The sequence below is a fragment of the Nicotiana sylvestris genome, chromosome 6 (assembly GCF_000393655.2).
Source record: "Nicotiana sylvestris chromosome 6, ASM39365v2, whole genome shotgun sequence".
NCBI classification, from domain to species: domain Eukaryota; kingdom Viridiplantae; phylum Streptophyta; class Magnoliopsida; order Solanales; family Solanaceae; genus Nicotiana; species Nicotiana sylvestris.
Window position 1 is genome coordinate 133,518,825 of NC_091062.1, and position 56,409 is coordinate 133,575,233.

The following is a 56,409-nucleotide window of genomic DNA, read 5'->3' on the forward strand; positions in this document are numbered from 1 at the left end:
AGTAGTGGCGTACGTAAAATGTTATGTAAGCTGTATTATATTTAAAGAGTTCATCTCTATAACTACCTTAGTGCTACAAGTTTAATCGAACCAAGTACTTTATATATATATATATATATATATGACCTCTCAAACTATTACGAAGTAGAGTTATTATACTTTTATTAGCTAACATGACAAAGAAAGTATATACACTTAACTAAAGAAAGTATATAAAATTAAGTGTATATACTTTCTTTGTCATGTTAGCTAATAAAAGTATAATAACTCTACTTCGTAAAAGTATAAGATCACTTTGAACCTATAATTTTAAAAATATAGTGTCTTAGTATTAATAATTTTAAATGAGAAGAGTAAAACTATCAAACTTACATCCAAAAGTTGCAAATTCCAAAAAAAAAAAGCAGAATAAAGCGATAAAAAAGAAGAAAAAAATAGAAATAATAAGAAAAATAAAATTCGATAGTTTAATAATGACTCTTAACCAATCATGAACATCATCTTTAGCCAAAGCCAGCTCTCATCCCATACGTATTTGTCAGGTTGAATCACTTTCATACATCTCCACACGCGCCGATCCTGCGCGTCTCATTAAATCATTCTTTTTCACCAAATCAACGAGGGAACTCCTCTCGTTGAAAACGGAACCGGTTGTCACCGTTAAACTGTACCCTCATTACTGTACCATTAAATCTCGCCTCAGGACTTGTACCCCGAGAGGTAAAAATAAAGAACCCGTTTATTGGCTTGTTTTAAGTGCTTTTAAGCTAAAATCATTTTTAAATAAAGTAAAAAAATATTTTTAACTATTTATTTTTAAATTAAAATGACAAAAACAAACCAAAAGTAAAAATTTAGAATTCCTACTTCAAAGTTATTTTGACTTGAAAGTAACTTGAAACAACCTCATTATAGTCATATTTCTTCCCACTCATTAGACCAATGTGAGAGACAGAGATACTTTATGTGCAGAAAAATACGTATGAATCTATAGATACAGATAGAGATATCTAAATGTGCGCCTATACATACATTTGAATATTTGTAGAGAGAGAGGAATGAGTGATCGAGGGTTGGACAGAGAAGAGAGAGTTTAAGAGAGAGAAACTGTTCGGATTGGTATTCCTCGACCGCCTTGAAGCTTCTTCAGAAGAAGAAGAGAGAGAAGAAAAACCTATAATTTTCTCTCTTTTGGTCTGTCATTTTCTCGTAAAATTTGGATGTGTTTGAGTCAGAGGATTTGAAATTGTGATTTTCGACATTTAGGGTTTGAATTGGATTGGATATGTTGATCCGAAATGCGCACGGTTGAGAATTTGAGCTCCGATAAGCATAAGAATCTAGGGTTTGGAGGTGGGGGATATGGATGTGGATTCAACGATGTCGTCGGAATCTGATCACGATCAGAATAATGGCGCGTCGTCGGAGCAGCTAAACGGCCAGTCATCGCCGGAGGATCTCCGCCGGAGACTCCTCAGGATCAGCAGCATCCGGCAACTTCTCAGCAGCAGCAGCAGCAGGGCAGTACTCCGGTGGCGGGGCCAAGGTGTGCTCCGACTTACTCGGTGGCGCACGCTGTTCTAGAGAAGAAGGAGGATGGTCCAGGGCCGAGGTGTGGGCATACCTTAACGGCTGTACCGGCGGTTGGAGAGGAGGGTAGCCCCAATTACATTGGTCCCAGGCTTATTCTCTTTGGTGGTGCAACTGCGCTTGAAGGGAATTCTGCTGCTCCAGGGACTCCTTCTTCTGCTGGAAGTGCTGGAATTCGTACGTTTCCTTGAAGTCTCCAAATTATCCAACTTGTACCCTTTTTTTGAGCAATTTTTGGACTTGACTAGGATGTGGTCTTTCCAGTTATGTAGACTAAATGCAACGAGTGAAGTGACTTTTACTGGTCTCTGAAAACCTCTGAATACAATGTTTATGCGTAAAACAAAAAACAGAATTTGATTTTTGTAGAATAATCAATTGATAGAAGAGATCTTAATTGCAGGTTTAGCAGGTGCTACAGCTGATGTGCACTGCTATGATGTTTTGACAAATAAATGGTCTAGGTAAGTGCCTATTGGTGTCACTGATAAGCTACTTTCAATTTTGTGGTTTACTGAGAATGGATAAAGTATGTCTCTGTTTCTTAATAATCACAGGATGACTCCTATAGGAGAGCCACCCACGCCAAGGGCTGCTCATGTTGCTACAGCCGTTGGAACCATGGTTGTTATTCAGGTTGGTATAAACTTATAGTACTTTGTCTGACTCGTGCATGATCATCTACTTCAGCTAGTTAAGATGCTCTATCTTATCCATCCCAGGGTGGAATTGGTCCAGCTGGTTTGTCAGCCGAGGATCTTCATGTTCTGGACCTTACACAACAACGCCCACGATGGCACAGGTTAGCATTTAGCAGTTCAAGTAATGACTTAGTTTCAATGAACATGGTGTATGCTGGTGAGGTGTGAAATATGGAAGTGGTGATCAACTACTGAAATAATTCTGATTTTTTCAGGGTTGTGGTCCAAGGACCTGGTCCAGGGCCACGTTATGGCCACGTCATGGCCTTGGTAGGGCAAAGATATCTCATGGCTATTGGTGGAAATGATGGTCAGTCTCGTTAAAAGGCCCTCCCCATCTTTTAAGCATAGAAAGTTCAGGAAATAAAAAAGTTGATCCCTTATTTTCAGGAAAACGACCTCTAGCGGATGTTTGGGCTTTGGATACAGCTGCCAAGCCATATGAATGGCACAAATTGGAACCTGAGGGTGAAGGTCCACCTCCTTGCATGTAAATTTCATGATCTCTTTCTTGAAGATGTGTATTTTAGTTCCTCATTGTACATGACTTTCATATTTTCTTGTTACTTTTGACTGTATTCTATTTGCTTTTCTGAACTTTATGTTCTTTATTACATGGTGAAGAACCTGAGTTTTGTTTGTACATATCAATCAAAGAAGTAGCATGTGGTAAACAGTGGCAGTCTTCAGGGACTGTTTTTATGATTTATTGTTTGGAAGAATGAACCTGATCCCTTGACAAGGGAGGGATGGCCAACAGGTAAGTAACTCTCTCCTCCAACCACAAGGTTGGAGTTTCAAGTCACCAAGGAATCAAAGTGGGAAAGAGTTATTGTTGGGCTCCTAAGGGGTTTGGTTGTGGGGTTATCCATATAAGAAAATGCACCTGATCTTTTGTACTCTATTCATAAAAGAAAATGCCTCAAGGTCATTTCTTGAGATTTACTTACATGGTGATGATTTTGTTATCTATACCCGAGTTCCAAGTCCAATAATCCAGTTTTTTTTTTTCTTAAGGGAGGGGGTGTCTTCATTTCTTTGGCTTATAAAAGTATGTGTTGACTTATTAGAATTATGATGGATTATTGACATCTAAAAAGCTGGCTAGTTTGCGAGTGGGGTGTGCATTTGACGGCAAATAATTTAAGGAAATGAAATTGCATCATAGTTCATTGGTTTTGCTTGCGTATAAAGTAGGCAGGAAGTGAACCATCTTCTGGTGCACTTTTGCGATAGAGTTATTAGCTTTGTTCCTTTTCATTTTTCAACAATATGTGAACGCTACTTGAAACAGTTGCAAAGTCCTCGACTGGTTGGAAGATGAAGAAGCTGGATACCAGAAATAAAGAGCTGTAGAAGGTCACTCCTCATTTTCTTTTCTTGTTAATTTGAAAGGAAAGAAATACGATACTTAAGTGTGTAGAAAATCCTTTTGAGGAGAGCTATGAGCTCCCTTTTGTTTAATATATGCTTTTGGTGTTATAAAGATATTCCATATTGTATTCGATATAAACCATACTTATCAAATATTGGAGGAAAAGAAACAATAGATGTTTTGAATATACTAGCAGGTCCATTCAAGTAGTTAAAATGAATTGTATTTTAGATCTTCAATTTTGGTGGTGTAAAGAGTCTTCCGTAGTAGATGCTGAATCTATTTTTGAATTTTTGGAAGCCTTGTAAAATACACAAGGGCTGTAGCTTGTAAATTCTGTTGCCAGTACAGACGAATACAATGTTATCATTCTCAAAAGAAAAAAAAATTGTGCGTGACATGATATCGGGAAATTTCTTAGATCTTTTTACTTTTAAAAAGAAGTATTGAGCTTGTTATAGCTGCAAGTGCAATATTAGGGAACAACATTTGAGATGGTTTGATTATGTGCTATGTAGACCTCTAGATGCACATTGAAAAAAGTTGTTTCAAAGACATAGAATCTCTTGAAATTTAAGACTTGGAGAAAAATAGGTTATAATGAAAGAAAATGATCCATATATGTGATACCAATTTGTTGGGATTGAGGCTTAGTCATATTGGTAAACTCACTTTAGGTTCAATATTTTTTTGGAATCTTTTAATAATGTTGGAAATTTGTTAAGAAATTTAGAGCTTTCAAGTGTTAGAGAACATATTTTTTTTATAATTTGAATAGAACTGAGTCGAAATGAAGCGATTTGGATAGTAATAATTCATATAGCCGGCTCAACTAGCTTCATTGTGAAATTGAGTTGTTATATTGGTTAATCATTCCAACTGATAATTTACTCGAAAGTATTTTCCATGAGATTTAAATTTAGCTTTTAACGTAGCATGTGATGTGTGGATTCGGTGAATTCCACGGGTTCAAGCCCTGGCGCAGACAAAAGCCTGGATTGGAGAATGTTAGGGGGCATTATCCACCGAGTCTCAAATTGTGTGCCACTAGCCATCGGGGATTTCTCGGCTATAAAACAAGAGTTATCAATTTCTCTTTACTGGTGCGCAACACAAACTTCTTTTCCGTACTAGTGTTGACATGAGATAACTATGTTGTGGAATTTGTTCACTACACTCAAGAGAATCAAGAGGCGTTACTACGTATTGTAAATAAAGCATGTGGACTACTTAATAAAGACTTGCGAGGAAAATGACATTCTTTTTCTGTATTGTCTTTAGAGTAGAGAAATAATCATAAGTTTAAGAAGTAGATCCTTTAAATCAAGATTTTAAAGTTGCAAAGTTGTTATACATTTTAAGTCACATGCTTTTTACCATATCCTTGATCCTCCGTCAACATTTTGCTCACTTCCTTGTATTCGACGCTTTCGAACATTTGACACATCAAAATATAAATTTACTTCCAACACTTGAAACATTTGGTGTATCAAAACCATTAGAGATATGATGGTAGGATGGAAGTTCAAATGGACGAGTCGGATAAGGAGATCACTCGTGTGGACAATTTGGTAAGAAGAGACCCACAGAGCATTCGAAGGAGTTGAAAATACTGTCATACAACTTAGTGGAATCTTCTTATTTTTTTGAGTAAGGTAACAATATATTCATCAGCACCAAGTTGGTACTGGTATCCAAAAAAAGAATGTACAAATTACAGAGGGCCTTGTATCTTACAAAGTATCTAAGAAATCCACAAGTGATTTTGCATCCTCTATATAGTTTTCTTTACACCAGAATTGAAAAGACAAAAAACAATTCAGCTTAATTCTTTCTATGGAACTAATTTTATCCTCAAAACAATACGATTCCTTTCGGTCCACACCGTCCACCATATACATGCTGGCACCATTCTCCACCATAGCTTCTGACTCTTCCTTGTTTCAATATAATTCCAGCACCACAAAAGGTCCTTGGTATTCTTTGGCATTACCCATCGTATTCCTGCCAGGGAAAGGAATAACTGCCACAGAGTATCAGTTACCTTTTTTTATAAAGTGTTTCATTAAAGGCATCAAGAAGATGCTATAAAGTTACAAAGTGTAAGTCCTTGGTTAACTCTATAAGACAAAAAACCTATATAGCTATGAGTTAACCAAGACCAAAAACCAAATAGAATGACTATTAAGCCATATTAAGAGAGCCAATAAAATCTAAGATGGGAATAACATCATTTACAGGGGAGAGGTTACTCCAACTAAACAGGTTCATTAGACACTTAGATTTCAGAAGGCCGGTGGAAGTTGAGATGCCTTCAAAACACGTGCTGTTCTTTCCTGGCCATATACACCAACAAATACATGCTGGGATCATTTGCCAGGTTTTTTTAATGGTTTTACCAACTTTCCAGGATCATTCGCCTTCGATGGCTTCCTTGATATCCTGAGGAATGGCCAACTGAGGCAAAAAACTACTAAGAACATATTCCATATATCTGTTGCCACTGGACAGTGCAAGAAAAGGTGGTTCACTGATTCTGCATTGCTGTAGCACATGTAGCATCTGTTGACTAGTTGGAAGTTTCTTCTGCATAGGTTGTCCTGGGTCAAGGCAGCATTTCTGAGAGCAATCCAAGAAAAGCACATAACTTTTGTAGGTAGTTTTGACCTCCATATATGCTTCCATGGCCAATTATCTATCATTCCATTGGATTTACATAGTTTGTTGTACCCAGCCTTCACTGTATAATTACCCTTGCTAGAATTGCCCCACTTTAATCTGTCTTGAGTTTGGAGGTCTATGGAGAAACCTTTAATAATTCTGTAGAGGTCAAAGAGTTCATCTAGTTCCCAATCCTGCATGTTCCTTCTGAAAAGAGGTTCCCATATGTTCCCTGCTCTGTTCTGGGCTATTGTTGAGTCAGGATCAATAGCTATCTGATATATGCCAGGGTGGGAATCTTTTAGAGGTTGGTTTTGAAGCCACCTATCCTTCCAGAATTTGACAGAGTTACCATTTCCTGCTTTGAAAGATACCTCTTGAAAGAATTCCTCTTTCATATTGTTGATATGTTTCCAAGGCCCTACTCCATATGGAGCCCTGCTTTTCTTTGTGCTCCAATTGTCTAGCTTCCCATACTTTGTTGTTACCACTTTTTTCCATATGCTGGTGCTTTCTTGTGCATACCTCCACCACCATTTCAATAGTAGGCTCTTGTTGTGCTTTTGCAGGTCTCTGATACCTAGACCGCCTTGGTTCTTTGGCATGATGACTTTGGACCACTTAACCAGGTGGAATTTATGGCCTTCACTATTGCCCTCCCATAGAAAAGTTCTTCTGATTTTGTCCAGTTGCTTTTGGACATTGCTTGGCATAGGAAAGAGAGACATGATGTAGGTTGGAATGCTATCCAGAACACTATTGATCAGTGTCAATCTCCCCCCATCGACAAATATTGCATTTTCCATGTTGCCAATCTATTCTCAACCTTTTCAATGACCCCATTCCAGACTTCAGTTGCTTTGTATTTTGCTCCTAAAGGAAGGCCTAGGTATGTTGTAGGGAAATGGCCAATGCCACAACCCATAATTCCAGCTAGTTCCTCCAGATTAGGAACCTCATTCACAGAGTAGATCACACTTTTTGCCATATTGATGTGTAGCCCTGAGATGGCTTCAAAAAGGAGAAGTGTCAAGTTTAGGTATTGAACTTGAAGCTTCTCTGCCCCACAAAAAATTAGGGTGTCATATGCATATAGCAAATGAGAAACTGAAACTGGGATGTCAGAATTGTTGCCCACCTTAAACCCTTCTAACCACTGCATTTGTTTTGCCTTGTCAAGCATTTGCTCAAACCCTCCATGGCTAAGATGAATAAGAAGGGAGACATGGGGTCTCCTTGCCTTATCCCTTTTTGTGGGGAGAAGAAACCTACTGGGGTTCTGTTGATTAGGATGGAGTATTTAACAGTGGTCAGGCTAAACTTGATCCATCTAATCCATCTGTCCCCAAACCCCATATCTTTCAGCATGGAAAGCAAGTCCAATTGACTTTATCAAATGCTTTATCTACATCTAGCTTGCATAGAATGCCTGGGACCCCACTCTTTAACCTCCCATCCAGCAACTCATTTGCTACAAGAGAAGCATTTGTGATTTGCCTGCTTTTCAGGAATGCATTTTGCTCTTCTGATACCAATTTCCAAATGACTGTCTTCAACCTTTCTGCTAAGAGTTTGGCTATGATTTTGTATACACTTCCAATGAGACTTATAGGCCTGAAGTCTCTGAGCTCTATTGCACCTTTCTTTTTGGGGACTAGTGTGATAAAAGAGGCATTGCATGATCTTACCTTGTAACAATGCTGATGGAAGTGGTTAATAGCACCCATTATGTCTGCTTTGATTATGTCCCATGCTTTTTGATAGAAAGCCATTGTAAATCCATCAGGGCCTAGGCTTTTATCAGGAGCACAAGAGTTGATTGCTGCCTTCACTTCCTCTTCTTCAAAAGCTCTTTCTAGCCATATCTTCTCATCTACTGTTAGGGAAGCTAGATTTTCAAACTTAGCACTAGGCCTCCAAGGTTCATTTTCAGTGTACAAGTCTTGATAGAAAGTCGGGATTTCAGCCTTAATCTCCTCACTGCCCTCACTAATTTCCTCCCCAATCATCAGTTTGTGTATGCAATTATTCCTTCTGTGGTAGTTGGCCATTTTCTGAAAAAATTTGGTGTTTCTATCTCTTTGAGCCATAGACACCTAGACTTTTGCCTCCACGAGACCTCTTCTGCCTTTGCCAACTGTTGCAGCTCCAGCTTAATGTGCATTGAATCTTCTTTTTCAGCTTGTGTCATTAGTCTGTTTTCGGTTTCTACTTCCATTAGAGCTAGAGCTTCCAAAAGTTTGGTCTTCCTTGCTTCCAGTTGGCCAAAAGACTCCTTGTTTCAACTGGTGATGTCTTTTTTCAGACACCTTAGTTTCTGCAGCAGTATGAAGTCAGGGCTTCCATCAATTGCATAGCTGAGCCACCATTCCTTAACCTTGTTCATGAAGCCTTCAGCCTGAAGCCACATATTTTCAAACTTGAAATATGAAGGGTTGGCTGCCCAGTCACCACATTGTAGTAGCAAGGGTCTGTGGTCAGAGACAACTCTAGGGAGGGCTATTTGCTTGATTGCTTTGAAGTTGTCATTCCATTCTAGGGAGATGAGGAACCTGTCAATTCTGGATGCCTGCAGTGAGTCTTCACCCCTAAACCAAGTGTAGTGAGCCCCCTGGAAAGGCAAGTCTATGATGCCCAGATCTTGTATGATTTCATTTAAGGATTTCATGGCCCTGGACCTCCTTATGCAGTTATATCTTTCACTCTCGTATCTACAAACATTGAAATCACCACCTATGACCCATTGATCTTCCCATATTCCTCTGATGGCTGCAAGTTCATGCCTAAAAATCTCTCTTTCTGAGTTATTGTGAGGCCCATAAATCCCTGTGAAGCACCATCTGAAGTTCTCTATTGCACTTTCAAACATGCATGAAATTGTGTAATGGCCTTGGTGCACTCCTCTGTTGAGCCATTTTCTTTTGTCCCAAAGAACAATGATACCACCACTTCTTCCGATTGAATTTAGTACTGCCCAGTCAACCCATCTATTGCCCCAGACTTGCCTAATCCACTATGGAGGCCATTTTTCTATTTTTGTTTCTTGGAGGCAGACTATGTCTGCTTTCCATTTGTTAATCAGTGACTTTATTGTGCTTCTTTTTTCCGCCTCATTTAGTCCCCTCACATTCCAGCTTTAAATTTTGATCTTCATCCAGAAAAGGCTTTGTAGTGCCTGTCCCTTTCCCCTGCCTTCTTACCATCATAATTCATTCCCCATCTCAGCCTTTCCAATTCTAATGACTGTTTCTTCTACCCTTTTGTGATTGCCTTGATTGTTGTTTTCTGCTTCTGAATTTGTTCTTACCTTTTTTGTTCCATTATAAGGACCATGGCAAAAATTTCGTGTTGGAACCTCACAACATTAACCCCAAAAACCTTGCACGCTTTGAGCATAACTGACTTGGTTCATCTTGAGGTTTCAATAACTGCTGGTGGATCCATGTCTTGTGAATTTGGATGACCCATACCATACCAAGGAAGAGAGAGTGTATCACAAGAGGAAATACCGGCTTCAGAGCTGCTTACAATTCCCAAAAAATTCGACATTCTTGGTACGATCTGGTTCATTGGTTCTGCCTCGTCATCTGCGTCTGAGGGGGATTCGCATGCAAAAGATAGAGTCTGCTGCTCTGAGACTTGGTCTTCTTCTGCTGCTTCAATTTCGACGAAGAGGGGGTCAAACTATTTGACTGTGGGAGTGGGCTATTGCGTTTGGAGCATGGATCAATAAGAGGCCCAATAGCCTTCTATTTTTGTTTATAGGTGTTGCGTTTATTTTGGTGTTTACCCTTTGGGCCTTTGGTGCCTTTTGAATAGTGGGCATGGGCCAAACTGTGGCCCAAATTTTTAACCGCATCTTTACCCTTTTTATTGGTAGGGTTTGGTGGAATCTTACGTGGCTGCTCATTTAATGCGTTTGAATTAAAGGGGCTCTAATGTCTGAGCATAGTACTATTACCCATCGGTTCTTCCCCTGTCATCTTCGAGAAGCTCGAGGAAGCCTCCATCAGCGTCTCCTTTTGTTTTCTTGCCGCTGTCTTCCGCCCCATCTCCACTATCGGTTCCTTCATCCTTTCCTTCACCCCGATATTCCTATCTTCTTCTTGTATTATCTTGGTTAATTGGTCCTCTACAATTGAGATTCTGAATTTCAGATTGTCAACCACCAGTGTCATCTCCTTTGGGAGGTCGATTCCCTTGCTATGAACACAGATACGGGCCCAAAATAAATTAAATCCGTGTTTTGTATCTTCATCTATTCCGACAAAACCACCGCATAGGTTACCGATATAGCGAAAGGTGTTCATTGTCCACCCATGCAAAGGGACACCAAACGCCTTTATCCATTTTTGCCCAGCTTCATTCTTCGCCAGAGTGGACCCTGCCTCTGGAGACCACCACTCTAAGGATAGATGTCTACCGTTCCAATACCAATCTCCTGCTTTCACTCTTGCAGCCTCTTGCCTTGATGGAAGTTTGAAAAGGAATTGGTTGTGAGCTAAAGGAGTGATTCTTAGACCCGCCGTCACCTGCCATCTTTTGAGGAACCACTGTTGTATTATCTCAGGATTAGGGCTTGAGTGGAAAGGATCGTTGAAACATCCAACCAAGCACTTTGCTAGAAATTTGGAGCACTTTGGGGAGTAATCACCATCTTCTTGCTGTGAAGGCCATTTTGTGATTTCTGCAGCGGACAAGAAGGATTTTTCCCCTAAGTCTTTAATTTCCTTGTATTTGTAATTTGAAGCTTCCCCCATAAATTGTAATAACTTCCCTGCAATGTCACCCCATCCCTTGTTGTAAGCAGCTTCTGGAATGATGATACCTTTTTTCCTTTCCCCTACCCATGTTTCAATTCTGAGATATCTGCCATGAATGTTGTAGCTTTGATAGACTCTATATGTGTACGTTTGAATCTTTCTCCCCTATCTTCTGTAAAGATTTTCATGACCACGAGAGGCTTGCTGCATTTGTTCACATACCCATCTTAAATTGTTTTCATCGATCTTAATCTGACTGGTGAATCTATGGCCACGTTTGATCTAGACATACCATCTGTCAAGCCCCTCACAATCTTCAATAAGTTCGAAAGATTTATTGCCAGCTATGAAAAAAGATTTCCTTCCCATTGATTAAAAGAAACTGAAATCACCGGCGTAAAGAGCCATCAGAAGAGTTAGGAGCGAGACTAGTAAAAGAAAAAGAGAGGCAAATGGTTAATCATTCCAAATTCTACAGTTCCATTGTCTTTGACAGTAGCTATTCTCTTCAACAATTTGAGCTGCAGTATTTTCCGTCTTGCAATGTAGAAAGAGATGGCTATTGGTTTCTTCCTCCTTCTGACACAAGAAACATCTGGAAGTCATAGAAATTCCCCTTCTCCGCAAAACCTCATCAGTGAGACAAGCTTTCCTGGCCACCAGCCAAGAAAAACATGTGACCTTAAGAGGGGCTTTAATCTTCCATATGTATTTCCATGGCCAACTAGATAATTGAGCACCTTCTTACAAAAAAGAATATGCAGAACTGACTGTAAACCTTCTCGTGTTTCCTCCATTCCATATCACTGTATCCTTGTTACGTCCCGCAATATTATGTCGATATTACGTCCCGCAGAATTAAATCACGACGATGTTGCACCCTGTAGTATTGTACGTTGAAATTATCGTAAAGTAATTGACATTAGTCTAAGGAAAAAGATTATTTGGAGATTATAAGGATTATGTTATTTAAACAAATGATAGAATAAATTCGTGAAGGTGAGAGGGGAAGCAAGTCAAAGAAGATGAATTTTTCGTCCAAGTTTAGCATATTGGGATAAAATACGGGCCGAGCGTTGATACTCCATATTTATGGACTAGTGCCATATAAGGTACTACATGACCATGATAGTAAGATGTACAAGGTATGTTAAAAACGAGTAATATTTTAAATAAGTTGAGATAATTCTTAATTATGCGGGTAATTGGTAACGGGACATTGCCTAATTAATTGGGGATAGATTGGATAAGAATTGCATCCACCAACGTGGCTGCACATCAAAGCCAGCAAAGTCACAAAAATGTGACTCTTAAAGTCCACATATAGGTGGCACATTTAGAATAATAGTTGGCCAACTCATCCACAAAGTGGGGGGCCCACAAATCTCCAACAAGATAAAGAGATTATTAGACAATTCAAAGAAAAAAAAGCTTATGGAGGGGCTGCCTTGCAAAAAATATGGAGAAAGGAAATTCCTTGCTGGTCTCTGACTTAAGCGGACAACTTAATGAGTTTAGTGTCCTGGGACGAGACAAGGATGCAAAAGTCAATCCACAAGACAAAATATATTCATATCGAGAGTATGATTGCTTTCATGTGATGGAAACAATGAGAATAAAGTACGAAGTTAGATATGTCATGATCATTTATGAGGATCTTTCACTATTTTATAAGGTTCAAACGTACATCTCATACATGCAACAATTAATAAGGTGATTGTTATCTTACTAGTGGTCACGATAAAGAGGTGCAATCTTTCTCAAGAATATCATATGGGTTTTTCCCTACTTCGATCCGCCGTTATGTGTTGTCGCAAGTGACGTATGTTAGAGGGATTGTCAAGAGAATCAGCTCAGGTATGTTAAGGCTATCCCTTCTTTCTTCTGGCATGATCCATACGATGCAAACGAAAAGAGCCAATGCATAATTTCCATAAATGGCTCTATTCATAGAAATACTAGAGATGCTTATGTTCTTGATTCCTCATGTGTCATATTATTCTATCATCTGTTCATGGGTCTCAGAAAAATACGTAAGTTGAAAAAAATTTACTTCATGATATTACTCAAAGGCATAATGGTCTTATGACATTCCAAGAGATTTTATTGACGTACTTATTCATGTACATTGACTCATGACCAGATGGCGTTATATACGCGTATATATGTATATGGGATATGGGAAAGGGTTATGGCATTATATACGCACCACCACCTGATCAGCTGGTATACGTTGATGATTTGCCCACAGTGGCCGAGATGATATGATGGGATGCCCTCAGAGGTGATGATGTTATGAACGCATATACCCATGCATGGTATTACATTTATATGCATATGCACGACATTATAATATTAAATGATTCACAGAGTTGTTAAGATATACATGTTGAGTCTTTTATTCCATATTTCTCTCATGTCTACTAGTTACTGATTTTCATTCCTTATATACTCGGTACATTGTTTGTACTGACGTCCCTTTTGCTTGGGGACGCTGCGTTTCATGCCCGCAGGTCCTGATAGACAGGTCAAGAGTCCTCCAAGTAGGCTATCAGCTCAGCGAAAGGTGTTGGTGCGCTCCATTTGCTTTGAAGTTGCTTCTTTGGTCAGTATGATTAGTACATGTATTGATTGGTATGGCGGGACCCTGTCTGGACCTTTATGATATTATGTATTCTTAGAAGCTTGTAGACAGATGTCATGTATACAGATACTTGTATGGCCTTGTCGGCCTATGTTTCGAGTATATACCGAGTTATGCCGGCCTTATAGGCCCGTACTTCATATGTATATATTTGCATTTCCTCATGCTTTACTCCGATTCTTTTACCTATGATAGAATGATATGAAAGATATGTTATGTTGGTACTTGATTGAGTAAGGCACCGGGTGCCCGTCGCGGCCCATCGGTTGGGTCGTGACAAAAGTGGTATCAGAGCAGTTCTATCTTAGGGAGTCTACAAGCCCTGTCTAGTAGAGTCTTGTTTATGAGTGTGTTGTGCACCACACTTATAAGCAGGAGGCTACAGGGCATTTAGGGCTGTCACTCTTTCTTCTTAGTCTAGATCGTGTGGTAGAGCTCAGTTGTAAGAATTCAAATTCCTAACTTCTATTTTATTCGTAATAAGACGATACCTACATCCAGAAAGACGGTTAGTAAAAGACATGGCTATGGAAGAGTTGAGTCAGAGGAACTCGACTTTGCATCATGCTTATGATAAGTAAATGTGGGGTCTTCAGCAGATCATGTGCGTACTGAAAGGTGTAAGCTTCTTGATAAGGAGTCTTGAGGCAAGAATACCTATCCACCTTAATGGTGAAATACAATGAGAGATTTAGAAGATAAATACAAGTTTTAACAAGCAAAAGAAGTAAGATGAAGAAGAGTACGAGGCGCCCAGTTGATGAAGGTTAACGGTGTTTATAATTTAGGCAGAGGAATATAAGTTTTTTGAGTTATATTCAACAGTAACAGAGGTATTTACAATTGGCCGTACCCATCTCAGTTATTCCCTATGGGGGCTAACAGGTGTAGTTTAAGAAAAGGACGAAACATCACGATCCGGCTAAGGTTAGAGTAGCCCAAAATGGTGAATGGATTGTTTGTGTTAGTTGACATTTTCGAAGGGTATTACAAATGTGCTAATAGATCTTCTTGCGAGATAACCAGATGGTGCACTCTATAATATTACAATTAGATATGAATACTAGCATGATAAAAAAAAAAATCAGAAGATAGGCACTGAAAGCCTGAAAGGGATAAATATTACCTTAGTGTCACTTTTGTCCCTAGTAGAGCAAGGGCGTTGAGCAGCCCGAAGAGCCAATGGATGAAGCAAGGGAAGCAAAAACCAAAAGAATGCTTTGCTGAAGTTTTCATAAGAAAGGAATAGACAGAAATATTAGCAGAGTAATGAGAAGAGAGATAAGGAAGAATTATAAGTAAAATGCGATACATGATGACAAGGGTAGATCAAAAAGATGACGGTATTACCGGGTCCATAGTTAGGTGAAGGAAGAGACGAGAGGTGATAGGCCTCAAGAAAACAAAAGAGTATAAGCCATAAAGTCATATCCTCATTTTGAGAAATAAGTTAGTGACTCCAACGCGACTATCAGAAGGGAGAGTTAAACCCCAGAGTAATAGAAATCGGTATGGGCTGGAGAACAAGATAAACTAAACATGAATTAGGGACTGAATGATTTGATAATGGCCGACATCATGGGAATTTTAGATTTCGTTCCGGCGATAATTGAAGAAAATTCATGAGAAATTCAGAGGATGGTCATTCAGGAAGACGCTTCCCTAAAGCAAGCCATGTAAGCAAATTTAAGCTTAAGGGACTGTATGTGCCAGTTAAACTAAGTATCACCCTCGCGAGTAAGGAATTTTGTTATCCTTAGTACAAAAGAATTACCGCGAGGCGAGTAAACGTCATCGACGATGTGAAAAGATGCCAAAGATGAAGAAGTAAAACATCTATACGTAGATCATCGTAGCACTAAATCTTAGTGCTCCCCTGGGGGGGGGGATATGGAGTGATGTGGCATTAAGTCAGAATTAAGTGGTTCTAGTAATTATGGAATGGTAAAGGAAGACTGCAAAAAAAAAAAAAATGAGAAAGGGATGAAATTGCACTTATTCAAATCCTGCACATATGCTATGATTCCAGAACATTATGCAGACACTACGCCAAAGAAAGGAAGTAAGGGTTCCTACCCGAGATGTTATTGATAAATAAAGAGCCAAAGCAAGATGTAAGTTAAGACAAAGGAAATAACCCAAGAAACATTATGCGGAGTATTGATATGAGAATGGGACAACGAGTAGTTATGACATTGTAATACTTGAGAAATATTCAGATAGGAATCGGGGTAATTAAAGGTACCATATGAGTGTTGCGGAAATAAAAGAGAGTGCCAATGGGAAGATGGTCAAAATATCAAGCAGAAGCAACCCTACAAGAACAAGGGCGTGGAGGTAACTAACCATGGATAAGTATAGGCGAGAAAGGACATAAAAAATTTCGTTGAGTATACGATGTAATAAGCTCATCGCTTTACAAGAGTCAGAGGGTCCTCCTTAAATACTACAATGAAAGACTAGCTGAGGAAGTGAGGAAGAAAGCTTCGATCTAAGCTCGGTAACCTAAGGAGCAAATGGACTTATAATAACAGTCTCACAACAACATTGTATGTACTCCCTAAGAAAGTGGCACCTACCGTGGCTAATAAATGGAAAGTAAGAATCAGAAGTAATATTCAAGATCATATGAGTGGTATGGAATTCCAACGTGCGTGGGAACTAAGATAAGCTAAGTATGCACGCAACAAGGGGGCAGAAAGACCCGAAAAAGTAATGGCTTGCGTTTAAAAAAAAAGATCTGAGAAGGAACGAAAAGAATTATTCGATTAATGAGCTAGAGTACGTTATGAACGCACATAAGATTCCGGAATATTATCCATGCAGCATATATGTTGACAATCATACAGCCATAGAAGACTCCGGTATAAGTTAAAAGATGGAATTGAGTCCAGGTCATAGACAAAGGATTGAATCATTAGAAGATTGTATCATGGATATTCCATAGCGTCCATAAAAGGCTAAGGCAATAACTAATGCCATGAGCCGCAGATCGGAAGATAGCTTAAGCCTACATAAAGGTTGATCAGAGGGAAATGAAACTAAATAGTTACATCAACTAAGTAAATCAAGAGAGTGATTATTGGACCAGAAAATTATAAAAATCGTGGTTGAGAACCTAGCAGAATGAGGGTGTAATTATGATAAATAAAGGATGACGTTTGGGCCTTCCCTTGAGTAATGATTTGAAAAAAAAAGGGAGGGGGGGGGAGAGGATTTCAGGAATTGTAAGGGACTAAATACCCCTAAAGGATGAATCACAGTTGGATACTATGAAATACGGTTATGGAAGTATAGTATCACCCCCAGGTAGATCAGTCTAATCACTTCAAATATCCCCCGACAAGACATAAGCCTTAGTGACAATGTATTACGTAAGAGGTTTCAAGTTATCTGCAGTGGATTGCAGATCAACATTGAGGTGAATCAATAATAGATGGATAAAAGTTATAGAGTATGAGATAAGATTAGGCAAACATTCTTAAGATGAACGGTAAGGAAAAAGCAATATTCGTAAATTCGACAAAGTACCGAGCAAAGAACTTCAATACACCTATATATGCTAGAGGGACATCTTGTCAAGTTCTGTATATGTTCCCAAAAGTAAAGCCTAGAGATTGGCTAAAAGCTAAAGAGAAGAGTCGCATAGGCACACATACAAGGAAAATGTTGCACATGCTGCATGACGGAAGATATCAACAGATTTCGACCACAAGTCATGGTGTGAGAAAGAGGCCTAACGGGGGAATGCCTTGACCTTTGGATTTATTCAAAGCACAGTTTCCTAAATGGCAAGAAGAGTATTAAGGAATTCGCAAGAGCTATGAGTTATGAGAATGATAAGAGCATCAGTCAATATTCGAGGATGAATGTTCCAAAGGGGGGAATACGCCCCGCAATATTACGTCGATAATACGCCCCGCAATATTACGTCGATATTACGTCCCACAGTATTAAATTACGACGATGTTGCACCCTGTAGTGTTGTACGTTGAAATTATCGTAAGGTAATTGACATTAGTCCATGGAAAAAGATTATTTGGACATTATAAGGATTATGCTATTTTAAACAAATGATGAATAAATTCGTGAAGGTGAGAGGGGAAGCAAGTCAAAGAAGATGAATTTTTCGTCCAGGTTTGGCATATTGGGATAAAATAGCCGAGCGTTAATGCCCCATATTTATGGACTAATGCCATACAAGGTACTACATGACCATGATAGTAAGGTGTACAAGGTATGTTAAAAGCGAGTAGTATTTTAAGTAAGTTGAGATAATTCTTAATTATGCAGGTAATTGGTTAATTACCGAGTAACGGGACATTACCTAATTAATTCGGGATATATTGGATAAGAATTGCATCCACCAACGTGGTTGCACATCAAAGCCATCAAAGTCACAAAAATGTGACTTTTAAAGTCCACATATAGGTGGCACATTTAGAATAATAGTTGGCCAACTCATCCACAAAGTGTGGGGCCCACAAATCTCCAAGATAAAGAGATTATTAGACACAATTCAAAGAAAAAAAAGCTTATGGAGGGGGCTGCCGTGAAAAAAAAAATATGGAGAAAGGAAATTCCTTGCTGGTCTATGACTTAAATGGACAACTTAATGAGTTTAGTGTCCTGGGACGAGACAAGGATGCAAAAGTCAATCCACATGACAAAATATATTCATGTCGAGAGTATGACTGCTTTCATGCGATGGAAATAGTGAGAATAAAGTACGAAGTTAGATGTGGCATAATCATTTATGAGTATCTTTCACTATTTTATAAGGTTCAAACGTACATCTCATACATACAACAATTAATAATGTGATTGTTATCTTACTAGTGGTCACGGCAAAGAGGTGCAATCTCTCTCAAGAATATCATATGGATTTTTCCCTACTTCGATCTGCTGTTATGTGTTGTCGTAAGTGACGTGTGTTAGTGGGATTGTCAAGAGAATCGGCTCAGGTATGTAAAGGCTATCCCTTCTTTCTTTTGGCATGATCCATACGATACAAACGAAAAGAGCAAATGCACAATTTCCATAAATGACTCTATTCATAGAAATACTAGAGATGCTTATTGTTTGACTCAAAAGATATTGAAATCTTTTTGAACAAATCAATCGAAGATGAAGGGGTAAATCTTAGCTGAGAATAATAATCTCTAGAAAGAAGGATAGATAAAGAGAAGACTGATCACAAGACTTCTTTTACGATCTACTTTTCTCCAAACCTTTTAGAAATCTTTTCATTCATAAATAGTAATGTAGCCAACATTCGGAATCCCCCCTTTACAAGGTTATTGTCCTCTATATATATAAACAGCGAGACTTTTCTAAGCTATAAAAGACAAATTACAAGGAATATTCCTAATGTCCCCTAATGGGCCTACATTATTACTAGGGTCGTCCAGTCTCTTGTTTGTCTTAAGGTTGTCTCCCTCAGGACATCGATTCAAGGAGACCCCGTCAATCGTCGTGCTCGTCGTCGGTTGTGGTTGGTCAAATTTGGACCCATACAATTAGTCCCTTCGCTTGTCGAGGTCGCAACTGGGTGCGTCCTCGATGAGCGGACATCATGCGTTCCTATGGAGAAATTTGAGCCGTTGAGACGTTATGATGTGGTCAATGGGGGACGGTCAACGTGCTTAGCAAGACACCGGGTAATACACTTTACCAGGAAATGATGTCATCTTCACGTGCGTCATCATTACGCATGTTTTCGAGGCAGGAGTTGATGGCTTGATGCTTCGATTCCAGCGCTACTCTGTGACCCTCCGCTTCGGTTCTGGCGCCACCCAACGCTATAAATAGGTGAAGGGTTTGTTTTTTCGAAAGTTCTTGGCCATTTCACTCCTGATAACCTCTCTTATTCCTCTGAGCTTGCTCTCATACCTTCCTGCTTCTTTTTCTTACGTTCTTCATTCGTAGCTTCTTCCCCCTTCTTTTTTGCATTGATACTCCTTTGAACGACATCATGCCAAGATCTCATCGTCTCGTGAGGGGGTTCCTGAGGCCACCCCATTGTCCACGGCGCCCCTTTCAGGCGGTGAAGATACGGTGGTAGAAGAGGGTGACAGTCCCCCTACGGTGGAGGAGTTATTACCGAGACACCCTATGTCTTGACTTCCTCAAAGAACCCCCTCCTACTCCTGCCCCCGTACTTTCTGAGACGAAGCAGGTTCACCTTGACGCTCTTCGTATAAAATATAGCATCCTTGCTCACGTTGATATGATTCCGGTGGGGGAGAGATTTTGTAGATGTCCATAGGCCTGGGTACTGCGCTTTCTATGAGTACCCTTTCGTGATTGGCTACACTTTTCCTCTCTTCCCCTTAGAGGAAGAGTTCTGTAGGTTCTACCAAGTTTGCCCGACACAACTTTCACCGTATACCCTTAAGGTGCTCCTACTGTTGACCAAGTATGCGGAATTGGCGGAATGTAATGTTTCTATCCACCACCTTTTGCACCTGTTCTCTCCTAGCTTCCACAGAGGCACCGTGGCACGAAAAGGTTGGTGGTTGGGACATTCGACCGAGCAAGTCGCAAGTTTTGGCACAAGTACTTCTTTGTCAAAACCGAACATATTGTCTCCGACTCTGCCAGGTTTTCGGAGCGATGGAATGAGACTCGTAAATGTCGCCACTCATTTTATTCTTCCTTTGTCTGTATTCGTTATAAAGTTTGTTTGCTTCTCGTTTGCAGCTATGGGATGTCCGCCCCGCCCTATTGCGGGCATAAGGGATTGAGTAGCTCGTTTGTTATCCCACGCAGTGGAAACCCGCGATTGGCCTTGCTTCGTAAAGCGTTACGACCCTAAAGTTCCAACTGGTGAGTGTTTTCCCTTTACCCCTTCATTGGTTATATATCGCCGTCCATTAATTCGACTACTTCGTGATGGTAGGTCGAGGAGCTTCCAGGCGGAGGGCGCCAGTTCCCACATTTCGACAGGCCGTTGCCGTCGCGGACACGCAATTTATTTTGAGTGAATCTGTTCGAGAGGGTCGTCCTTAACCTACTCAATTAGAAGGCCCCTCTCGGGTCGTGGTCGTGAGGGAGGAGGCTTCTTCAATGCAGGCCCCCACCTTTTGGACGAATCCTCCAATGGGGACGAGCCGTTATCGAGAAAAAGGAGGAGAATGGAGCTCGGGAAGGGTGTGGCTGTCGACGCTGATAGAAGTAGGGCGTCGCAGACGGAACTTGTGCCCACATTCATCACCGATGCCATATTATCGGGGAAGATCTCACACAGATGGGGTTTGTGTAGGAGCCGACTCCGTACGCTCTGCCGAGGGCGGCGCATCGTCCAACGTTGGAGGCCGTTGCGTCGAGGGCTCAGGCTCAGATGTCGACCAGAAGGAAGTCAACGAGTTTGTAGGTCGTCACACTCACGTGGAGGTCAGAGCGGAGGGGTCCGATTGTCACATAGTCATCCCCGGGGATTATAACTTATTGTCGAACCGTGAGCAAGTGGCGTCCGTTTTAGCTCCTCTATGTGCTGCCCCTGAAAACGAGGTGCTCAGGACAATGAGTGACGTGGAATTATCTCAGAACGTCGCCGGTATGGCTTTGCGGGTAAGTTCTTTTCTTTTTCTTTTCGTCGTTGGGCTTAAGCGGCGATTGTCGACCTGTATTTCGTTTTTAACTTCTCTTTTTCTTTTGTGCTAGACCCTCATCATGGAGACCGAATGCGAGCGTCGGGAGAAGAGGAGGACGACAGTATATGGGAAGATGTCTTCCAAGTATCAACGACATCGTGCTAAGCATGGCGTGATGGCCGATATTTATACTCAAGACCCTGAATTTCAGTTGTTTCGCGAAGGGCTCAAACAGAGGGAGGACCAACTGGAGCGCAAGGTCAAAGATTTGAAGGAGCGGGATGAGGAGCTCATGAAGGTTGTCGCCCATAATAGTGAACTTGAGCCTCCCTTAGGGCGAAGGAGGACGAGCTTGAGTTGAGCAGGGGGTGATGGCCGAGAATGCCGATTTACGGGCGAGAGTGGTCGGTTTGACCGCTGAATTGAATGCGAAGGCGGCGGAGATTGAGGAGCTTAAGGGCAAGCTGGACGCTGGTGCTGATAAGCTGACGACCGCTATTTCTGAAACGGTGTCGTTGGAGGATGCCCTCCGTATTTGTAGGTCGGAGAGAGGGAAACCTTTAATCTTAAGGTTGCGGGGCATCAAGGGCGTGTTAAAGAGTTGGAGGCGGAGTTATCTGTATTGAATGGGCAAGTGACCTCGCTGAGAGCGGAGGATGCAACTCGACGTTCTCAACCTTCCCCGTCCCATGCTTAAGCCGATTCGGTCGTGCCTCGTCGCTTATATGAGTTGTGGGTTCTTGCTGAGGCCTGACTTGACGTGTACAAGGCTTTCCACGCCGAGGGGAGGACAACTGAGGCGGAGCTTTAAACCGTGCATAACGAAACTCGTGCGGCTCGTGAGGCGTGTGGGTACGACCCTCATACTCCTGATGGAGATGATATCAACTCGGATGAGGCGAACCGTCTTGCTTCGGACTCTTGGTACGAAGAAGCTTACCCTACCGGGGATGATGTGTAATATTGTGTTTTCTTTTTGCTTTGGGGCTTTTGTGGGGGGGGGGGCATGCTTGAGCCCGTTTTGTAAGGGTCAGTGAAAATATTTTGATGCAATGTAGGTTTTATTTTGTCGATGGTTGGTGCTCTTTGTAATTTCTATGGTATACGAGTTACCCGTCGAGCTGTTGAGTCGATTTATCTTTTGGGTGTGGTTGATTCCTCTTTCTTTTTTTTGATGGCCTTGACCATTGGGATGTTGCTCCGTACTTTTGTCGGAGTAGGATCCCATCGTGGTTCGAACGAGGTCGAACCCATTTTTTGTCGATGGCCGTGGCCATTGGGATGTTGCCTCGAGCTGTCGTCGAAGTAGGATCCCATCGTGGTTCGAGCGAGGTCGAACCCATGTTTTATCGATGGCCTTGGCTATTGGGATGGTGCTTCGAACTGTCGTCGAAGTAGTATCCCATCGTGGTTCGAACGAGGTCGAACTCATGATTTGTCGATGGCCTTGGCCATTGGGATGTTGCTTCGAACTGTCGTCGAAGTAGTATTCTGTCGTAGTTCGAACGAGGTTGAACTCATGTTTTAGTCGATGGCCTTGACCATTGGGATGTTGCTTCGAACTGTCGTCGAAGTAGTATCCCGTCGTTGTTCGAACGAGGTCGAACTCATGTTTTAGTCGATGGCCTTGGCCATTGGGATGTTGCTTCGAACTGTCGTCGAAGTAGTATCCCGTCATAGTTCGAACGAGGTCGAACTCATGATTTGTCGATGGCCTTGGCCATTGGGATGTTGCTTCGAACTGTCGTCGAAGTAGTATCCCGTTGTAGTTCGAACGAGGTCGAACTCATGATTCGTCGATGGCCTTGGCCATTGGGATGTTGCTTCGAACTGTCGTTGAAGTAGTATCCCGTCGTGGCTTGAACGAGGTCGAACTCATGTTTTAGTCGATGGCCTTGGCCATTGGGATGTTGCTTTGAACTGTCGTCGAAGTAGTATCCCGTTGTAGCTCGAACGAGGTCGAACTCATGTTTTAGTCAATGGCCTTGGCCATTGGGATGTTGCTTCGAACTGTCGTCGAAGTAGTATCCCGTCGTAGTTCGAACGAGGTCGAGCTCATGTTTCGTCGGTGGCCTTGGCCATTCCATGTTGGAGGTATGATCGTATTCCCATAGGAAGGCACATGCCGACTTTATCCATGCAATGGAGATTCAATTAAGTTCTTGTAAGAATCACATGTCGACTCTGTACATACAATGGAGATTTGATTACATTCTTGTAGGAGTCACATGTCGACTCTGTATATACAATGGAGATTTGATCATTCTTGTAGGAGTCACATGTCGACTCTGTACATACAATGGAGATTTGATTATCTATATCCAGTCCCTTCATTACTCTATATCGGAGATCATGTCGATTGGACGGGGTAATGAACAATACTTCGAACCTCGAGACGTCCCCCTTGTCGCTTCATTAAAAACCTCACGGGAAAAACCCGATTGGGACAAAACCCGGGAGGGAAAAAGAGTATGACTTAGGTGGCGCCTCCTTTCAGAAATGGAAGTATTTGAGATGGGCGATATTCTAATTGTTTTGGAGTAGTTTTCCCTCCATTGTTTCTAACTGGAATGCTCCTTTGTTTGCTGCGGCCGTGATTTTGTATGATCCGTCCCAGTTTGTTCCTAGTTTTCCCTCATTAGGGTCTTTTGCGGCTTGTGTTTTAGCCTTGAGGACGTAGTCTCCGATTTTGTGCGGTCGTACTTTGGCTTTCTTGTTGTAATACCTTTCTACTTGTTGCTTCTGGGCCACCATTCTTACGTGGGCCATGTCTCTCCGTTCTTCGACTTCATCCAGATCTTGTAGTCTACTTTCGTCGTTGCTCGGTCCGCTTTCGTTGGAGTATCTCAAACTAGGCTCTCCGACCTCGACGGGTATAACTGCGTCAGTCCCGTAGACCAGTGAATATGGCGTCTCTCCTGTGCTTGATGTATCATAGGGGCATACTTATGACACTGTTCACATCTCCTGACATAGTCCGCGGTTTCTTTTTTCATGGTGGGCCAGTATTATCCGGCGCGGATGAGGCATCGACGAGGGCGCGGTTTCCCGTGTGGGCGCCGCTGTGCCCTTCGTGTACTTCTTCCGGTACTTGCCTTGTTTGATTTGGCCCAAGACATTTGGCTAGGGGGTCGCCGAACGTTCTTTTGTAGAGATCACCGTTTACGAGGCTGTATCTGGCTGCCTGTACCCGGAGCTTTTTGGCTTTTTTTTAATCTTGCGGGAGCGTTCCATCCTGCAAATATGCTACGAGGCGGTTGCACCAGTCCCAAGTTAGGTTTACAGAATGTACCTCGACGTGGTCTATTGCGGAATGGAGAATTGTGACCACGTTTTCCTTGGTGATATTTTTGGTGGTCGCCGCTAGTTTTGGCGAGGCCCTCTGCTTCGATATTCTGCGCCCTGGGTATTTGGTCAAGGCGACATTCATATAATTCTGGCAGTAGTTTGTGAATTTCTGACTGGTACTTTTGTAGTCTCTGTTCTTTGATTTGGAAAGTCCCAATGACTTGGTTTACCACGAGTTGAGAGTCGCAATGGAGGATGAGTCATCGAGCGCCATATTTGAGGGCTAACTTCAAACCTGCAATCACAGCTTCATACTCGGCCTCATTGTTAGTCATCTCGGGGCATCGTATGGACTGGCGAATTACTTTGCCTGTAGGGACTTCGAGGACGAGTCCTAGTCCCGAGGCATTAGAGGCGCCATCGGTGTAGAGGACCCAGAGGTCGGTATGCGTGGAAGCGCGGAGCGCTTCCTGTTCTACTTCAGGCAATATTTCTGCGCTAAAATCAGCGACGAAATCGGCGAGCACCTGCGAATTAATGGCAGTTCGCGGTTGGTATGTTATGTCGTGCTCGCTTAGTTCTATGGCGCACTTGGCCAGTCTACCCGATAGTTCGGGTTTGTGTAGGATACCTCTTAGGGGAAGGTTGTCACCACCTTTATGGGGTGACATTGAAAATACGGTCTAAGCTATCGTGAAGCTACGACTAATGCCGAAGCTAGTTTTTCAAGGTGAGGGTACCTTGTTTCGGCATCAACTAAGGTTTTGCTAATATAGTAAACCGGAGATTGCGTACCTTTGTTTTCACGGACCAAGACTGCGCTTACCGCAACTTCGGAAACTGCTGGATACACAAGTAGACATTCACCTGGGTCTACCTTGACGAGCAGTGGTGGCGAAGATAAATACGCTTTCAGTTTTCTCAGGCATCGACGCATTCTTCATTCCATTGCAGTCCGTGGTCTTTCCTTAGCACATTGAAGAATTTGTGACATCTATCCGAGGATTGTGAAATGAACCTCGACACGGCGGCTATTCGTCCTGTTAATTTCTGCACCTGCTTTTTGCTGGTCAGTATCTCAGGTATTGCATCGATGGCCCTGATCTGATCCGGGTTGACCTCGATACCTCTTTGTGACACTAGGAAACGAAGGAACTTTCCTGAAGTTACGCCGAAGGCGCATTTTTCGGGATTCAGTTTCATCCCGTATTGCCTTAATATCTCGATGGCTTCCTTCAGATGGCCAATGTTATCCTCTTTCTTTGTCGACTTTACTAGCATGTCGTCGATGTAAATCTCCATGGTCTTACCGAGCTGTTCTTTGAACATCTTGGTGACTAATCTTTGATACGTGGCCCCTGCATTCTTGAGTCCGAACGACATTACCTTTTAGCAGTACGTTCCTCGGTGAGTGATGAAAATTGTCTTTTCTTGATCCTCTTTAGCCATTAGAATTTGGTTATAACCGGAGTAGGCGTCCAAGAAGCTCAGCAGTTCGTGCCCCGCTGTTGCGTCGATGAGTTGATCGATGTGGGGTAACGGAAAGGAGTCCTTTGGGCATGCTTTGTTCAGATCGGTGAAGTCGACACATCCGCCATTTCCCGTTCTTCTTTTTGACCATGACCACATTGGCGACCCATTGGGGGTATTTCGACTCTCTGATGGAACCATTAGCGAGTAATTTATTAACCTCCCCGCTGACCGCCTCATTGATGGCGGCATTGAACTTTCTCCTCATTTGCCGTACTGCCGAGTAAAGTGGATCGACATTCAGCCTGTGTGTGGCGATATCCCTTGGGATTCCTGACATATCTGAGTGAGAAAAGGCAAACAAATCGGCGTTGCTAGTTAAAAACTCACGATATTTACCTGGTTCTGAGAGGTTGTGTCCAACATAAGCCTTTCTTGTGCTATCGGTGTTGTCTAATTGGACGGGATCGAGATCTTCTACGGCTGCGTTGCAAGCTTCTACGATGTCCGGGTCTTTGATGGCCTCTACTTGTACGTCGGGTTTGGTTCCCGACATGGCTGATTGCTATGCCTCCGCACTTGCCCCTTTTAGTTGTTTGGTATGTATGCAATGTTGGGCGATCCGGTAGCATTCTTGGGCGGTGCGTGGCTCGCCTCGGATGCTGAATATATCCCCCATGGGGTGGGAAATTTGATTACTTAATAGAAACTTGACGGGACGACTCGCATGGCGTGTATCCATGGGCGTCCTATGATGGCGTTGTAGGCTGTTTCCTGATTCATGACGTGGAATGTCGTTTCCAGGGTGACCCTTCCTGCCAGGACGGGTAGCACTATTTCTCCAGATGTTCGCTCCACTGCATTATTAAAACCCGTTAATGTTATGCAACACGGTGTTATTTTATCCTCGAACCTCTTCTGCATGAGAACTCGTGGGTGAACAATACACGCGCCGCTTCCGTCAGCCACCATTATTCTTTTTACATCGGTATCCGTGATGCGCAAAGTTATAACCAAAGCATCATAGTGAGGGAAAGACAAACCATCGATATCCGACTTATCGAAGATGATACTGTCTTCGAGGTCGTTATACCGTTCGTGGGCAACTGTCCGTTTGAGTTTATGTGTGGTGGTGAATTTCACATGGTTGATTACTGTGTCGTCACCGCTGCCAATGATCATTTGTATGGTACGAGCTGGCGATGGTGGTTTTGGAGTTCCTTGAGGTTGATCGCGCCCTCGAGCGAAATTAGCCCGTCCTCTGTCGCTCAGCTGCTCTTTCTGGTATCCCTGTTTTAACATTTTTACTACTTGTCGCAGACCTATGCAGTCTTCGGTCTTGTGTCCTCTTTCCTGGTGGAATTCACACAGGACGTTTGACCTCCTTCTGCTCGGATTCGACTTCATCTTTTGCGGCCACTGCACCTTCGTGTCGAGCTTTTCCAGTGCGTACACTATTTCTGAAGGGGAAACACAAAAATTATGAGCGGATAACAATGGAGGCATACCTCTTTCGTTTCGGATGGGTGCGATGTGTCGAGGCGCGACATTTGCATGTCGTGGAGGAGGCAGATTGGATGTTCGGATATAAGGCTGGTGCCTTTCTCGATTGAAACGTGGCAGTTGATCCCTTCGCCCGTCGTTGCGATGATCTCTCCTTATCTCGGTCTGGACTGATGTTAATCGCTGAAGCGGGCCGTTCAGGTCATCCTCGTCTGCCCTCACTTCGGCGCAATAGGCATTGTGGATCTCTTCCCACGTGGTAGGGGTACTTCATGAGTCTACTGAGTAGCTTTTTGGTTGCTTTTGACCCGTTTCTGCTTAGCCCATTTTGAAAGGCTGCTACTGTCATCCCTTCTGACACGTTCGGTAGGCTCATCCTTACCCTGTTGAATTGGGCTAGGAAATCCCGAAGTCCCTCGCCCGTCGTTTGCTTGACGGCGAAGATATCATTGACCCTAGCCTCGGCCTTTTTCGCTCCCGCGTGAGCGGTGACGAACTTATCGGCCGTCTCTTCGAATGTTGATAACGATCGTGCTGGTAGTTGGGAATACCATGTCAACGCTCCCCCTGTTAGAGTTTCGCCGAACTTTTTCAGCAGCACAGACGATACTTGTTCTTTTCATAGATCGTTACCCTTTACTGCGGTAACGTAATGGATTAAGTGATCCTCCGGGTCCGTGGTGCCATCATATATTTTCAAATATAGCGACATTTTTAAGGTCTTTGGAATATAATGGGGAGCTGCCTTTTCGCTATATGGCTGTTTGACGAATCGGCCCACATCGCGTTTTGGTAACAACTTCGGGGCACCTGGTATTTTATCAACCCTCTCTTGATGTTCCTTCATCTGGTCGCAGAGTGTTTTGTTCTCATTTTCCATCTCTTCCATTTTCTTTAAGATGGCCGTAAGTGCATCGTTGCCTGTATCAGCAACAGTACGAGTGTTACCCGTTCGCGTAGTGCCTGGCTCATTGGCAACAACTGCGGTTTTTGCGGGTAATGTCTCCATGAACGGGTTTCTCGAGCATGCTGCTCAAGGTGTTTGTTAGCCATTCTTCTAATAGCTTTTTCACGGCCGATGGTGCTTCTCCTGCTGCGGATGTTGAGGTTTCCCTCTCGCGCGAGACCGTTAGACCTTCGTGCGGAGGAGGTGACATTTCTCCTTCAGGTGTAGCACGTGATGTTGCGTTTTCGTTGTCTTCCCCACTGGCATCGTTGAGGGAATTCAGGAGGTTGTTCGTGACACCTACTATTGCCTTTAGCCTTGCTTCTCCCTTTCCTGCCATTGTTGGCCTTTGTGGAGCTAAAGAGAGGTGGTTATTTCTTTCAAGAATCTAGATGAAAACTACAATTTCAGCTATAGAAATCCCCACAGACGGCGCCAAATTGTTTGACTCAAAAGATATTGAAATCTTTTTGAACAAATCAATCGAAGATGAAGGGGTAAATCTTCGTTGAGAATAATAATCTCGAGAAAGAATGATAGATAAAGAGAAGACGAATCACAAGACTTCTTTTACGATCTACTTTTCTCCAAACCTTTTAGAAATCTTTTCATTCATAAATAGTAATGTAGCCAACATTCAGAATCCCCCCTTTACAATAAAGGAATATTGTCCTCTATATATATAAAGAGCGAGACTCTTCTAAGCTGTAAAAGACAAATTACAAGGAATATTCGAAGGAATATTCCTAATGTCCCCTAATGGGTTTACATTATTACAAGGGTCGTCCAGTCTCTTGTTTGTCTTAAGGTCATCTCCCTCAAGACATCGATTCAAGGAGACCCCGCCAATCGTCGTGCTCGTCGTCGGTCGTGGTTGGTCAAATTTGGACCCATACACTTATGTTCTTGATTCCTCATGTGTCATATTATTCTATCATCTGTTCATGGGTCTCAGAAAAATACGTAAGTTGAAAAAAATTTACTTCATGATATTACTCAAAGGCATAATGGTTTTATGACATTCCAAGAGATTTTATTGACGTACTTATTCATGTACATTGACCCATGACCAGATAGCGTTATATACGCGTATATATGTATATATATGTATATGGGATATGGGAAAGGGTTATGGCATTATATACGCACCACCACCTGATCAGCTGGTAGACATTGATGATTTGCCCACAGTGGCCGAGATGATATGATGGGATGCCCTCAGAGGTGATGATGTTATGAACGCATATACCTATGTATGGTATGGCATTTATATGCATATGCACAACATTATAATATTAAATGATTCACAGAGTTATTCAGAATGTGTTAATCAATATGATCCTGCCTCCCAAAGATATATATTGAGCCTTCCATTTTGCTAGTCTCTTCTCACATTTATCAATCAGACCGCTCCATATTTCCATAGCCTTATTTTTTGCCCCAGGGCCAAACCCAAATATACAGTAGGAAGCTTCCCAATGTCACAACCCAATGTCCATAGCCTTAGTGGAATCTTATTATTTTTCATTTTTCATTTTTTAACATATTGGAGTGCACATGATTTTGATGATTGATGCTCTTGGCAGAGAATTTGTTATTTGCATAAGTTTTTATTTGCATCTCGTGTGCAGGAAAAATAAATAAATTATTGACTTCATAAATCACACTCGAAAAATCTGATGTTTTCGGAAGTGGTGGTGGTTGTTATTGTGCTTTAGCCTTGTTCAGAAAACCATACTGTATGGACTATTGTAGTAAAGATATATACGACATTGATGTCAAAGAAGAGAAATTTGCTGAATTATTGGTATCAGCGTTTCCGTGGATAAGTCCTTATTTTGAAGAGGTATATATCATGGAAATGTTGCCCTGGTATGATTTTAGGAAACTAAAACTTGAAATTCCACAAACTATTGCTACCATTTGATAGTTGAGTGGCTCAATTATGCACCTCGCTTGCATGTTATTGGTTTCAAATCAATTTCACTTGCTGACGGAGTTTCCATCTCTCTAGAATAGCATATTTTCTTGCACCTACTTTTCTGTTTTTATATATGATGAGCGGAGCTCCTTTTCTGAGGTTTTAATAGTGAAGTAAAGTTATGAATTCTCGATATCATAAGAAAACAAGTTTATTCCTTCTAGTGATGTTTCTTTATAAGTCTTCCGCTGACCTAGAAGAAAATAAAGAATTCAACGAAACAAAGAAGATATGCCGTGGCTCGTCTTCTAGGGAGTTTAGTTGAGGCATAGGATAACAATATGCCAATTCCAGGTTCAAAATCCGCAACTACACTTAATGTGAGCCCATCTGCTGTAGTCATTATTGGCAGGTCTTTGTTACGTGTGCTTATATTGCAGGTTGTCTTGGCTGATTAGTTTAGGTGCATGCTCGATGGCCAGGACACACCAATTTTGAAACATAAACATGACAAAGGCTCAAGCAGTGGGATGTACATTTTTTTCTTATCTGAAGATGGTTATTTGATGAACAGTTGTAACAGTTTGAGCATATGTTGGTCTCTTATTTTTTCAAAACTTCTACATTTTGTTTGAGCAAAGTCTTTTTAGACTGTACTGTTTGTTGAACTGAAGCTGTCGGAGTGCATTTTACGCATTTGCATCTTCGTCTATTTCTGAATTTTGTTTGTGTATTCTCACTAGTTTCCTCTGGTGATGTCCAACTGAAGATAAATTCTTGTGAATCTAATCTGGTCCAAGCGTCCAGTAAAGTAATGAAATCCTAATCTGCCCTTGTTACTTGGCTAGGTACGCAACTGCAAGTGCGCGATCTGATGGTCTTCTTCTGCTTTGTGGAGGGAGGGATGCCAATAGTGTGGTGAGAGAAGCATGCTTTCTGATGCAATAAGAAAAAATGATGGATTTTATACTGATTTACTTGTTCCCTTGGTTTTTATCATTAGCATTTTTACTTGCACTTAGAAGTTAGAAGGATATCTCGCTAGAAAGATTGTTCTCTTTCTAGAACAAATGATGCTCTCTTTGTCTCAGCCCTATCTCCTCGACTCCTCTTCTATTTCCATTTCCTCACATAGAGTCATTCTCTTATTTTATTATGTGAATCACCTCTTCTATAAAGTTTTACTGCTAGAGGAGGGAGTCTTTTATTCATTTACTTGTCTTTTCTGCAGCCTCATATGTGAGATAAACTACCTCATTGGCCAAGTGCATGCAAACTGATTTTCTTATAATAGGTTGCATTGAGAGTCGAATTGAAAAAATTGCTTAGACAAGGACACCTTTGTTTACTTAATTATGTCTGTAACCATTTTATGCGAACATCCTCTGTTTCTCTGCCCCAAATTTTGCTCATCTGTTTGGAGGTGCTTCCCTTTTCCCATTTCATGTACCTACTTAGTGGTTAATCACTTTAATGGATAAAACTTGAGTGGAGCTCTTTATCTTTCCCATTTTTGTTGAATATACTCCTTTATTATTTCTATGAAGAACGGTGTGTTTCTTATTCCCTCACTTTTTTGTCATGTCCTCCCACCTTCCTTTCTAGCTTTGCCTCATGTGTCATGATTGCATTCTGCAGATCTCTCTAATCTCTAGCCTGCTCCTTCTTGATCCCTACCTTGGTTGTACTCCATTGTGTTGCCACCTTGCTCTCCCTGATCTACCCATCTGCCCAACCTCTGCTGGGAAACCGTTGTCCAAGTGCCAGCCTTCCCCTCCCCCTCCCCTTCTCTGGTACCTAACACAGTCCTCATTCCCATGATCCCTGCAACCTTCTGCTCGGTGATACCCCATTAATCTGCAGCCCCTCTGTTTTGCCGCTTTGACTTTATGTGTGGTAGAACCTAGCCTTACATTTTGGGGAAAAGTTCATAGCCAAAAAAATGACCCCCACCCAAGAACCTAGTGAAAGAAGAAGATTTGATCTATTCACAATTGGCTGTATGTGCAGTAAAATCTTAAGAACATAGTAAAAAGAAATTGTCAGGGTACGAAACTTTGTTTCCCACAATGCCTGCTCAACTAAATGTTTGATTGTGTTATAGCCTTTAATGTTGCGGAAGATGCGACTTCTTCTCATACTTTGAGATATCCATTGGTGGATTTGTTTATTGAAGAGAAAGCTGATTTTCATCTAGAGCATTGTTTCTGTTTTATTAGTTGTAAGTATTTTTGTTGATTCGGTTGTCTCTTTCTGGTTTACAAAAGGCATATGAGTGCAAAGCTAGTTAAGAAAGGGGAGAGAGGACCTTATCAAAAAAAAAAAAGAAAGGGGAGAGAGGACCAAAAAGAGGTTATGTGACCCATAAAATAAGGGGAAGTGTGCTATTAACTAGAGGCGTGTAATAAGAGGTTATGACGTTTGCCTCCTCAAACGACATTTCTAAAGACATTTCCTCTAACTTAAGTAATGCAAATCCTTTTTTTCCGCTATAAAATTAAGGACATTAGAGTGAAAAGAGAGATTTCCATGATTTGTATTTTCTGTAGTTTGTGTTGAGTGTTGTAATTTGATGTGATATCTTGTTAACATATCCTGTATGTTAGATACTTCCAAGTTCGAACTATTGTTTCTGTACTCTTTCCCTAACTCACTTAAAAATAACAGACTTATCAACTATCTTTTCTGGATTTCTATGCCCAAGAAACTGTCAGTGAAAATGATGCTGTGTTGAGCTTCATCCACTTAAACATCGCAATAATAATTTGTGTGGTGGAGCGGATTTGTGATCTGAGATTAATGAACAATGGATGTCTGGGGCTTCAGGTTAAGGAAGTATATGCAGCATGATATGATGGTACTTCAGAAACCTGTGTTTTCAACTTCCACCATGTGACGGGTTTAGTTGGATACCCAAAAGGTTATGGGGATTATAGTGCAATCATGCAGGGCAGAAAATTTTTTGTACCGACTATATGAGTACGTATATGGGGTTGCATAAGTGTCCAGTGAAGTGTCTGGTTTTTGATATTCTTAGTGTATTCTTTTGAGCCATAAAGTATCCACACCTATACTACACCTGTTCGACATGGGTTCGTCAAAACAGATGTGAAGATCCATGTAACATAATTGATGAACTCAAGAGTTCTGTTTTTCGTTTGTTCTTTCATCTTCTTTTGGTGTAATTTGATTATTGGATGAGGCCCTGAGCTTTTAAATTGTTACTTCCTCGTATGCTCTTGCACTCATAACCTTTCCCACTGCTTTGTTGATCCACAGCCACTGGCCAGCGCATATGGACTTGCCAAGCATAGAGATGGGCGCTGGGAATGGGCCATTGCTCCTGGTGTGTCACCATCCTCTAGATATCAACATGCTGCCGTACGTGTTTGTTTCATTCCTTTTATTAACTGCATGCTTTCACATAGATACGGTGTTTATCAATTATCAATAATGTTCTGATATTATAGGTTTTTGTTAATGCTCGGCTCCATGTATCTGGAGGGGCACTTGGTGGTGGACGCATGGTGGAGGATTCATCTAGTATAGCAGGTATTTTTTACTTTTAGTCGATACATAGTGGAGATAACACTTTTTGCACTGTTATGTTCATCCCTCACTATCATGGTGCTTTACCCCCTTCTGGCAGTCCTTGATACTGCAGCAGGAGTGTGGTGTGACACGAAGTCTGTTGTCACTAGTCCTAGAACTGGCAGATACAGCGCAGACGCAGCTGGGGGAGATGCTGCAGTTGAATTGACCAGACGTTGTAGACATGCAGCTGCTGCTGTTGGTGACTTGATATTTATTTATGGTGGTCTGCGTGGTGGTAAGACTATAAGATAGACATCAATCAATGTTCTTATATTTGCTTTCAAATTTGATTTCAGATGACAATCATTCTTACTTTTTCTTGGAATAGTAAAGTAACTAGCTGGCCAGAACTGTGGGAAAAAGAAATTGTGAAGCAACTAAAAGTATCTTCTATCTTCTTTCTTCGACTCCAGGGGTGGTGCAGGATGTGCTATGGTTTAGGCATTCATAAGTGGTCTTCACTAGCTAAATCCCGTTCTCTAGTGTGCATATAGCCTGTTAGATTAAAGGTTTTCATGACACACACTCATGCTGGTTCCTGTGTCTTTCATCGATGTAATGCTTATCCTGCCACTGGTGCATAGCAAGTTATCTGACTCAGTAATTTGATATCACTGAAAAATAAACTCACATTGTCACTGTTCAAGTACTGTATTATTATTATACCTTTCTTGGCCTTTTGGCTAAGATGAAGTGCCGAATTAATAGAGGGCATATTTCCAGTCGGGTGTAAAAGGATTTCATTCAAGATTTTTAGAACTGGTCCACTTTAGCTGTAATGATGTGGTGCAACTCATACTGATAAGTCGTGTTTGCACCTAGATGAACAACTATCCCTGTTCAAAACATTTAGTAACTGCAGTAAGGCCAGACAAGGTTGAGGGACATGTGTCTTAGGTCATAGGTTCGAGCCTTGCGCCCAGCGAACTAACTCTGGTTTTTAAGTTGAGAAGGTTCCCGAGTTCTGGACACTGCGGTTGGCCTGGAGGTTCGGCTCAAAACGGATTTTTCGGTCATAAAAAAAAGAGAGAGGGTTGCTCAAGTGGAAAGCACCCTCCACTTCCAACATTTACGGTGTGGGTTCGAGTCACCATGTTACTCTGTCAGATGTGAAAATCATACTTAGCCTCAAATGTATCTGTTGCATGTTTCCAACTGTAAGGAAAATAAGTAGTGTAATGAAAATACCTTGGGAGAAGTTATTCAAATCACTTCCTGGTTTTGCAACAAGTTTAGTGCTGCTGTGTTTTATCGCAGGGGTATTGCTAGACGACTTGCTTGTTGCCGAAGACTTTGCCGCTGCTGAAACAACTAGTGCAGCTTCACATGCAGCTGCTGGGAGGATAGCAGGAAGGTATGGGTTTGGTGATGAAAGAACAAGGCAAACAGACCCTGAGGTAATTAATGATGGCTCAGTTGTACTGGGAACTCCCGTTGCTCCCCCTATAAATGGTGATATGTATTCTGATATAAGCACTGAAAATGCGACGCTTCAAGGATCTCGGTGAGTTTGCAGTTGCATAGTAACTACAGCATCTGCTATCTGTTTTATGTTAATTGTATGATTAGTTTCTGAAGATCTATCTTGTGGTTTGTTTTGCAGGAGACTCATCAAAGGTGTTGAATATCTAGTGGAGGCTTCTGCCGCAGAAGCTGAGGCTATTACTGCTACCCTAGCAGCTGCAAAAGCTCGACAACAAGGTAATGGAGAAGTTGAACTTCCAGACAGGGATCGTGGAGCAGAGGCAACGCCAAGTGGAAAACAGGCGCCTACTTTGATCAAGCCCGATTCTATCTTATCAAATAATTCTGTCCCAGCTGGAGTCCGGCTACATCACCGTGCTGTCAGTGTTCAAATCCTTAATGCTATGTTAGTCTTAGTGCTCATAAGGTTGACTAATGATGTGCCTTAATGCATTGAAGGTGGTTGTAGCTGCAGAGTCTGGTGGAGCTCTTGGTGGCATGGTACGACAGCTTTCGATTGATCAGTTTGAAAATGAAGGCAGGCGAGTCAGTTATGGAACCCCAGAAAATGCAACAACAGCGAGAAAACTATTGGATCGTCAAATGTCCATCAACAGTGTTCCCAAAAAGGTAAATGATTTGTCTCTAGGCGCATCGCCTGATTACATGCCACAATGTGGCTTACCATTATTTGTCTGATGTGTTATTCAGGCAAGTAAAAAGGGTAAACTGCTTGCAGTTAGTGCATAACTTTTGCTACATAATTTGCTGTGTTGATTAGATCCATATTTGGCTCTTGCCTCTTTTTCTTTGGGTATAGTTGCTTGAAGGACCATGTGTAACATCAAAATGGCCCGGTTGGTAGCACAAAAGTAACCCCCCCCCCTTCTAAAAACAAACACACACACATATACACAGAGCATAGCTCTACAGCAGGAGGAAGATAGGTGTTCTGGTGACTGTTGTAATGCACAAATTTTGAGGAATGGCTGTTTTATCATTAATTTATTAGTTTTTTTTCCCCTGGAGAAATGGAGCTACCAAATAGAGGTCAGAGTTGAAAATGAAAATGCATATGGTGGAATGCATCATGTTGTTCTTTAAAGCAAAATCTGAACTAATGTCAGACTCTCATATCTTACTCCTATCATTTTAATTTCTTAAAGAATGTAACTGTATTTTGCCTCTAGTGAAAAGCAGTGTTCTACCAATTCCCTGCCTCAAGTTAACAATTAATTTAGTGTCTAGTAGGATTGGATTTTGAAAATGTGATAGATCATAATGTACGCGTCTTATATTTGAGCCGGAGAGCAGAAAAATGGAGAGAAGTGTCTTGAAGATATCACCTGATAAGTTACTTTTCTTTCATCTTTCAAAACCATCAAACCTCTTTTCTTCAAAAGAATTGAAACACATCAAAATTGTACCTTCCAGACTTAATAATAGAAGGATCAGGCAGAAGTATGCTAGGTTAGCAGGTCTTTAACCATATCCTTTTCATCGAAGAATGTGAGACCGCTCACCATTACTAATCGTATTGTCAGCTCTTTTTGTTGATTGAAGGTTTCATTTTTTTCTTTAGATCTCCCAGCCAACAACCTAACCCTAGGTTTGCGATGACCTTGGTTGCATCTGAATTCCTATTTAATGTTTCATTTGGGATGGAAAGAAAAAGATTTGCTGATCTCTAAAGTGAGGATGCTTCCTTCAGCATGAGCTGACCCTTTTGGAACAGTTCAAGAATGGGCGCAACTATTAGAGCCAGAATTCATCCAGGTTCTATTAATCATGAAGTGACGAAAGAAGAAAAATCCAAAAGGAAATTTTAGAAGCAGCAAAGTGAAATTTTGTTGCTTCATCTAGGAAATTTGGTTCCAAACATAGAAGTGAGTAGAACTCTAGGTCTCTAAGAAGTTGAATGAAGAACTGGAGAGTAAAAGTGTGTAACAGTACTTTGAGGGGAAGAAAGAGAGGGAGAATAATTTTTTTTTTATTTCCTTGTTTGTGTCTTGTGGCCTTGTAGGGTAGGTCAGAGTTTTTCCTTTTTTTTTGGTTTGGGGTGGGGGGTGGGGGGGATACAATTGGACTCTCTGCCTTGATTCAATCAGGGTAACTAGTCCATAACCATTCTGAAAGAAAATGTAACTGCCATCATCTTTATAACTTAAGCTGTTATACTCGTATAAAGACAAATAACTGCATTGTGTTAGTTATATCATTTCTTTTCCTTACTGTCTCAGGTGATTGCCCATCTTTTGAAGCCTCGAGGCTGGAAGCCGCCTGTTCGGCGGCAATTTTTCTTGGACTGCAATGAGATGGCTGATCTTTGTGACAGTGCCGAAAAAATATTTGCGAGTGAACCTAGCGTTTTACAGCTTAGGGCTCCTATTAAGATATTTGGTGACCTGCATGGGCAATTTGGGGATCTTATGCGTCTTTTCGATGAGTATGGTTCCCCATCGACTGCTGGGGATATATCGTAAGTGGCTTGACTCGATCTAGCTTCTACCTGTTTTATTATCTGTCCAAGCCGTTTGACAGCATAAATTCCTTGGATTGCAGTATTTTTTCGATTTACCCTCTTTTTATTTTGGATATTTTGATTGAAAATTGCGGGCGTTGCAGTTTGCGTGTTATAACTGTCTGGTGTCTCGGTACGGCTATCAGAATTCTGATATTGATTTTATGGAAAACGGTCATATTTACCCCTCTGCTTTTGAGAGTTGTTCATATCTACCCTCCATTTGAGTATTCGACTGTGTATAGCCCTACCGTTACACATTTGAACACAAATATCACTCAGCCGTTAAGAGACCCGGACCCATCATCAAAATCAACAAGTGGAGGGCCAATACACATTTTAAAACACCCAGTTCATTTGCCCAAACCCATTATTTGACCCAGCCGAAAATCTTTTTTAATTCGTAATGTTTACAAGGTCCGAATTATCCCCAATTGCTCAAATTAGGAATAATAACTGTATTCCTCATCTTGGCTGTGTTTGTCTCCCATATACTAGGCTTTTGTGCTGTGGAACCATTTGATTGTAAAATCCTGTTGTCTTCAATTAAAGGGAAAAGATGAGAAACCTCTTCGTAAAAGTTATGTAGCATAACCAAATATCCCATGTAGCAGATTATGTAGCCTATATACATCAAAACTTATATTCTAAGCGACGCTTTACTTGGTCCAGGTGAGGCTGTCACAATATTCTCTTGGTGTCTATTTGCTGCCTCTCATGTCATTCTGGCTCCCGCAGACTTGTACCATTTTTTGGATTGATTTATCACTTAGATCAGTTTGATGTGTCAAGATTTGTTCTTCTAGTTTGATACTAATTTTGGTAAGTGAATACCAGGTATATTGACTACCTCTTCTTAGGAGATTATGTTGACAGGGGCCAGCACAGTTTGGAAACGATAACTCTTCTTCTTGCTTTAAAGGTACCTCTTGTGTCTAATTCTTCTTGCTTTAGAGGTACTCTTATATCTGGATGTTTGTATGCTTTCAACTTCTTAGTTACTCTGTGATTTTGATGATCATAACTTGATGCTTTAGGTTGAGTATCCCCTCAATGTACATCTAATTCGTGGGAACCATGAAGCTGCAGATATTAATGCGCTTTTCGGCTTTCGAATTGAGTGCATCGAACGGATGGTATGTTATGATTTACTGGGTGAAGCTTGTCCTTCCTGTCAAGCTAGATACTGATGTCCATTTATGCAACAGGGTGAGCGAGATGGAATTTGGGCATGGCATCGATTTAATAGATTGTTCAACTGGCTTCCTCTGGCAGCATTAATCGAGAAAAAGATAATCTGTATGCATGGTGGTATTGGAAGGTCAATTAATCATGTTGAACAAATAGAAAATATCCAGCGTCCTATCACTATGGATGCTGGATCAATTGTTCGTATGGATTTATTGTGGTTAGTCTCTCTCTTCTCTTGTGCTTCCTTCATTGACTTTAAATACTCATTTTTTCTCACATCAGTGTGTGTTTCTAGGTCTGACCCAACAGAAAATGATAGCGTTGAAGGATTAAGACCAAATGCAAGAGGTCCAGGATTGGTCACTTTTGGGGTGAGTAATTTTCTTCCCATATCAATTTCAGGGAGTTAATTTTCACCTGATCTTTTTTTGGGGTAGTGGAAATTTTTGTTTTCTTTCACCTATTGTCTCTTAGTTTGGAAACCTGCAACTTTCTTATTAGTTAACTGAAGTTACTTAAGAGGGCCCATTGCAGAAAGATATGATATTTCAAACATAAAAATTAAGATTGCTCCATCTGCCCTCTTTTTCCACTTTGACATTCTATGGGCTGTCATTTTCTTGAGTTTGCTTTGTGCAAATTGCAGCCCCTTCCATCTTTGTAACTTGGACGTTTTTAATTTCTATGTCCAAGCTCTTTTCATTCAAGACAATTGAACTCATATGTCATTGAAGTCACTTATCTGTTTGCTGAACTGGAGTTTTGGTACTTCAGTTTATGTGGTGCTTGAATATTAGATATCACTGCTATCCTGTCTCAGGGGTCTTTAGCGTGATGCAGTTTCTCTAGCATTTCCTTTCGCACTAATGTAAACACTTGCATACATGCAGCCTGATCGTGTGATGGAATTCTGCAACAACAATGATCTTCAACTGATAGTCCGAGCGCATGAATGTGTGATGGATGGATTTGAACGATTTGCTCAGGGACATTTAATTACACTTTTCTCAGCCACTAATTACTGTGGTATGATGTTACAAATTTTGGATGTTTGGAGGTTTTCTACTTTATATATATGATTTTATCTTTATGCAAAATATAATGTTCTTTTTTTTTCCTTTCTACAGGTACTGCTAATAATGCTGGTGCTATCTTGGTATTGGGTAGAGATCTTGTTGTGGTTCCAAAACTTATTCACCCGCTGCCGCCAGCAACATCTCCTGAAACTTCACCTGAGCGGCATATAGAGGACACTTGGATGCAGGTTTGTTATTTCCAGATCTTCTTCGACCCGCATATTCTTTGCTTTGATGTGTATCTAATCACTCTTACAACTGTTGGGATAGGAGCTAAATGCTAACAGACCACCTACACCAACTAGAGGACGTCCTCAAGTTGCCAACGATCGAGGTTCTCTCGCTTGGATTTAGAATATAGTTCGATTATTTTGCTATACTTCCAGGCTCATGCTTACATGTAGGATTTCCAGTGATATGTACATAGCATGACACCATTCAGAGAGTTCCACGGAGATACGTATCCTCTTGGGAAGTTGGAAGGCTTGAGGCACCTTGGGGATTCTTCCACAGAAAAGATGCTTTCAGAGGATCAGATTTAGATATTGGAAGTTGCAGGCACATGGATACATCATGATGCAGAGCAGTTCGGGGTTTCTGATAGTTGCCCTTTGTACATTGAGCCACAAGCAGGTAGAAGGATTTTATCATGATGCAGAGCCAGTTCCTGGTGGTTTTTTTTTTTTGTATTTTATTCCTTTTTAAAAGCCAGTTCCGGGTGGGTAGTGCTGGGTTTTTATTGTATTTTGTTCCTTGTTAATCCTACATATTTTTTTCCCTCGTTTAGGGTGTATCATTTTTGTCTACGGTAGAAGAGGACTCGAGTCGTCCCCCACATATGATTGCTGAGATTTATAATCCTGAAGATAGCTGTCGTAATTCATGTATCATAGAGGTGGTTGCTTTGTGTAATTGTATTGCTGCCTTGTAAAATGTTACTTCCACGTGGGCAAGAAAAAGATACGAATAGCTGCTCATCTACTATTTATGCTTTTTATTTTCGTCTTCCCTGTAAGAATTTTAGAAACTCAGTTGACAGCATAAGCTCCTTGTTTATTGCATGCAGCGCCTTTAGATGTTTAGTATTCTCTCAATGCATTGAGCTTCCGCCATTGACTACGTCTTTGGGTTTCTTCAAAAACAGTTTACTTTTATCAGTAGAATGTTAGACTATTCTTTCATTCTACAGCTTTACAAACTATCGTCAGGAACAGTACCTTGTTGAGTTGTGGAGATTGTGTTGTAATGAGTTATTTGAAGGTGTAGTACACCTTCACTTTTGATTTGGGGGTTGACGTCTTGAGGTGTATAGGCGACCTTTTTAGAGTGAACAAGAATTCGATTGAATTTAACTTTTAACAATTTTTCTCTTTCTCATTCTTCTTCCATGTGCGCAAGCACCAATTTCTCTTGACCAACGGCCATTTGAAGTCTACATCTTTAACTCCCATATATTCTTGCAAACTTCAGCATGTTTGACTACTGACGAAAGATTAGCAGAAATATCGAGATGTAATGTAGGGGAAAGCGAATATGGCTTCTTCAGTATATCTGTATATGTACATTACCTTAATAAATGTATATTAGTTTCAGGTTTTGCATACGCAGAGTCATTTACGCAACTGGAGCTAGAGAATACTGAAAATACATCAAATGTAATTCAGTCAAGTCTTTCCATGTCATTCTCTAAGAGGTGAATTTCGCCAGCTCTCTCTCTTGGTCCAGCAACCGCTACATTTCTTGAATGGCTATTGCCTACATAACCCCTCTCCCGCTTTAAAGGAATTGAGTGTCAGAACCCCTATGTAGTTCTCGGTCCTTTTTTTAAGAGTTCCTAACAGGTGCTTTTGTGGCTCTTCACTCCAGCCCTGAAGTAATCTGTGAGCTTATTTTAACGTGGATTCTCTCTCTCTCTCCATCTAGATTTCACATTGGGAAGTCTGATGATCGAATAAGGTAACCAGTGCAGAACAGAATACCAAGAGCTGCCATCTTCCCGGGCAGGTCCACACTTGAATGCAAATAATAATTTGCTGCTCAATAATTAGTTTCTCAAAGGATACATCCTTACACAAGCGTGAAGCTTACCCTTAAGAAGTCAGTTCCTAAGCTTGGATGAGATTCACATAACTGTGAGAGGAATAAAAAACTATCAAGTACCTGTGTTAACCTCGTTTAACTGGTCTTTAAACATAAGATTTGTTGAGATCTTCTGTCTTGACCTTTGGAGGCCGAATCTCTCCTTTCTTAACCTGCAGAAAAGCATGATGAAACTTGTTCAATCATTTTTACCTCAATTATAAAATGCTTGTCACCCACACCCTATTCTTTATCATTACAATCAATGATGTTGCCCAAGATCATCACTCAAATTCAAAGTAGTTTTTGTTAAAGGAAGAGCCATAACTAAAAACATTCTCTTAGTATAAGAGCTCATCAATGATGTTGGCAAACCTAAGAAAGGAGCTAATGTGGTGATTAAACTGAATATGGTTAAAGCCTATGACAACGTCTCTTGGCCTTTTTTATGTTTTATGCTGAGGAAACTGGGATTTGCAGAAGAATGGATTGAACTAAATATAAATTCATTTCTAAGACGTGGCTTCTTCAAATCAGGAAGAGGCTCCAGACAGTAACAACAACTAGATAATAACAGAACCAAAACAGAAACATCATCGGGTAGTAATAAAAATCTAATAGTAATAAGGAAATAACCCTCTACCTTAATCTTCAACATCCATACTTTCTCATCAAGAGTCATGTCCTCAACAATTACGTGAATTTGAATTAATTGAGACTTAAAAGTAAATATCACACATTAGGAGGAGAATTATAAAAACATTAAAAAAACAACAACCTGATATCGTCCTTTACGTCAGCTGACGGCAAAAAAAGGGTCCCTATTCTACGCATCACCTAACTCCCTCGCAACTAAACTCCATTCAACCAATTTCACCATTCATCTGCTCCATAATTTCTCTTTCTCTCTCTCTCTCTTCTCAATCTTCACTTCCACTCTTCTTCTATCCCTCAAACCCTAAGGGCATCTCCAACCTTGCCCCAATCCCTCATAGTGGAGGAAATATTTGGGGGAATTTAGCTCCAACCCTCCCCTATTTTTGTCCCCAAAATGGGGGATGAATAGTATTCCCTCAAATATGGGGGTACACTATTCATCTCCCCCATTACTATTCATCACTTTATTATTATTATTATTATTTTATTTAATCTTTTAATTTATCTCTTTATATATACCTAATTATGTTTATGTAATGTATTTATAATATTAATATTATATCTTAACTTTGGTGTATAATTTTGATAAATTAATTTTCGTGCATTTATTATTTTTATGTAGAAATAGCAGTAGATGAAAATCAACGATTTCAAGAATTTTTATTTCGACATAGAATAATTAAGGACAAATATGCTCATTTTGCACTTCGTAATGCATTAATAGATCATTTATGAGAGAATATTAGAGGTTGAAGTTGAATATTTATCTAGTATTTCGAATGAATTTTATCGTTATGTAATATGTATTTAATTAATCTTGTATCACAATGATTTCACTTTTATTTGAATTATTAGTTAATCTATAATAATTGCTTACAAATTATATTATTTAAAATTTTATGGAATTGTTTTAATTATGGAAATTATAAATTAATAAAAATAAAAGATGGAGTTTATTTAATGGAAATTAAAAATTAAAATTGAAATGAAAGGTAATAATATAATATAGAAGATAAGGAAGAATATAAAAAAGTTTGGGGAAACAAATTGGGGAATGATTGGAGTAAATTGTCTCCAAAATGGAAAAATTCCCATTTTGGGGACCAAAAATGGGGTAAAGGTGGGACATGCCCTAATCTCAAACCTCACTTCTACTCTTCAATGGAATTTACACTCTAAATTTTGTCCATCGCTCATTTTTCCCAACAATGTTGAATTTATACATCCTTATCCCATCTCTTACACTTCTCATCTCCATGTCACGTCCTTAGTTGTTAACTAAGTACACGTGCGATACTTGACAACTCGCTCACGATCTTGCACAACTTGCTCACATTCTTGCTATGCCAAGTCAGCCTTACTACCTTTAAGATCGCTAAGAGAATGGAAGAAAGAACACAAGAGAATTGTTCAAGGAAGCTTTGTATTAGAGAGAACTTGAATTGTTTGCTTGATGAATTACAAATGAATGGTCCCCTTTATATACTAGTCTCCTAGGGGCTAGTGTGTAAATATTAATTACTACACAAGTCCTTGATATTTACAAGATAAGGGCTTTTTCTAGAATTTTCTATAAGCCTAAAAGATTCCAAAGACTTTCCTAGCAAATCCATAAGGATCTAGGTTCTTCCTAAGGAAATGTCCATACCTCTCTAGAATCTTCTCACAAATGCTAGCCTTCTTCTTGTATAAGCTTCCACATGGCATTAATATATGCCAAATGGCGCCTATGTGGCATGATAACATGGTGGGTCATCACACTCTCCCCCACCCAATATTGCGACGACCGCGGCGCAATGCTGCTACATAAACTCTCGGATCTTATCTTTGAATTGCCACAAGTCTTCATATCGTTCCCACGTGGCCTCCTCCGATGATTGCCCTTTCCAATGGACGAGGAACATAGCGGTGGCTTTTTGCCCTTGTTTTCGCCTGGCCTGGTAATCTATGATAGCCTTAATCTCCCGATCATGCGAGGCGGTGATAGTCATTGGCGCCCGACTTGATTGGCCCCTACTCGGATCATACTTATCTTCATGATATGGCTTAAGCATGCTGGCATGGAAGACAGGGTAGATCTTAAGATACGATGGCATGTCAAGCTTGTATGAGATCTTGCCTACCTTGGCGACGATCTTAAATGGCCCCTCATACTTGCGAATCAGATTCTGATGCATGCCCCGTAGTGCTTTGAACTGTCTTGGGTTAAACTTCACCATGACTATGTCCCCAACTCCGTAGTATGTGGGACGCCGCTTACGGTCCGCAAACTTTTTCATCTTCTTAGCTGCCTTATCCAAGTAGGACTTAGCAGTGTCGAGCTGCTCCTCCCATCCTTTAGCCATATGATAAGCTCCCAAACTCTTTCCCTCGAATGCGGTTGGTAATAAATGTGGAGTTTGCGGTTGTTGGCCTGTGGCTAGCTCAAATGGTGTTCGCCTAGTGGACTCACTCCGCTGCAAGTTATAAGAGAATTGGGCGATGTCTAGGAGCTTTGCCCAATCTTTCTGATGCGCGCTTACATAATGCCTCAAGTAGAATTCTAGTAAGGCATTGACTCGTTCCGTTTGTCCATCCGTCTGTGGGTGGAAACTAGTAGAAAAGTGCAGTTCCGTGCCAAGTATGTCAAACAACTCTCTCCAAAAGTTCCCAGTGAAGCGGGGGTCTCGATCACTGATGATATGCCTTGGTAAGCCCCAATACTTTACCACGTTCTTAAAGAATAGCTTGGAGGCTTCCTTAGCTGTGCAACCCGGTGAGGCAGGCATGAAGGTGGCATATTTGGAAAATCTATCCACGACCACCATAATAGTACCATAACCCTCAGACTTCGGTAGGCAAGTGATAAAGTCCATAGTCACGCTCTCCCATGGACGCTCTGCAACTGGTAGTGGCTCCAAAAGTCCTCCGGGTTGTTGTTCAACCTTGTCTTGTTGACAGACAAGACAAGTCTGCACATAGCACTCTATGTCATCTCGCATGCGTGGCCAATAGTAGACTGACGCAACCAAGGACCTAGTGCGACGTTGACTTAGATGACCAGCCCACATTGTGTCATGACTGTCCCTTATGATCCGTCGTCTAATGTCTCCAAACTTAGGAACGTAGACCCGCCGATCTGTGGTAAGTAGTAGGCCGTCTTCTATCCAAAACAGTCTCGTCTTGCCTTTGTTAGCTAACTCGATAAGCTGTCTGGATGCTGGATCATGCTGCATGCCTTCTTTTATAGCCTCCCGAATGTCCCATCTCGCTAAAGTGATTGCAGCAAGCTCGGCTTTCCGGCTCAAGGCATCGGCTACAACATTACCTTTTTACGGCTTATACTCCAGCGCATAATCAAACTCGGCTAAGAAATCCTTCCACCTAGCCTGCTTTGGTTTGAGTTTCTTCTGTGTCTGAAAGTAGCTAGTAGCCACATTATCAGTCTTGACCACGAACCTTGACCCGAGCAGATAATGTCTCCATGTACGAAGGCAATGCACAATGGCAGTCATTTCCTTCTCTTGTACCGTGTAACGCCGCTCCGTCTCATTTAACTTGCGGCTTTCAAATGCTATGAGATGCTTATCCTACATCAGGACACCCCCAATGGCGAAGTCTGAGGCATCTGTGTGCACCTCAAATATCTTGGCAAAGTCAGGTAATGCCAAGGCTGGCTCCTCTGTTACAGCTGTCTTAAGGCATTCAAATGCCTTTTGACAATGATCCGTCCAAACCCATGGCTTGTTATTCTTTAACAACTCAGTCAATGGTGCGGCCTTTGCTGAGTATCCATTGATGAACCGACGATAGTAGTTAACAAGGCCAAGGAAGGATCTCAACTCAGTTACTTTTATAGGTGTCTCCCACTCTTGGATAGCATGTACCTTAGCCTCGTCCATGCGTAGCTCTCCATTGCTACTGACATGGCCCAAGAAGTGCACCTTTGATTGTGCGAACTCACATTTCTCCCTCTTGATGTATAGCTCGTTCTCTTGCAAGACTTGGAAAACCTTCCTCAAGTGCTCCATGTGCTCCTCCAAGGTGTTGTTGTAGATGACTATGTCGTCTAGGTAGACTACCAGGAACTGATCAAGGTAGGGATGGGAGATCTTGTCCATAAGGGTGCAAAATGTGGCCGGTGCATTGGTTAAGCTGAAGGGCATCACCAACCACTCAAAGGCTCCATATCTCGTCAAACATGCTGTCTTTGGCTCATCCCCTTCCGCAATGCGAACCTGGTAGTAGCCCTTTCGAAGATCCACCTTGGTAAAGTACTTGGCTTGCCCAAGTCTATCGAACAAGTCAGCAATGAGCGGGATCGGGTACTTATTCTTCACGGTGACTTTATTAAGTGCTCGGTAGTCTATGCATAAATGCAACGATCCATCCTTCTTCTTCTGGAACAATACTGGTGCGCCAAAAGGTGCCTTTGATGGGCGAATGTGACCAGCATCTAGCAGCTCCTTCAATTGTTTCCTGAGCTCCTCTAGCTCGGGAGGTGCCATATGATATGGGGCAAATGCGGGTGGCTTAGCCCTTGGCTCCAACTCAATCTTGTGATCCACTTCTTTCCTAGGCGGCAGGTGCTTAGGCAACTCCTCGGGCATGACATCTTTGTTTTCCTCAAGCAACCTCTCTATGCAAGGCGGAAGTGTCTCTTGAAAACTCTTGTTTTCCTCCAAACTTGTGATGGTTGCCACGAACGTCGGCTCCCCCTTCTTGATCCCCTTGACAACCTGCATAGCTGAGAGTTGTGCTTGGCTCTGTTCGTGTGGCATAGTCATTGTAGGTACCATGTGATACGCTCAAATTACACTTTAATGAATAGTGTAAGGCGATCAGTGTCAAATATAATAACCCAACAAGGTTGGGGTCGAATCCCACAGGGAATAGGTGTGAAAAGGTTACTCTTATAGTGTGTTGCTCGACTAAAGTCGTATCTCTATTCGGTTAACAGTAACAAGAGAATGGTTTTATAGTAACAAGAGTATGAATTGAGTTTGTTTGGAAGTATCAACTAATTGGAATATTTATAGAGTAATTAACTGGATTAAAGAAACCAAGGTTGTGTCCCCTTTAATGGAGTGTAATGCTTATCGGTGTTAATGTGATATATTTCTAATGGAAGGTTCTTTTGATATGCAAATGATGTCTAAGTGACTACCCAATATTTCCCAATAGTTGAGTAGTATTTCCTCTTTATAATTTTTCCAAATATAAAAGAGTTGCAATTTAGAACCATCAATATATGCCAAGTAAAACCCACTTATTCCTAAGCGATTCTATTAAACAGGGTTTAAAGCCTTGAGTCATTGATATTTACTTCTACCAAATTCTAATCCACCGTCCCAAGCAAAGCAAGAATTTAATGGCACTTGTTAATGTTTGCAAACACCAACAATAAATGAAGAATGAGAAGTAAATAAATATCAACCAACCATTATATATATATTCAATGTTAAACACCCATTAGCATAACACTCATTTAGGGTCCACAACCTTAGTATTTAAAGTTAGCTACTCATACTACAATACAAAAATCAAAGAGTATTTAATGTCATAAAAGCTTACAAAGTAGAGAATCTTCACCCAAAAGCTTCCAAAAGTGAGGAATATTAATGTCTTGGAATGTGGTTCAAAGACTAGACAAGATGAGCCCACAAAGACATCATAAAACTATTTATAGTGGACTCAAAATCGGGATAGAAAACGGACAAAAATGCCCTTTCAGGTCTGATATGCGATCGCATTCTTGTCGTAGAGCACGTATGCGGTCCGCATCTTGAACATCCTCATCGCAGACTGGAACCCTAGTTTACAGGTCTTCTTCACATTCCAATTATGCGGATCGCATTGCAGAAATGCGATCGCATTTTGCATCGCATCTTCGTCCTTCAGTGACCTTCATGGTTGGTTTGCAGTTCACTCTGCGGCTCGCATGTTGGTTCTGCGGTCGCATAATGGACCGCATTCTTGACTTGAGATTTAACCCAGATCTCTGCTTTTATCTGCGATTTGACGTGCATTCTGCGGGTCGCATGTCTGATTTGCGATCGCATAATGTATCACAGACCAGCATTTTTGCTACATTTTGCTCTTTTCTTGTCTTTTTGCTTCGATTTCCATATTCTTGGGTTCTCAGTCCTTATGTACTGTAGAAACAACAAAACTACATAAGTAACAGAGATAATTGCATTAAAACAAGCTAAAATCTAAGCAATTAGTATTGAAATGTGCCGAAATTCTCCGACACATCAACACCCCTAACTTAAACTCTTGCTTGTCCTTAAGCAACTAAAACAAACTTAGCCTATTCTAGACTTTATTTACAAAACATGAAACGATAATGACTATGGGTGGTGTTCATTGCTAGTACTTCAAGCATGCATCTATAATTGTTTTGCCCTTCCTAAACTGATAGTATATACAAGGAAAACTAATCAACTTGTGAACCTTGAGCCTCAGACATTGCGACAAAATGTTACCCTCAGCTGAGTGCAATTGCATTTGACTCAAAAGCTCAACTTTTGTTTAACTCCACAGTTCATGTACTCTCACTAGAACGAAGGTCCCAAAATCACAATATTTATAAGGACAACAAAAAGGGACAGTTTACAAATACACTCACTCTCAGAAAGAACTTCAAGTGTTACAACATTTCATACCATAAGCTTGCCCTTATTTTAATTCACCGCTTATTCAAGAATGTTCGGTTGGAGGTCTCATAAGGACTTTTTAAGCTTGTAATGTAGGTTTCGGGAAGGGTTGGATAGACATTTGGGTACAAGTGACTTCACCCTCCTTGAACACTACTCACAATTTTCCATTTTTTTTACTTTGCTTCTTTTCAAGCCCTCATAGCCTCATTTGCGTCTATTTTCCAATATAGAACCACCTAACATACCTCTTCTAATTTTATTCAAGGCTCCATACTTTATATACATACACATATTTTCTCTTCTTTTTTTTTCTTTTTTTTTTTTTGTACACAAATCTTTCTCTTGTTTTTTTCTCTTTTGGAGCTTGAATAATCTAAAACAAACACTTTTGAGGCATGTGGTCCTAACTCAACGTACAACCTTACCAATCTCCACTGCGACACCACTCCCAACTTAGGCTTTTAGCCTCGTTCTCAATGTTCAAGGAGGGACGGGTTCAAGAGAGGGGATTATTTTACAAAACAAAAAAGGAGAGGTTTGTAATGAGTTGGCCAAAGAAAAGGCTTAAAGGCTCAAATTGGGTACTAGTGATATTATTTATGTACAGGTCGGCTTGAAAGGCTACAGAGGTCTAGCAAATAAGACAAAGAATGCCTAAGATCATCCCTCCAATCAAACATACTATCATTAGCATTGAAAAACCAACCGGGCAAGTTCTAGATGATAGAAGTAAACATGAGAGTTATATACACACAGAGAACTCACACACACATGGTACACGAACTGTTTCATTCACATAATTTGACGCTTTCGAGTCAACACTTGGCAACTCAAGGCTTTCATCATAGACACATGTATAACTCTAGGTCGCCATAGAGTCACAGAGCGAGCCTCAAGTTCACAAAGTTGATCACAAAGACTAATTCCCTTAAGAAAGTTGTCAATCTATCCATCATCGGGAAAAGTCGACAAAAACAATATTTTTTTTTATATATGTGGAAGGGTATATGCTATGTACAGACACACATGCTTGATACTAGGAAATTACACCAAACCGGTCAAAATGATTCATTCTACGATCCTGGTTCTACTATTACACCCTTGGAAAAGAACCGGGAGAAGAAAAACCAGGAGGAATTGATTCCTAATCACTATCTACTTGTTTTTGTTGTTTTTCTTTTATATGGACAACAATATCATATTTACACAATGCTATTATGAACACAAAACAAACACTAATATTAACATCATCACGAATTTCATAACACAACTTATGTACCGAAGTCATACTAATATATACAGAACACAAAATCAAAATACACATAAGTACAAGAGTCTGATTGTAACATAAAGATATGCATATGTACAACAGTTTCCAATATCACAAAAATATCTACAATGCTACCCTCCACCCCAAACTAAAAGCATGCATTATCCCCAATGCATAAAAATAGAGAGATGAGTTTGAGGGGGGCTCCCTGAGGCACACTAAGTGCTATGGGAGTCAGTAGCTGGCTGAGTACTGGAGGGGTAACCCTCGGATGTGGAAGCTGGGACCGATGAGAGCTCGGTCTGAGGAGTGACCTCTCCTGATGGAGTAATGCTCTCAGGCTGGTCCAAAGTATGAGTTGGAGCTGGAGCTGGAGCTGGTGCTGGAGCCTGTGAGCTGCTACTCTCGCCCACTGATGGCGGGGTGACTGATGGAGTTATAGGGCTGGCCATGTCTACTAGAGACCGCTGGATTGTTGTCTGCATATCTACTTGTTCCACTTCTGCAATAGCAGCCTCCTCAATAATAGCATCCTCGACAGAGGCATCCGCAATCTGCTTTCCTTTATCTTGAGGGCCATCATCGCTTGAATATCCAGAACTTTCCTCATCCTCGCTTCCTCCTATTTTTCTCCTCATCTTCTGATTTACCAGAACCTCCGAACTTCTCCCCAGAATGGATCACAATATGGGTTGGAGGGGCTTTAGGCTGGGAAGCTCCGGCAGTATCAGTCATCAATGCAGTGAAGTCAAGACCTAAGTCCGGAGGTGCTGTGCCGTCACCTGATCACCATCTGTGGGAAGGAGGGATGATAGATCGAACTCTAAGTTCTGCATCTTTTGTAGCTCGGTCTTCATAGAAGCAACCTCCTTCTTGAGTCCAGGCAACCCACTAACTTCACCCCGCTCTATCTTCTCCACCCTCAACTCAAGTTGCTGTAGACGATCCTCATATTTTGACTGTTGCTGTTGGAGGGCCGTCACTGAGGATTGCATGGGTGTCAGGGCTTGTTTGATTAGATTTGGCAATGTCTTCAAAAGCTGATCTACTTTGGCATTGGCATGCTGAGCCAGTAGACCAAGCTTCGAGATAGCAGGAATGGTGATGGCAGGCTGGACAGTGGTGGATTGAGAAGCAGGCTCGGAAGTGGAAGTGGGGGCCACTGTAACCTGAGGAGTCACTGGTGTCTGGGAGTCACTGTGCTCTAGATCAATCAGATCATGGACCTGAACCTGTGATGGGGCAACAACAACAGTGATGCAAGAGATATCCATGATACGTGTGATATCAATATCCCACGTTTCCTTTCCAGTTTTATCAGTTGGCAGGATGGGAACTTTCACAGCTTTACACAGAGCTGTGATCAGGCAAGGGAAAGGAAGTGAAGTTGCATGCTGCATTGCTCGGATCCCTATTTCTTGGAAGATCAACGCTCCCACATCTATCTTGATACCAGTCATGATGCAAGCAATCAGAAGGGCCTTCTCGATTGCTATTTCAGTTTCATTTTGAGTTGGTACCAATCGAGAAATGACAAAACTAAGCCAGTAGCGACCCTCTCTCGTGAGATCTTCCTTATATATCTTGTTCTGAGGATCGACCCAAGCGGGAGTCCCTTTTGCTATCACTGAGGCAATCCATCCACATTCATTCTCCTTATTTTTGAATTTTTCAGTGTACTCAGCTGTGCCTGCTCTCCATCCTTTGACGTAGAACTCATTAAGGGCCTCAATGTTGCAGAAAACAGTCTTTCCCCGGACAAGCACTTGATCGGTGAAAACTTTATTGCGTTTGTGGTATTTCGTCCTGGAGGCCCCATAGGATGCATAGAATTCCCTCACAAGGGTCTCATTGTACTCCGTGGGTGGCTGAGTGAAGTTCTCCCATCTCCGTGTTTTTATGTTTTCCAGGATATGGGGGTATTTCTCTTTGAGCCCGTTCAAGCTTAATTGTTTCTCGCCCAGGATTTTGTGTTTTGTGAGCCCTTTTCTAAATACCTCCCTGGACCCATCAACCCCAAATTGGAGCTGTAAATCTTCACCTCGTTTCCTTCTTTCTTCAGCCTCTATATTGATTGAGGGCCTGAGCTCCTCCGCCTCAGACTGGGAGGGGCTCGGCACGTTGTCCTCTATCCGTGATCGCTTACTGGTGGAAGCCCGCTTTGATGAGCGTCTCTTTTGACCCATATCTGCACAATGGTGAAGAGTGAGTGACATCATTAACAATACAGAGAAGATACAGACGAATCAAAAGCAAGAAAGAAAATGCGATCTGGTCTGCGATCACAAAACCATAATGCGGACCACAAACTTGTCGCAGATATTATAGTCTCAACTGGTGGTGTCATTCTGCTGTGAGTTATGCGGTCGAACCACTATGCGGACCGCATAATCATCGCAGAATTGACATGGATATATGGTTCAAAACTGAAATCTCTGTATCACTCTGCGGTGAATTTGCGGTCTGCATTTTCACAATACGGGCCGCAGATGCCTTCATTATCTTCTTCAGAAGATTTAGGGTTTAGTTGTGCAGCCAAAATGCGGACCGCAAATGCCTTCTTCTACACAGGTCACCCAAGCTTTCAACAATGGCGGTCCTATTTCATTCTACCCCGTACCCCAAATTATTTTCAACCCAAAAACATCTACACTACAGAGAAGCAACTACACAAACATCTAAACACATTTTTGCACAGGATTTAAATGAAAAATCTCTGAACCTACGGTGGAAATCAAAGATAAAACGAGGGAGAAACGGGTTCATACCAGCAGAGTTTGATGATTGGGACAATGAGTGTGACAAATGGAGTCCTTTGGTTGCACACAATTTGAGCTTGATTTGGTTCGAAGTCCGTTCGTGTTCTTCCCCCTTTTTTTTCGTTTTTTTGTTTTGTTTTAAGTGAGTGAGAGATGAGAGGGTTATCCGGACTTACCTTGTCGATTCTGCGATAGATAGGACACCGCATAACACACAGTGTGACCGCATGTGTGTTATGCGATGAGGTTAAGGACCAAGCTGAAGGGAGGCAAATGCGGTGCAAAATGCGGTCGCATAAATTAAATGTGGACTGCATAATGCACCACCTCACCGCATTTTCAACCACAATTTTAACCAAAATCTCTGCTTAGGTTTGCGGTCAGAGTGCGGTCCGCATAGCTAAAATGCGACCGCATTTGTGCAGCAGAATTCACCTAGTGGTTTTTCTTCCACTTTTTATGCATTCGTACCAATTGTTATGATCTTTTGAATCCCCTGCACTCTGACACACACTTTAAATTTCTCAAATAAATCTATCTATCAAAAACTAAAAATTCATAGAACAAAAGAGTGTTACCACACATGGGTTGCCTCCCATGAAGCGCTTGATTTAACGTCGCGACACGACGAAGTTGATGTTCCTTTGGTTTCACTCAATGGTCGGGCATGGACCATCTTTGAGAGCTAGCTGCTCCACCAAATGTTTTTCTCCATCAGTGCCCAAGTAGTGCTTGATACGTTGGCCATTTACCTTGAATGTTTGGGACCCATCTGTTGATTCTAATTCCACATCTCCATAAGGAGAGGCATTGACAACTTTGAATGGATCGGACCATTTTGATTTAAGCTTGCCTGGAAACAATTTGAGCCTTGAGTTAAAGAGCAAGACCCAATCACCCGTCTTGAACTCTCTTTTCAAGATCTTCTTGTCATGGACAAACTTCATCCATTCTTTGTACACAACTGCACTTTCATAAGCATGGAACCGGAATTCCTCCATTTCATTGAGTTGTGTTAACCTCAAATTTGCAGCTTCAGCCCAATCTAAGTTCAGCCTTTTCAATGCCCACATAGCTTTATGTTCCAATTCCACGGGTAGATGACATGCTTTACCAAAGACTATCCGATAAGGAGAAGTACCAATAGGGGTTTTGTAGGCCGTGCGGTATGCCCACAATGCATCATCTAGCTTCCTTGACCAGTCGGTCCTATTTACATTCACAGGTTTTGCTAGAATGCTCTTGATCTCCCGGTTGGAAACCTCAACTTGACCACTTGACTGTGGATGATAAGGTGTGGCCACCTTGTGCTTTACGCCATACTTCTCAAGCATCCCCAAGAATGCCTTGTTACAAAAATGAGATCCACCGTCACTAAGGATGGCTCTAGGAGTGCCAAACCGAGTGAATATGTTTTTCTTCAAGAAGGCGGTCACACTCCTTGCCTCATTGTTTGGTAAGGCAACTGCTTCAACCCATTTGGACATGTAGTCCACAGCTACCAAGATGTATTTCATCCCGCAAGAACTTACAAAGGGGCCCATGAAGTCGATTCCCCACACGTCAAAGATCTCTATCTCCATCATAAAGTGCATTGGCATTTCATACCTCTTGGAGATTGAACCTTGTCGTTGACATTAGTAGCAAGCCTTGACCATTTGATTGGCATCATGGTAGATGGAAGGCCAATAATACCCACATTCAAGAACTTTAGCCGCCGTCCGATTTCCTCCATGATGATCCCCAACCGGTGAGTCATGGCATGCCTTGAGAATTGGCATAACTTCTTCTTCTGGAACACACCTTCTGATAATATTGTCAGTACAAACACGGAACAAGTATGGTTCCTCCCAATAGTATTGCCGACAGTCTCTCAAAAACTTCTTTCTTTGATAAGATTCCAATCCGTCCGGGATAAGGTCACTAACCAAGTAGTTAGCAATATTGGCATACCAAGGAGCAAAAGTGCTAGATAATGCCAATATGTGCTCATCAGGGAATGCATCGTTGATTTCAAGATCTCCCTGCGGTCTCCCTGCTTCCTCAAGCCTTGACAAATGATCCGCCACTTGATTTTGAGTTCCCTTGTGATCTTTGACTTCGAAGTCAAATTCTTGCAACAACAAGACCCATCGAATTAATCGAGGCTTTGCATCCTTCTTTGCCATGAGATATCGAAGAGCCGCATGATCAGTGTATACCACCACCTTGGACCCCAACAAATAAGCCCGGAATTTTTCAAAAGCATACACAATAGCAAGAAGCTCTTGCTTAGTTACCGTGTAGTTCATTTGTGCCCCATTGAGAGTTTTACTTGCATAGTACACCAGGTGGAAACTTTGTCGTGACGTTGGCCAAGCATTTCTCTAACGGCTACACCACTGGCGTCACACATGAGCTCGAAAGGAAGTGACCAATCAGGCGTGACAATAATGGGTGCCATGGTGAGCCTTTGCTTTAACTCCTCAAAAGCTTTAAGACAGTTCTCATCAAACACAAACTTGGCATCCTTTTCGAGGAGTTTGCACATGGGGTTAGCAATCTTGGAGAAGTCCTTGATGAAGCGCCTGTAAAACCCGGCATGCCCTAGAAAACTTCTAACACCTTTCACGGAGGTCGGTGGAGGAAGCTTAGAAATAATCTCAATCTTTGCCCGGTCGGCTTCAATACCATGCTTTGAAATTTTGTGCCCAAGCACAA

General features: G+C 41.4%; 1 protein-coding gene and 1 pseudogene across 1 annotated transcript; one reads left to right on the forward strand and one right to left on the reverse strand.

Annotated features, from left to right (window-relative positions):
- The first annotated feature begins 951 nt into the window (after window positions 1-951).
- Window positions 952-41,304, forward strand: LOC104242266 (serine/threonine-protein phosphatase BSL3-like; annotated as a pseudogene).
- A 14,042-nt stretch (window positions 41,305-55,346) lies between these two features.
- LOC138871311 (uncharacterized) lies at window positions 55,347-56,000 on the reverse strand. Its single transcript, XM_070149184.1, has one exon. The coding sequence runs from the start codon at window positions 55,998-56,000 to the stop codon at window positions 55,347-55,349; it is 654 nt and encodes a 217-aa protein (XP_070005285.1).
- Window positions 56,001-56,409: the final 409 nt, after the last annotated feature.

Coding starts and splice junctions, on each gene's coding strand:
- LOC138871311 (XM_070149184.1), bottom strand. CDS start 56,000: ATGAACTACACGGTAACTAAGCAAGAGCTTCTTGCTATTGTGTATGCT.